Source organism: Pelophylax lessonae, assembly GCF_965119305.1.
Source record: "Pelophylax lessonae genome assembly, chromosome: 9".
NCBI classification, from domain to species: domain Eukaryota; kingdom Metazoa; phylum Chordata; class Amphibia; order Anura; family Ranidae; genus Pelophylax; species Pelophylax lessonae.
Window position 1 is genome coordinate 176,237,868 of NC_138776.1, and position 72,089 is coordinate 176,309,956.

Sequence of the window (72,089 nt, forward strand, 5' to 3'; positions counted from 1 at the left end):
ACCACTTTGCAACCTTCTGGGTTATATTATTATTTGACCTTCACCTGAATTATCCTGCTGGTCAAAAGTGATACTGCAGTCAATCCATGCCAATAAAATGGATCTCTGATAAGTACTATTAAATTAGCATGGACAGACTGAATGTTGAACAAACCTGTTCCCCTGAGATAAGATTGGCATCTGGGGTTTCTGCTGTGTACAAAGATGTGCACTCAAATGTAAGTATGTTTTTATACACATCAAAAATATCTGCGCTACAACCAACCCTCAAGCTGCTAGCACAAAAAAGTGTATATAATGAGATTAAAGCCCCGTACACACGAGAAGAAATTCGGCCGGGAAATTTCGCCCGACGAGCGATCTGCCGATTTTCGGCTTGTTAGTATGGTGCTTCCGACAACCGACTTCGACTTTTCGGCCGAAAAAATCCTGGTGTGCAGACTATAAAATTTTTGTCGACCATCAAAACGTCAGATTTTCGTCTCATTAGTACAGATTTCGATGGGGAAAAAATCTTATGAGCAAGACTAGGCATGCTCAGAGATGAAAGAACACATAGAAAGCAATCCAACACATATCACTTCTGAAGTAGAATTCTGTCATGCGGGAAAATTCGTGTGCAGTCTAGAGCACATTCCAACCAACAGACACCACTCTGGACAAAAGACGGACGACCGGTCGGCGGAAATTCATTGTGTGTGTACGAGGCTTAGGGCCGGGTTCACACATGCGAATTTCCCCGCATCAAATTCGCTTGACAGGAATGTGAGACCGGATGTCATTGGAGCCAGTTTACACAGCTCTGAGGCGGCTGCAGTCCGCATTTAAGAAAGGTCCTGTGCATCTTTGGCTTCAATTCAGGTGCGAATTCAGGACAAAATTCAGACCCGATTCAACCTGAATCGGAGAACAGGGATGCAACGGACCCCCTGCTATGAGCCGCTGGCCGCAGCATATGTGAACAGAGCCTTAAAGATAAGATAGAGTGCTGTTTTAATATTTATGTCAATCAATTTAAAAAAGATCAGAGTTATGTGCAAAATGCAATAAACTTGTGTGCAAAATTTAGTGAACCACAAAGTCCCATATAATCAGGTCTGTGTCAAAAAGAGATAAGTTCAAACTATCTTTGAACGCGCAATAGTGATGTGACCTCCACCGTACCCCAGGGAGATGTTCTCTCACCTTTTAGTTTGACCCCCACTACAAAGGTCAAACAAGTATGAAGAGAACAACCAGGGCAATGATGGTCAAAGTTTTGTGTTCTCATAGTCATAGGCAAAATGGACAGATTGAATGGATCATCACCGGGAACAGTGATCTCAACCAGCTATAACCATAATCTCGAATCACTCAGCTTTCTTAGCTGTATACAGCTAGTCACTGTCTTTTCTGGCTGAATATTATTTCATTCAGCTGTTAGATTAGGGATTTATAACATTAAAAGGCTTTAATGTGTTAATGGTTTTACGTTTCATACATCCCTAAGTTCTGAGAAGTGTTTGGTTTTTAGTGGTCCTTTTAACACTTTTGCTTGTTCCTAACTGTACATTTATGCAGTGTGTATTATTTGTTCGAAAGCATTACATACACGCATTTTTATATACATATCGCAGTCACAGTGACTAGCTGTATACAGCTAAAGAAGCTGAGCCATTTTAGGTAATAGTTGTAGCTGGCTGGATTCACTATTTCTGCGGATGACCCATTGTAGCTGTGTCCATTTTCCCTATGAGAACATCCATCTGAGACCATCAATCCACTTTGGTTGTTATCCACATACTTACTTGACCTTTAAAGTGGGGGTCAAACTAAAAGGTGAGAGTAAATCTTGTGGGGTATGGTGGAGGTCACGCCACTATTGCGTGTTCACAGATCAAGTTTGGACTTATCACTTTGATACAAATTTGAGATTTTGTTCACAAAATTTTGCACACAAGTGTGTTATTGTACTTCATTTTTAAATGGCGTTTGATCATTTTTTAGATTGACATATACATTAGCGCAGATCTAGGTCTTTTCATTAGAATATATTTATATACCAGCCATATAAAAAAAAAAAAAAAAAGACAGCTCAGTCTGCAGTGTTATACCATCCTATAGATTTGTATATCATCGAACACTGGTGGGTCAGGTTAAAATAAACCTGTACTAAGTAAAAATGGAAGGTGGCCATTGTCAACCTCCTCTTAAAAATGGTAGCCACCTGGCTGCTTCTGGCCTTAACACTTTGAGACACTGACAAGGAACAAGTATGCAGAAGTAAAAAAAACTCTTGCGCTTCATACCGATTCTGTCTCAATAACTCAATAGGTTAGAAGATAACGGATCAGCATGAGAGCCAAGGAATTAGCATTTCCAGGTGCAGACGTCTTTCACTTTTCTCTCCATGAGTTACTGGATGAATAAGGATATTTAAGGAAGGTAACACTTATGTTGTGTTATCTTCCAGTCAGCAATGAAACTGTTACCATTCCAAAAAAAATTATACAAAAAGATAAAGTAGTTAATAAAAAATATTCAGTAGCTTTAGCATTTCCTTCCACCTGCTAAGCAATCTCAGGCATATCAGTTATAATAATCTCTATTAAACAATATATATATAGACATTGATAAGTTTTCCTCCCTAAATTATACATTTTTTTTTGATAGCAGTCTAATTCAATTCTTCAAATAATGAGCAATAGCGGATATCGGTGAAACCTTTAATGTCTATTTTTGTTCAGATCTTGTACACAAGCACCGATGTGCTTCACAACATTCCAAGAATTCCTTAGAACCAGAGACTGTAAAAACTGTATAAACACCAACAAAAATAGATGTTAAATAAAATGTCTGTCCTGCATCAACACTGAGTGCTCTCAGTACTAGTGCATAGCAGTCCTTAAAGTGACTCTGTTGCTGATTTGAAAAAGAAAAAAGCCCACTTTGCAAAAGGCTATTTATACTTACCTGTCCACCCACAAGTTCTTGAACTCTTCGCCATCTTTTTTTTAGCAAAACCGGCCGCAGACTTTCAGCATTTGCCACACATTTCTAGGTGTGCTGGATGCCTGTGGTTCCATCCGACAGTTACTACTACTACTGTGACTGGAGGGTAGAACCAAAGCACTTCCAGGTTTTTCAGATGCTAAAGATTCTGACAGTGGGTTTGTTTGGCAAGAATGTAAAGATATGATGAACAGGCAGTGGAACAGGTAAATTGTTTTCTTTTGCAGGGTGTACCATTTTTAATATCCCTACAGAGTCATTGTAAAAAGGAATTTAAACACACACAAACTTTTAAACCAATCTTCATATTTTAACATGGGACTAGATTTAGTATTGTTGGAAATGAGCACCAAAAAAAGATTTCTGAAAACTCAGAGCAGCTCACAGCCTGGATATGCTTTCTATTTCTGGTAAGACAACAAGAAATAAAAAATAGGATGTTCATGACAGTCCTAAATACCTGTCAAAGCAAGGAATACCGATAAGAACCTGTTCCAAAAAAGCTTGTACAAAAGTGGTTAAAGGACAGCTTTCTGCAACAATCCACTCAATGATAGAAGGCCAGCTTTATCGTATTCTTGCACGTTAGCTCATGGGATCTTTCAGAGAGGAATCGTTGATGTAAGTCAACAGTTAAGACTTGGGTTTGCATCTCCTGGATTTCTCAAGGAATCAACAGGTCACTATAGTGCAATGAAGAAAGTACAGATAGCGCAGTTGTTTAAGCCATCATTAACAGACCATAAGATCCTTTTTCCAACTGAACTCTGCCTTACTTTAATATTTAATTATAGGCACTGTATACAGAAGAACACTTTTCTGCTTCTGCCAACAGTAATCACAGCCTTTCAAAGTTAACCTCTAAGGGTTTGAGAGGCACATTTTAGAAGATGTAGTGTGTAAAAGGGACAACAGCCCATGACTGCTTAAAACGCAGCTGTATGCGAAGCTCAGTATGAGCAACGGATATCATTCTTATACAGCTTGATGTTCAACTGGAAGATTAAAGAAAAGATGGAGAAAGGCGAACTATTATAAGAAAGGAATTCAAAGGGAGGAGAAATCAGGAGCAGATGAAGTGGCAGTTGACGTTTTATGATCAGTCTTTCGAAAGCTGTTGTGCTTGATCGGGTTCCATCCTTATAGCTTCTTCATATCCAAGAGGCTGCAAAGAGTCTTCCCTCACCAGATCATTTTCAAGATTTTCCAGCCTTTTTCTGAGACTTGCCCTCTCTGTCTGACAAACCTCCACCATATTGCTGCATTACTGGTGGTTTCAGAGAAGTGGAATCCAGAAACATGCTGGGGATGTCACTTCCAAAATAGATCTTATTGTTTGCAGCAATGGCTTGATACTTTATAAGTTCCAGATACTGGGGTGTCAGTTTGACCTGAAAAGGAGAATGTGAAAAATGTAGATACACATACTAAGTTAATGCACATAGAGAAATAAAGATTTAGCAAATCTATTTCTCTGCTATTATCTTTAAGGTAAACCTGTCACAAACCTGGGCATTTTAAACGGAGGTGAAAACATTTCTTAAAGCTTGCTTAAACTATAGCATCTTCCAGGTAATTGTGCTCTTACCTTGTTAGACTCTGCAAACTTTTCCGCAGTGTAATATTCAGCATCTGCTCTGGCTCTTTCCCTGGCGAGGTAAGCTGAATCTGAGGTGAGAACACAAATGACAAGTGTTAAATCAGAAAGCTGAATCTAGTATGAACTTCAGCCTCATCTTTCATCTTGCACAGCCGTACATCCTCCTCTCAAATACCACCACAAGAAAGCTCTATTTGTGTGAAAAAAAAATTATATAAAACTTTCATTTGTGGTCATGAAGGGGGTAAAATCTTCCAGAGGGCAAGTGGTTATACTTGAATTACTTACTTTGATTTCACTAAACACTGTGAGCTTATTACAATTTGCTTTAGAAGCTGCAGCAAGTCAGACACCTAGTCTTTTCCTCCCCAGACTTACTGTAACTGGCAACTGGCTTACCCCTTTCATTCTTTGGATTTCAGTCCCTTCAATCTTACAGGCTCAGCATCACATGTGGCAGTCTGCATCCAAATGCATTCTGCCTAGAAATACCCATTCCTTCAGACATACATCCACCCATCAAGGCATTTCAACCTAAATGCCTCCAAAACCCAGCTGACTGCTTGCATCAGGGCTGATGGCTCTTGAGATGAGTACTGAGGTGCTGGGATGTTTTGAGTAAACTATGTACAACTCCCACCAGCCACAATTAGCAAGGAATTGCACTGTAAGGCACAGAGACTCAGTCAGTGGATCTAAAATAAGGTATTTACCAAAATCAAAGATTTAAAAATGTCAATTTGATAAAAGGAAAAAGGGGTAAATTGGGTCAATCATAGCCAGTGAGGAGGGAGCGGGGCCAAGGCACGCACTGTGCGTCTTATAGACACATAGGAGCGGGGCACAGGAGCAAGCATGTACGAGTGTCCCCATAGCAAGCAGCTTGCTATGGAAGCACGGTGGGGTGGAGGCTGACGGGAGACCTGAGAAAAGGAGGATCTGGGCTGCTCAGAGAAGGCAAGTATAACATGCTTGTTTATTTATAAAGAAAAAAAAATTTAGCCTGTAGTAGCACTTTAAAAGATGGCAGTAACGCCTCCTTAACACCTGCCAGACGCTTCTATACTGCACTCTGAAAAGCGATCCAGCTTTCCAGGAGGCAGTAAGCACTACCAGTATAAAAAAGCATCATTATTGCTGCCTATATACCATGGGGCCCTGGGGAGGGCTCCCACCTCATTTCTTGTTTTGTCTGACACACATCAAGGGGAAGGTTTTTCTGTCAATTCTTGTTCTGTCGGACACCTGTTAAATAAACAGGAAAAACAGGAAAATAGGAGGAATCTGCCAAAACAAGGACACAGAAAGCAATAAAAAAAATAAAAAAAATTAATTAAAGCAGAACTAAACCCAACGATTTAAATGTCTTCCTCAACCAAACTATCAAGCCATCAAATGGCTGGTGTCATATCTGATCACATATGCAGTACCATGGGAGCTGCAGATCCAACAGAGGCTCAGGTGGCAGCTTCCTTAGTTGTAAAGGATAGCAAGGTTTAGTACCACTTTAAAAAGAGGAAGTAAAGTCTTGGAAAAAAAAAAATGGATTTTGGCTTACTGTAAAATCCTTTTCTCTTAAGTTCATTGACGGACGTAGCTCCATATTCTTCTTAACCATTGGGTTATGCTGCCCCCTACAGGAGTAGGACACTAGGCAGGAAAATACCACACCTTTGGGGCAGTCCCTGAGGATATACACCCACTCACTCTGCTATAGGCATTCAGTTTTGTTGCAAGCAGTGTCAGAAGAAAATAACCCCAATCTAACTCGTATATAAAAGGGGCGGGTGCTGCGTCTGTCAAGGAACTTCAGAGAAAAGGATTTTACAGTTAGTCAAAAATCCAGTTTTCTCTATCGTTCATTGACATGCAGCTCCAGCAGTATTAACATGAGGGGTGGGAAAACAATGCAGAAAAGAACATAATTCCCAAAGGCAAAACTTAGCCAACCAGGAAACATGGAGCTCAACCAGGAACAACTGGAGCTCACCTAGAAACAGACACCCTCAAAGAGAATACATTTTATTTTAAACAGCAGCCTGCAAAATCTTGCGGCCAAAAGAAGCGTCCGAAGATGCCAACACATCTACATTGTAGAATTTTGTGAATGTGTGCACTGACAAACAAGTTGCTGCCTTGCAAACTTGAATCACTGACGCCTGATGGCAAAAAGCCCAAGAGGCATTCAGCTCCCTAGTAGAATGTGCCTTCACAGGGAAAGGTGGGATCTGACCCTTAATTTTATAAGCCTGTACCACCGTCTGCCTGATCCATCTGGATATGGTGGCAGCAGACACAGCCAATCCTTTCAGAGATCCGTCTGCGAGGACAAAAGCGAGTCTGATTTTCCAAAGGACTCAGTAGCCGCCAGGTAAACCCTGATTACCCTAACCACATCCAAGGAATGCAAGGAAAATTCTTTAGAATGGTTGGGCTTAGGACATAATGAAGGCAGCACGTCTTCATTTAAATGGAAATCTGAGACCACCTTAGGAAGAAACGACTGATTAGGTCGAAGTACCACCTTGTCTCTGTGGACCACCAGATAAAAGGGAGCAGCAGGATAGCGCCGCCAAGTCCGACACTCTGTGCACAAAGGTAACAGCCACTAAAAAGGCTACCTTCTGTGACAGTGTAAGCAGAAGAATCTCCCTAATGTTTTCAAAAGGTTTCTGAAGAACTGACAGTACCAGGTTAAGATCCCACGGAGGTAACGGGGACCGTATCGGGGGAGCCATGTGGCGAACACCCTGAATAAAAGTGCGAATCAAAGAATACGTGGCTAAAGAGCGTTGAAAAAACACCGCTAGAGCCAACACCTGGCCTTTGATAGTACCCAAGGCCAACCGCTCAATCCCTCTTTGGAGAAAAGTCAATATCCGAGCCACTGAAAATAGACGCGGATGCACCTTAATGGATTCACACCATGCAATGTACAAAATTCCATGTATGATGATACATTTTTCCGAGAGGTCGATTTTTTGGCCTTCAACAGTGTGGGAATCACAGAGTCAGAAAGACCCCAAACCTTCAATAACTGGCTTTCAACAGCCACACCGTTAAGGCCAATGACTGTTAAGCAGGATGGAAGATTGGCCCTCGAGATGGCAGATCTTCCCTGAGAGGAAGTCTCCAAGGAGCATCAGTGACCAATCTTACCAGATCGGTGTACCAAGACCAGCTAGGCCAGTCTGTAGCCACCAGAATTACTGGAGTCCCTTCCACCTCTATTCTGTGCAGAAGCCTCGGCAGCAGTTTTATTGGGGGAAATGCATAGATCAGCTGATACTGTCCCCAAGGAGCCACTAGTGCGTTTGTGGCATCGGCCAGAGGATCCCAAGAATGGGCTACAAACCCCTGTACCTTCCTGTTGAGCCGGGGGGCCCACATCAGGAGTCCCCCATCGGACACACAGCAGGTGAAACACCTCTGGGTGAAGGAACCATTCTTCCTGATCCAACACCGGATGACTCAGGTAATCCACCTGCCAATTCCCCATTCTGGGGATATGCACAGCAGATAAGGCTGGAACAAAGTTTTCTGCCCGTATAAGGATCTCGGCCACCTCTAGAGCCGCCAGGACACTCTTGGTGCCCCCTTGATGATGGACGTAAGTTGATTCAATCTGAACCAGACACCCTCGAAGGTGATTTGTCCAGTGAATTAAGCAAAGCTTTATTGCTCTAAGCTCCATAATATTGATCGGTAGTCAAGTCCCCTGGACATAAATCTTTCCAAGTACTCTTCCACTGGAATCACAGTGGATTTGTTCAGTCTGGAGCCAGGGTGGTCCACCTTTGGTGGAACGGTCCATCTTTTGATCACAGCGTCCACAAAGGGAAAGTCTCCTGAAACGCTTCGGCACCACTAACGTGTTTTTAAGGCACCCCCACTGTTCAGTGACAATTTTATTAAAAAGTTTCGGACAGGGGAAAACCCTGACCGACTTGGGGTTTTGCGGGTGCCAAAAGACACCTGCATCCCCGACGCTGTAGAATCTTTGCCATCCAAATCAGAGTGCGAGGACGCAGACCCCTCAGGGTAACTCGGGTCCGTGGCGGCCATTTCAACCTCAAAATCTGAGCATACAGATGAGGCAAGTGAGGGCAGTGGGCGCTATTTACTAGTCCTCTTTTTAGGACCATAACTTCTGACACCAGGGTTTCAAAAACCGCCATTAAGGCAGACATGAGTTGCGACCCAGAGGTCCCCGCAACACTAAAGAGGGGACAAGTAGGTGATACTTGCTCCTAGAACTCCATGTTAACCCGGGGACAGCGCAGTGTCACTTTAAGAATACCGCAAAAAAAAATTCCCCACACCGCTGCACCAGCGGTACTACAAGTCCCGACACACTAAAGCCTCGTACACACGCAACGATTGTTGGCCGACCGATCGGCCGTCTTTTGTCCAGTGTTGTTGTGTTGGTTGAAATGTGTTCTAGACTGCACACGAATTTTCTCGGCCAACAAAAACCAACTTCAGAAGTGATGTCATGTTCTGCTTTACTTTTCGTGTGTTTTTTCTTCTCTGAGCATGCCCAGTCTTGCTCATCTGAATTTTGTCTGCCGAAATCTGTACTGACTGAAGAACAATCGGCCGTTCTGTTGACAGCCAACAAAAATTTTATAGCATGCACACCAGATTTTGTTCGGCCAAAAAGTCGCAGTCGGTTGTCGGAAGCATCATACTAACAAGCCGACAATCGGCCGATCGGACGTTGGCCGAAAATTCACGGCCAACAATCGTTGCGTGTGTACGAGGCATAAGCTGCAATATAGTAGAGTGAGAGAGCGACCTACAGGGACCCCAATAGACTCACCAACGCCTGATATTAGGGAGAGCAGAGCTGGTCTTAAGTGTTCAGAAAAACGATCCTCACAGGAAGAGTACCTGGGTAAGCACCAGAGGGAAAGCCTTGCCACTCACTGCTGTACAGCGTTCTACGGCTCCGAGAAAATTGCCGCCCAATGCATTTAAATGGGGAGACCACAACAAAATGGAAACTACTAAAAAAATGTCTGCCGAGCCTTGTACAGCTGATCTACAAGAAAATGGCGGCGTCCTTAGCACAGTATTAACCCCTCCCCCAGCGAATCGAGCGATCAGCGGCATTGGCGCACCCCCCCCCCCCCCCCCCTCTGAGGGTTCCCATCGCCTACTACAGTCCCTGCACCGTATCCAACTAAGGTAGGAACCCCCAATGAAATAGTGGGGAGAATGGCTTGCGGGGGAAGCCTTGGATGGTCAACATACAAGGGGGGGATGGGGGGTAGCCCGAGGGTCTGACCGTTCCAGGGAGGGGGCCCACGTCCACCCCGAGACCGCAAGAGATATGGGGGACACTACTCACCATACCAATGATATTCGGGTGGGCCTGGGATGGGGGTGCTGATGGCCAAAGGATACGCTGCGACTCAAGCCAAACCAGGTCGTGTGCGTCCTAGCGAGGTGTTCCACTCGTGGGCCCGCCCCCCCGTCCAGTGGGGCTATGTCGTGGCAAGGCCTAGCGCGGAGCTGCGACCTGCACATGCTCACTAGTCAGACTGGGAGACCATAAGGATCTAGAATATCTAGTCAGACACCCAGTCCAGCTGTTGATTGTAGTTCGGTTAGGAATATAACTAGCTAAAAAAAATTTTGACAAAAGTTTCCCTTTTTACATAAAAAAACATGCTAACCGAAATCCCAGAAGGAAACAAGGTCCTTACTCCTGACTAGGCAGAAAAAAACTGAATGCCTATAGCAGAGTGAGTGGGTGTATACCCCCAGGGACTGCCCTATAGGCGTGGTAAAGATTTTTCCTGCCTAGTGTCCTACTCCTGTAGGGGGCAGCATATCCCAATGGCTAAGAAGAATATGGAGCTGCGCCTGTCAATGAACGATAGATAAATGGAATGTTTGACTTACCGTGAAATCCATTTCTCTGATTTTCATTGACGGACACAGCTCCTGTCGTTCTTGACCATTGGGTTATGCTGCCCCTACAGGAGTAGGACACTAGGCAGAAAAAAAGTTCTGGCTACACCCTTGGTCAGTCCCAGGGGGTATACTCCCTCTTCCTGCTATAGTCACTCAGTTTTTCGTCTGTGCACACTTTCACAAAGTTTTATAAAGTGAATGTTTTGGCAACTGCAGATGCTGCTCTCGGCCACAAGGTTTTGCAGGCTGCTGTTTAGAGGACCTGGTCCTCTTTGAGGGTGTATTGTTTTTTCAGGTGAGCTCCAGTTGTTTATAGTGGAGCTCCATGATACCTGGTTAACTATGGTTAGCCTTGGGAATTTTTTTCTGCTGTTTTCCCACCCCTCATGTTTAACATTGCTTTGGGATGTCCCACTAGAAGAATCAGGAGCGGTGTCTCAATGAACGAAAGAGAAAATGGGATTTTTGACTTACAGTAAAATCCATTTCTCTGATGTTCATTGACAGACACAGCACCCACCCCTCTGTGGAGTTGGCTTTCTTCTGACACTGCTTGTAACAAAACTGAGTGCCTATAGCTGAGAGTGGGTGTATACCCCCTGGGATTGCCCATAGGAGTTGCCAGACTTTTTTTCTGCCTAGCGTCGTACTCCTGTAGGGGGCATTATAACCCAATGGTTAAGAAGATCAGGATCTGTGTCCATCAATGAACAAAAGAGAAAATTATTTTTGTTTACCTGCAAAGTAAATGCATAATGTGCTAGTATGCAACACATACTAGCATATTATGTGACACTTACCTGCAAACGAAGCACACATCGTCGCCGCTGGAGGCCACATCCATCTTTGCCCGTCTCCCTTCCGGGTCTGCATACTCTGGCTGTGCTACTGGCCAGAGCAGCGGGAGCCACTGGTCATGGCAAAGGGCTCTGAAGAAACGGCATGGGCGGCCGTTTCTTCAGAGATGAGGTCATCGGCTGCATGAAATGTAAATATCTCCTAAACGGAGATAGGAGTTTAGGAGATATTTACAGTACCCATTAGGTAAGCCTTATCATAGGCTTACCCAGGGCTCAAAATTTCAAGTCCTGAGCTACTCGCCAGGCCGTAAGAGTTACTCGCCACTACTTGCCCCACCCCAACCCCTACCCTGCCCCACCCCTAAACACACCCTCATAAAATTATCTCATGAAATTACACTCTTAAATGTTTTATGCAGAATTAAGTTACAAAACTAAATATTAACAAAAACTTTATCATTGCCCATCAGGGCAGCATCTCAGTGCAGCTTATCAGTGCCCACCAATGCAGCCTCACCAGTGCCCACCAATGCAGCCTCACCAGTGCCCACCAATGCAGCCTCACCAGTGCCCACCAATGCAGCCTCACCAGTGCCCACCAATGCAGCTTCCCCAGTGCCCACCAATGCAGCTTCCCCAGTGCCCATCAATGCAGCTTCCCCAGTGCCCATCAATGCAGCTTCCCCAGTGCCCATCAATGCAGCTTCCCCAGTGCCCATCAATGCAGCTTCCCCAGTGCCCATCAATGCAGCTTCCCCATTGCCCATCAATGCAGCTTTCCCAGTGCCCATCAATGCAGCTTTCCCAGTGCCCATCAATGCAGCTTCCCCAGTGCCCATCAATGCAGCTTCCCCAGTGCCCATCAATGCAGCTTCCCCAGTGCCCATCAATGCAGCTTCCCTAGTGCCCATCAATGCAGCTTCCCTAGTGCCCATCAATGCAGCTTCCCTAGTGCCCATCAATGCAGCTTCCCCAGTGCCCATCAATGCAGCTTCCCCAGTGCCCATCAATGCAGCTTCCCCAGTGCCCATCAATGCAGCTTCCCCAGTGCCCATCAATGCAGCTTCCCCAGTTCCCATCAATGCAGCTTCCCTAGTGCCCATCGATGCAGCTTCCCTAGTGCCCATCGATGCAGCTTCCCTAGTGCCCATCGATGCAGCTTCCCTAGTGCCCATCGATGCAGCTTCCCCAGTGCCCATCGATGCAGCTTCCCCAGTGCCCATCGATGCAGCTTCCCCAGTGCCCATCGATGCAGCTTCCCCAGTGCCCATCGATGCAGCTTCCCCAGTGCCCATCAATGCAGCCCCAATGCAATGTAGTGGAATTGGAGGCATAGGTATAATAGATGGGGGGTGGTTGGAATGAGAATGTTTCAGACCTATACTTCCAATTCTACCCCCCCCCTAACCCCAATCCTTTATTTTTTTTTAATCCTTATACCTATTCCTCAAAATAACAGGGAGGTGGAGAAGAGCGTTCCCAAGGCGACTGTACAGTTCTCATTGAAATGCCTGTGCACGGCTGGATATACGTCCCGGGACAGCGCAGCCCTGTCCATACTCGCAGTCCTCATATTTACACTAGCCAAATGCGAGCAGGCGAGTGTAAATTTTGAGGGCTGGGCTTACCTATAGGTACAAACAGTACCCAGGGATTTACAACCACTTTAACAGAGTTTCTAGCCCTTCTCCGCACACTAGCCAAAATCTTCAAACAGAACCCCAAGCATTTATTTCCCATCAGCCAGTATTTTTAAACCCTACATATACCTATTTTCTTAAAGTCTTCTGGCTGGTCTGGTGACCAGGTTTTTCTTTTTTCCAGTGGCAGCAGGGGGGCAGGAATTCTTCTAGAACTGAGCAGCGCTTACACTATTGATGTAGAGTATTGCAGGTCCAGCCTGCATGATGACACCCACCCTAGAGCTGGAGGTGCCTATTCTACCAACAAGAAACTAACTGGGTTAGCAGAACCCACACATTTTACAGTGATATGAAATAGCACAACTGACCTTCAATCTCAGAAATGCGTTTCTCAGTTTCCTTCTCCATTACTTTTTGTTGATCATGAATTTTTGCCACTTGTGCAACTTTTTCTGCCTCTGTCAATGAAACACAGCAAAGTGCATGGTTAATGACTGAAAGAAGAGCGGTTATGATTGTATTTTATAAAAAACAGTCAGATACACAAATCCCACCACAAAATATAGCTTTTTTTTTTTTTTTTCACCAAACTTCCTTTTTAAGTTAAAGAATGTTATATATAAAATGGTAAAAAGGTGTCATAAATATTTGCAAAAAACTATTCAGGTATGAGTTTTTAGCACATTTCTGTGCTATCTGGAAAAAGAATATAAAACATTTTGTAAATAGAATTGAAAACAAAGGCATGTTAAAGCATCGAACTCTACACTGTGGATAGCAGGAGAGAAAAATCACATGCGCTGCTTTTTCTCAGGGCCCCAGGAAAAGAATGGGGCAGGGCAAGAGCGCCTGGAAGGTGGGTAAAAGCTCCTTGTCATTGCTTGCCATTTAGCAAACTGTTGTTGTTGCTATGCCTAAATTGGCTTCACTAAAAGGAAATCTGTTGAGAGAATTCTTTCAAGAATATTTTTAACAATTTTGATGCTTATATAGCTTTTTTGGAGAATAGTCATTTGTTAAACGCACTTCCATATATTTATGATTAGGTTAAGGAGCTTGGGGGATTGTGCTGTTTGCAGGGAGCCTCAGTGTTTCTGCATATATAAAAATGTTCTCAGTTTCTAGGATTTACCCCATTTTTCATTTCTGCAGTTTGTGTGACTCAGAACAGGTATGACGTTCAGGAGTTCACATTTTGTGCGAATGGGTAGAAGGGCTTGTCAAGGCAGACTGTTCACTAAATCAGAAGAGGCAATTGCATCACAAATATTAAAGCTGAATTGAAGTAGCCCACTAAACTATGTGAATAAAGTGCAGTTGCAGCATTACACCATTTTAAAAGTTTTACTTTTGTTTTTAATTGAGCCTCCATTTTTAGACCACCGCTAGAAGTGTACTCTCTCTAGACAAGACCCATACAACTTTTCTATCAACTCACATGACAAAAGCACAAGAGTTGTTACTGTCTGAAGTTCACTACAGTTGTCACACAAAATACATGGTAGAAATCACTTGTAAAATTAAACTACCATAATTGCACATGGTAAATTTTGAAAGTTTGGTTCATGCCTAAAGTTTTTCATTTTATTTAATATTGTTATAAATGTACAGGCAGTACCCGAGTTACAAACGACTCATACCTATTAACAGAGGGAGACAGGAAGTGATAGGAAATCTACCTCTAGGAAGGGAAATTTATTCCAGTAAGAGTTCTCATGGGAAAAAGGTGTCTCCACTAAAGCTTTATCACCAATCCTTGTTTTCAACACAACCCCAAATTTTTAAAATCCAATTGTCACAGGGACAGAAAGTGAGGTGAAATCTTCTGACCAGGGGCACAGGCAGGAAAACAAAACAATCGATACAGGGATATTAATTAACCCTTCCGTATGCTTCCCAAAAAATGTTTACAATTATTTTTTTTGCTGGAGTTATACTTAAAAAAAAAAAAAAAAAATACCTTTTGCAACTTGAATACATATTCAACTTAAGAACAAACCTACAGAACCTATCTTGTTTGTTAACACAGGGACTGCCTGTATACTGTATATAATTTAATATTGCTATATATGTATACTGTATATAGTTATTAGATACATTGAAGTATGTTTTTTTTGCTTATATTTAGTCATGCTTACATTAAAGTATAACTAAAGGAAAACGTATTTATTTTTTTAGTTTTGGATAGAGTAGAGATAGATTAGAACACTCGTCAATTTCTATTGCTCATTGTTCCCCCATTAACCTCCCTGGCGGTCTGATTATGTCAGGGTTTCTGTGCTGAAAGCGGTACATTGTTTTGCATGGAAATCTGTTTTATATTTTAAAACTCACCTTCCCCTGCGATCTCCCGCCGCCGTCCTCCCGCTGTGTGCTCGGCAAATGCCAGCGCCTGTCTTTTTTATTATTATACAGGATTTATATAGCGCCAACAGTTTGCGCAGCGCTTTTCCGGTTCCCTTCCCTGCGATCGTTGCGACGCAGGGGGGTGGAACCGGCAGCAATTTAAAAAATGTAAATACACTAAATGACATGATACAAAGTTGTGATCCTAACGGATTACACTGTATCATGCCATTTCACCACAAGATTGCACCTGTGGTTAAATGGCATGGTACAGTGTAATCCGTTAGAACAACAACTTAGTGCCCCGCATGCGCTTTTCCAGTTCTTTGTGCCTGGAAAATAGAGAAAGACCATGGCGTCCAAAAAGCACTTTTTGCGCAAAAGCGCTTTTAGACGAACTGACAAACAGCGACAGCGAAACTGAGTTGCTTGAAGAACTGAGCGATAGCGATTCGTGGGAAAATTCGTCATAAGGTACGGAAAGTGAAGACCGCGACGATTCGGATGTCTCTTTCTGGCACATCGCTCGGTTGGAAATTCTGAAGAATCATTTGATATACTTCCCAAATTCCACAAGCTATTTGCCAGAAAGGGATATCAGAATCCTCGCTGTCGTCACTTTCTGTACTTGATGACGAATTTTCCCACGAATCGCTATCGCAGTTCTTCAAGTAACTCAGTTTCGCTGTCGCAGTTTTCCAGTGCGTCTATAAGCGCTTTTGCACAAAAAGACCATGGCGTCCAAAAAGTTCTCTATTTTCCAAGCACAAAGCACAGGTAGGGCACTGGAAAAGTCACCAGGTGAAATTCTGTGGTGAAATGGCATGATACAGTGTAATCCGTTAGGATCACAGCTTTGTATCATGTCATTTGGTGTATTTATATTTTCGAATTTGCCGCCGGTTCAACCCCCCCCTGCGTCGCAACGCTTGCAGGGAAGGGAACCGGAAGGCAAGTGCCGGCATCAGATGTGCACAGAGCGGGGAGAGAGTGTGAGGATGCCGGGGAGGATGCCGGGCATCGCAGGGAAGGTGAGTAACATTCTGGGGTAATCCCAAGTGTGGCTTGGGGTTACCGCTTTTGGTACTGAAATTTAACCCCGAGCCACACTCGGGAATATCGCCAGGGAGGTTAAGGAGATTCAACCCAATTGTCCTGTTTACAATTATTGAAAGCGAAAGAAAAAGAAAAATCACAAAATTTTGAGTTGTCTCCAGAAAAGTAATAGAGGTGTAATGTTTCAATGGGGAAACTAATTCCGGTGACCTGGGAGTCCCCAAGGAATTCCCTTCGTTTGCAGGGATTTCCTCTCACTTCCAGTTTGGCTATGGGATGGGAGGTGATAGGAAATCTCCACAATGGGACAGATAGCAAAAAAAAAAAAAAAAAAAATCTGACAGGGATTACAACCCAACATAAATCTATCCAAAATGAAAAAAAATGTTGCCTATAGTTCTGCTTTAAACATAATCACGGGGAGAATCTTCAATCAGGAAAAGCTCCTAATACTTTGGATATCTACTTGAGATATTCGACACTTTAAAAAGTAGCATCAAATTTAAACTAGATTCTGCCTTCATGATAAATAGCAACTACTTTAATTCAATTTCTAACGTACTCAATGCAGTATCCTACTTGTAAAGGTGCAAACTTACCTATCACAGCTTTTTTCCTTTCCGTCTCCGCTTCCTTTTCTACCACCTTCTGCCTCTGTGCAGCAATCAATAGTTTGGTCTTCTCACCTTCCCTGAGAAAAAAGGTAAGCACAGGTCAGGTAAATACACAAGTCAGGTTTTATTTTTTTTGCAAATTTAATTTTTATTAGAAGGAAAAAGAATGGGTTTACATTTCACAAAATATCAGTCAAAAAAAAAAAAAAAAACTATTATACCAACAAGTCAGGTTTTACATGCTACACATTTTGATAAATGATAGCTACCATTAACCTTTAAGCATTTTGGATGAGTCTGGTATGTCCAAAGTCTTAAGATAAAGTCACAGGCGTCCTTCACACGGCCATTTAGCCACTTACAGATTCAGCTGCATCCCAGCACGGACATCCGTAGCTAACCACAGGTAACCCAGTGGTGTGCGGCTACATGTTAACAGCAAAAACTGCTATCAGCCTCTCATTAGTTTACACGGGCAGAACGGCCCGCTATTCACATTCCTCTGTAATTCCAGTGGCAAGAATCTGAGTGAAGGAGGCCTTAAACAGCTCTTACAGAAACAAATGCCCTCAGCTGAAGATTCTCCCTCTATTCCTGTTGTGGAGACTATTTAAAATCTTCCCTCGCATTCAGTCCCAGTTACAATGGTCACCAGGACAAATAGAGTCTTAATCTCCCTAGCAGGGACACAGATGGCAATTAAAAACTAACACCCCTCACACCTCTATTCAAAATGTTTGACATTAGATACAGTAACACTTCGCTGCCACCAACCTGCTTTCCCCCTCCTCAAGCTCTTCATGAGCTACGATTCAGTTAACCCCCCCCCCCAGTGCAGCTCTGCAAACACTCACCCATCACTTTCCTTCCCAGTCCCTACCTTTATTTGATTCCTGTCCGTGTCCTCTGTGTGCCCACATCTCCCCCCCCCCCCCCCACCTTAGGCTACGTTCACATCTTGGCTTTGCTATTTACAGGCATTTTTAGGCGTTTCTTCAGGCATTTTACAGGCGTTTTTGTGCAGGTGTTTTAAGGTTGACAAGTGACCAATGGAAAAAAATAAAAACGCCTGTAATCTGCCCAAAAAGAAGCCCATGTACTTTTTTGAGCGTTGGGTGTTTTGCTTAAAACATCAAAACGTTCAGATGTGAACAGGGGCCATTAAAATTAATAGGATTTTTCTTGTTGGGCGTTTTTTGAGCTGATCCTAGAGCAGAAAAATGCCCCAAAAAAACAAAACAAAACGCCTTCATGTGAACTTAACTTAGCCTTAATGTACCTCAAGATACTCCTGAGCTCTCTATGCGCTCCGATGTGGCCGCCACTAACCAGCTACTGCATCCACCTGTCATTCACTTTCCTCCCCAGTCTGTCTCATCTCTCTGTCCTCTGTGTGTCTGTTGCTGCTTTCTTACCATTGAGTTGGAGTTATTCTTTAAATCTTGGTGCGCATTATCTAATTATTTTTTCCAGATCTGTGTAGTAGTCCAGCATAAAAAGGTTTTTGTGCCCAAAGTTCAGCTTTAATACTTAGGGCTTGCACTATTTTGTTTTGGGGATTAAACCCCATCCATATGCCACCCCCTCATCCAAAGAGAGCATATTAGAGATCAAATAGGATATTCTCACTGGACAAAGGGTAGCAAGTAGATTGGGTTTTTTCCTGAACTCAGGAAAGTCAAGCATTTAACTGCTTAGTGAGTTTCCTGGTTCAGAGGGGTACACAGACTGGTTTTCTGATGAATAAAAGCTGTATTTTACTAAAACTATTTTTAGTATTTACATTTTAGTCTTGTCTTTTAGATTTCACTCTAGTCTTCACGTTGTATACATACAGTACATTACTCTTTTCTCAGTCACTTAAGCATTATAATCAAAAGTTACTCGCTATGACTAGCACCCTGTTGCAATATATTAGGCATATAATACACCTGTCATCCTTGCACTATATTTGTTCGCTGAAGAATTTAAATGTAACAGCTGTAAAACAACATGGAATGCAAATTACTGTAGTCATGAAGAAAAAAAAAAAAAAAGAAAAAAAATCTAATCTAGAGAAAAGCACAACAGTAAAAAAAAGGTTTCTATGAAGGATGGCTGACATCTACGTTACACTCTGTAGGTCAGCCAAATGACTTACATTAGTTCAAAGTTTCTGCGGATAGCTTCTGGAATCTTTGGCTTAGTTACACGTACCGCCTAAATAGCAAAATTTACAGACAATACCACAGATTAGCTTGTACAATCATCAGAATGACAATAATTCAATAAGTTTTACTGTATTTGGTAGCTGTTTAATACCTGTATTGTGAGTCCAGGGGCCATGGAATTAAGTTCCTTCTGTAGTGACAGTTTAAGGTTCTCATCAATCTGATCTAAAAAGACACACGTTGAAAATTGTTAAGTGACCTTCCTAAATAAAACATGTTCAACGGTTTACAAGAATAAAACTCTGCGTATTTGTGACTAGCTACAATAGAAAGCAATCTGCTGTGAAACATTTTGATGAATAGCGTACTACCTCTATTGTTTGTACTTGGCTCTCTCCACTATATTTTGTTTAGCCTCTCAACAGAGGAATGGGATTTTAGACATAGTGGGTGACACTAGGCAGACTTGAAACAGAGAGGCCTCATACATAAGGGGGAGGCATATAGTGTATGAATTAACAGCTAATCTCAGCTTCTGAACTTCATAAAATACCATCAAGATTATAATATAAGGCAGAAACATTTGCCAACTACAATAGACCTTGAGAGGTTAGCTGCTTTTAGCAAGATTGGTTTACACCCATTCACACTAAATGCGGCTTTGAAATCACGCTACTTCAGCAAGATGGCAAAGCTGCTGGTCAGTGCGATTTCATGTACAGCTTGCCGACATGTGTGCAACTTCATGCACAGATGAATATACACGTTGCACATGAAATCGCAAAATAAAGCGTAGGAACCTTTTTCAAATCAGTTGGAGTCACAGTGATTCGAATGGTTCCATAGGCACAAATAGGGAGTGACTTGTCATTTGATTTTTATCAAATCACATGACAAGTCACACTGGTGTGAACGGGGGATTAATATCCATTTCTGTAAAGGATTATGGCATATAAGATTTGAGGTGGGGGTTGTGGTTGTTTTTAACAGTTATAATGCTACAAAAGACAAAAAAAAAAAAAGCATTTTATTCCCATATGTTGGATTAGGATAGGCATAATGCCTGCACAGATCTAGTATCCTGAAGGAACAGATCAAGAACCAAAAAAATATGGGATCTCTATTAGGGCTCATTCACACCAGATGCTGGTTTTTAATAAAACTTTTTTAGGAGGTCACACAGAATCTCTTCGTTCAATAGCGGGCCACAGGGAAGGAGGCATTGGATTTGCCTCGCACTGCGCTGAATTAAAAAAGTACTGCATACAGTAAATTTTTTCAGCACACCGTGCCCGCAACACAGTGGAGACAGGGCATTTTGCCTTGACCTTGAGGTGGGACTGAGCAGGAATAGCCACCCAATGCAGTCCCTTCACATGTAGTGCGAGCACACCCTTAGTTAGTCAGTGAATTCCACTTTTTTGGCATTATAGCCCATGGTTTTTGGGGGCTCAGAGAGAAATGCAGTTTTTTCAGCTACCTCCAGGTACCTGCTAGCCCACCTAAAATTTTTTTAAAAAGAATACTTTACCATACCTTAACCCTAACAGCCCCCGTTGCTCTTCCCATGCTATGTACAACCCCTTTACAGAGCTCAGAGCATCTTGGCAGCATGTACTGCTATAGCTTATTTATCAAGCCAACAAGGACAAAAGGTAAAATGCATGGTTTGCTTCTCTCCAAAGATTCGAATAGAGAAGCAATCTCCATGCATGCTTGCAAGTAGAGGTCATCTTCATCACAGCCTAAGCAGAGTAAACACAATTGTGCAGTATTGGGCAGTCCAGCCAATTCAGAAGAGAACCGCCAGGCATAGGCAGCAGTTTCTAATTCAGATTCCCATTCGATTTAAATTTTTGTAGGGAGAGTATACAAATCACAAGAAAGGCGAGATTGGTCCTGACAGGGTTGAGATATGTCAGAGAATTGTTATCCTTTAAAAGGTCTACAGGTTTACCCTACACCATGATGTTGGACATATGCTGATAGTTTTTTCCAAAAAGAAAAACAAAATGATTCCTCCATCCATGCTATACGGTGTAGATGGTCAAATCGCTTGCTGTGGTTACTGTATTTTGACAGCTGCCCCTGCCAAACAGCGATTGCATCGGAATGCATGCAGCTGCTGTTCGGTTAATAATTTTTCACATGGCTGAAATTCGAACACTGTATTGCCATCTTAAGTCAAGGAAAAATTACAAAAACGAAAAAAAAAAAGAGCAAACATATGCATGACAAGCCTTGAGGGACATGCATATTTCACATTTTCCCCAAGCTTTATCCCTTTAAGGACCCTGTATGTACAGAAAAATGAAGTCCCAAGAAAAAGAGGGCTAAACAGACTGTGTGCAGAGGACACAGAACATCTTTGGATACTGGACAGGATTAATAGGGATTTTCTTTTTTTACACTTGTAAAATAAAAGAAAACGCTTTCAAAAATAATATCCCAAAAACGTACCTGAGCCCGATGCAGCACTGTGTCCAAGAACAGCGCCACTGCACTTTCCCCCTCCTCACTGGCCATCGACTACTGCTGCTGTCAATCAAATCCAGTGATGAGGGAAGGGGTGTGGGTATCAGGGCCGAGCAGCACTGTTTGTGTCAATAGACAGAGCATGGCTCAGGATTGAGCCAGCACATGTGCCACTATAGGAAAGCTTCCTATGGTAGCACACACAGAATGGGAGGAGCTCAGGGAGCAGGCAGGGACCTCAGAAGGAGGATCAGGGGCTGTTCTGTGCAAAACTAGAGCAGATAAATATGACATTATTTAAAAAAAAAACTTTACAAATACTTTAAAAGAATTATAATACAAACATAAGGGTGATCTTCCACAAATTTTTAAGTTATTCTAAGAAGTACACTTACAAATTGTGTTAAAGCTGAACTCTGGGTTTTGTGTATTTTTTCAGATCTGTGCAGTAAACCCATCTAAACGCTGCCTCTGTGCAGGAGCTTCCTGTAATACAGATAAGTCACTGCAACCTTGTGAAGAGCGACTGGTCTTGTATCCATACCTTCTTCTAGTATTTTGAAGTTATCCTGCAGTGGATGGGTCTGCTGAGTCCCTCCCACAGCTCTGATATCTGCACAGCACAGTCATATTACTGCTACCTTTATATGGTTATATTTGGGTTTGCAAAGGTGTTTGGTGCACACAAAGTGGATTTGAAATACTTTGGGGCCATTGAGAAAAATAACTGAAGATTTTGGGCGCAAAGTTCAGTTTTACATTTACTATTTTGAAAAGGTAAAGAAAGAACAATATTGTGCATTTTTAGTATAAGCAGTAAAATAGATTTTTAAAATGCCATCTTATGTATTTATAATTCAGAAATAAGTTCTCCCCGCTGATTACTTCTATGCTTTTCACTCACCAAACAGCTCTATATATACTTCTTGCAGTGTGTGGACACTGCAAAACTGATTCAGCTCATGGTGGATTTTGTTAAAAATTAATGTCTTGTCATAATCCGCTGTGTAGTTTCGCACAACATCATACACTATAAAAAAAAAAAAAGAAAGAGAAAACATATTTCAAAGTACATCAACATGGCGCTTTGCAGTAAGCAGATGCTTCAAGGTTCATTTCTGATTTTCATACCCAGAAATTAGGACTATAAAGCAGCTGATGTTTGCATAATAAATAGGAACCCACACACACATATTTCCATAGGCAATGATTTAGAAGTGCCTAAGCCTAAGAAATCTGAGCAGGAAGTAGAGAGGGAACATTAAATATAGGTATGTAGGGATCTTAAAAAAATGTGTATTTTGCCTTCCAGTAGTGATATAGCAGGGAGAACGGATACCAATCACAGCAACTTTACAAATGGGCTGAAGTTCTACTTTAAGAAAGGCAGCATCAAATTTAAAAACTCCTGAGCAAACAGGCTAGATGCTTGTAAGTAATACAATTTTCACATTTCCGAGTCTGATCAGGGTGTACCTTTTTAATACTGTAATATGTTTTATTTAATCTTTCAAATGACGACATTTAAAAATTCATTCCTGCATGCTAAGAAAAGGGGCAACAAGGCCCGGAAGAATTCAAACTTGGCTTAGGCAAGATAGAAGAATTACCATATCAACAATCTTTAGTCATAAGTTAGTTATTGCACATTATCTCACTTGCACACAGAATAAAACACAAACATTTACAGACACCACAATACTGACCTGCTGAAGGAGTCAACATATTTACAACCTCTATCTGGTCAAAGTAAATCATAACACCCCCACTAAAATGAAGAAAGAACAAAATTTACAGGAGTTCAGAAACATGTCCCATTGACATTTATTACATATATAAAAGATACTTGTCAGGCACAGGTTAGACATTAATGGCCGGTTCACACTAGATTCACAGTGAATTCGCTGCAAGTTCGCACCGAATAAAAATCGAAACCTGTTCATGCAAGCTGATTGCGGAGTATATGTTAACGACACACTGCAATCAGTTTGCAAAATGCAGCGCAATTTGTAGAATCGGATTGCATGGGTGTGAACACTCATGAGATCCGATTCCAATGTGAACAAAAAAAAAGGTCCTGCACGAGTTTGGTCTGAATGCAATGCAAATTCAGCCAGTTTGTATGGCTGAATTTGCATCGCACAGACATTGCATGAGATCTGCACAGCAATGTGGTGCAAATAACATGCGATGTCTGGCATCATACTAGTGTGAACTGGCCCTAAAGTCCAATTAAAGAGGAAGTAATGCGCTTTTATATTTTTTTTCTTTCGTGGCCTGCAAAAGTAAAGGCATAATGTTCTAGTATGCATCGCATTCTAGCACGTTATGTGAAACTTACCTGCAAACAAAGCCCTCGTTGTCACCGCTGGGGCTGCATCCATCTTTACCCATATTTCTGCCGGGTCTGTGAACTCCGGCTGTGTGACTGTGCTTCTGAGGGGGAGCGGTCGGTCACGGCACAGGACTCTGAAGAAACGGCACGGGTGACATCCTCGTCTGCATATACAGTAAATATCTCCTAGACGGTGCACGTTCAGGAGATATTTACAGTACCTATAGGTAAGCCTTATTATAGTTGCTAAGGCAATAGGAGGCTTTTTTCTGTTTTCTAGAGCCCATGCATCACTCTTGAGAGAAGGCTCACATTGAGCACATATGACAGACGTGAAAGGGTCTGAAGAAGCTGTGGAAAATGTTATGCTGCCTGTGACATCGTTCAGCATGACCAGTTTGGTGGTGGGTCAGTAATGGTCTGGGGAGGCATATCCATGGAGGGACACACAGACCTCTACAGGCTAGACAATGGCACCCTGACTGCCGTTCGGTATCGGGATGAAATAGTGGGACCTATTGTTAGACCTTACATTAGAGCAGTGGGTCCTGGGTTACTCCTGGTGCAAAACAGTGCCCGGGATCATGTGGTGACAGTATGCAGCCAGTTTCTGGAGGATGAAGGAATTTAAACCAGTCCTCCAGAAGCCTCCTTTTGAGAATCTTCAGGAGATTACCCTGCTTATGCTGTCCCAGACTTCTTGGTGGCTATCACCTCTGCAGGTAGGGTGTCGGAATTGGCCGAGTTATCCTGTCGTTCACCTTACTTGGTTCACAGAGTTAAGGTGGTTCTTCATCCCTGCCCGTCGTTCCTTCAAAAGGCTGTGTCTGAATTAAATTTGAATGAAGATATTGTATTGCCTTCCGTGTCCCAAGCCTAAACATCCTAAGGAAATTGCCTTGCATTTCCTGGATGTGGTCTAGGCGATTAGGGTGTACCTGGCAGCTCTTTTAGGAAATCACTCAATAATTGGGTTTATGGATGGGCATCGGAAAGGGGTTGTCTTCTGCGACCATTTGCAGATGAATCAGACAGATGGTTATCCAGGCCTATTCCACCAGAGGTCAGGTTCCTCCTTTCCCTGTCAAGACGCACTCTACTTGGGCACTCAGTACCTCCTGGGCCTTCCGTCATCAGGCGTCAGTGATGCAGGTTTGTAAGACTAGTAATCTACTCCTGTAGGGGGCAGTATAACCCAATGGCTAAGAAACTCAGGAGCTGTGTCCGTCAATGATCATCAGAGAAATGGATTTTATGGTAAGTCCAAAATCCCATTATTTTCCCCATTGAGATCTGATGCGTTTTCAAAGTGTTCCTTTATTTTTTTTTGAGCAGTGTACAAAGTACTGACTCGGGGGCTCAATACAAATACACGCCACACTTTTCAGATATTTGTAAACATTTTTGAAAACCATTTATGATTTTTCTTCCACTTCACAATTATGTCCCACTTTGTGTTGGGCTATCACATAAAATCCCAATAAAATAAATGTTTTTGGTTGTAACATGACAAAAAGTGGAACATTCAAGGGGTATGAATACTTTTTTCAAGGCACTGTAAAAGGGCTCCTGTGATTATGTTTTCCCCACTTGGAAATGTGTCTTTGTGCTTTCCAGTGTATCCTAATAATTTATGCATCACAAGGTGTAGGCATTGCACATCACCAGTGTACACTCCTCCAAACACCAGCCAAACAACATGATTACGATATGGTCAATAGTCCTCTGCCATATGGTACATAAACATACCTGGTACCACAGGGTACATTTTTCACCTCATCAGTTTGCAATGTTGTCTGGAAAACAAACAATGGAATTGATTATTGGGTAAACTAGAAAAAAAAAAAAAACAAATGAATAAAACATCAATAATTCTAGAATCAGACAGAAAGTACATAGGAAAGGCATGCATCTATAAATAAAAAAAAGGAGTGGTGCCAAGCATGAAATCACCATCTTCTTTAAAAGAGAAGTATGGTTTTAGTTTTTTTTTTGAGAATTACACTTACCTAGGTGGACGCAGCATTGCTCCGTTGCTGTATTTGTCCCCCGGCACTTCTACACTGAAAACCGAGCAATTGAACACCGCCGATCACTTGGTTCTGACAGCTCCCCGAGCAGAGAGCTGCTGACTGTCATTCAGCAGCTCTCTGCTCCCTCCTCGCTCATAGGAGCGCTGAGCTGTGGAGGGGCGGGAAGTGGCCGGCTCAGGCTCTCAGCAGCTTGCTGAGAGGCATAGCTGGATGTCAGTCCAGGCACCTAGCGGATCCAGACTCTGTGGTCATGGGGACGCGGTGCCTGGACCGACATCTGTGATGTCAGCAGAGAGCAGACTTCAGTCCCCTCTCTGCTGAAAACTGGTCACAGGAGTGCAGAACGATCTGCACTCCTGTGATCCAAAGGAGATGTACAGCCAATTGAGATTTGGCTGTACATTTCCTTTAACCAATATTTACCCATTCCACAGCTTCTCGACTCATTGTATAAAGAGAGGCTAACACAAAAGGAAGAGTACATTTTATTTCCTTATTTACCAACAAAGGGTTACAATCACCTTACCAGTATTGAACAGAATAAAGGTTAGATGTGGAATCTAAGTAAACATCAATCATTAGCCAGCACTGTGTTGTGAATCTGGACTGTTACACAATCTACATATTTTTGGAAGTGCTCTTTATAGGTGTGGGGTTTTATGTATGTGCTTAAGTTTCCTTTGACAAATCTACATATAACAAATTCTGGTAAAGACTTTAGATTGAGTTTTTTTGGGAGGACAGGATTAATGTAAACTGTTACATGTACACTGTGAATCAGGCAAGGGGCACGCAAAAATTAAATCAACCACTATGCTGTACTCCATTTTAATAAATGGTAATCTTATGCAGGCAAAATTATTACGGAGAAAAACTAATGTTTAGACAACTAACTGCCTTTTGTCTGTGCAAGTTGGCTGGATGGTGAATGCAACCAATGTGTGGATACCATAACTGTTCACAGGTTATACAGATATATATATATATATATATATCGCAGCCCACAGCTTTACTTTTTCACAAAAAAGGGGAATGGGAGGTACCTGCTTCTAAAGAGGTCTTCCATCAAGTTAAAAAGTCTAAGAGCAATACAAGATTCTGATGGTTTCTTACTGTTCTCCTTCTTGATACTACTAGGCCTCAGTACAAGTTCTTGAACCTATCACAGCCCTTGCAAAAGTCTGGCTGTAAAAAGCCACCCTAAACGACCTGGTGAAAACATATATATATATACACATATATATATATACACATACATATATATATATATATATATATATATATATATATATATATATTTTTTTTTTTTTATTTACACTCACATAGTGCCGGTTCACACTCTTGCGGCTGCGGCGATCGCATTTAATATCGGAGCGCACTGCTCCTTCATTACATGCGATCGGCTGTGCGGTGCGAATTCAGCCATACACTTTGTATGGCTGAAATTCGCACTGCACCCGCAGCAAAGACGCACAGGACCCTTTTTTTCAGCCGCATCAGGATCGGATCGCACAGTGGTTCACACTTGTGCGATCCGATCCTGTGCGAACTGTAAAGATCGCACTGCGATATGCGATCAAACTGGGGGTGTCGTTAACATTTCATTGACACCCCCAGCGTATCGCATATGGCAGTGTGAACTGCCAGGGGTGCGTTTGCGATGCGGGAACAGGCTGCGAATTTGCAGCCTTCCCGCATCGCATAAGTGTGACCCGGACCATACAGTCCTATTTTAATTTACACAAAAACATACACATGAAAAGTTTGCACTACAAGAATGACATACAATTTATACTAGGATTTACCTGAACTGAACGAAAACTTGTGATGAAAGGGAACATTATATGGAATCCTGGTCCACTAGGAGTACTTAATAAAGCGCCCCCTCTGGCAAAAAAAAATATGTAAAGTACATTTCTGTAATAAAGAGATAACACAGCCAAAACAAATCAGTAGTAGCAAACGTTAAATTGTAACTCCATTTTTGAGGAGAAGAAAAAAACCTCTGGGAGATCAATGTAGATTACAGGGATGTTAACAATGCTTGTTGAAGATTCCTACCGGTTTCTGCTCTGAAGCAATATCTCTTTAAGTTGTCTGAATGAATCTCAGTGGGGGTGACTTTTTCATTATTAATCAGCTGATGCGCTTGCAGCGTTCTAAGTAAGTTGCAGTATCAGCATTATTTTAGAGGCGATTAACCCTCAGATTATTTCACCAAAAATGAAACTTTCGTTTCAGAAGATGCCTAAGATTGTATGTAAAAATGACTTGTATCTTAGCGCAAACTTCTAGTAAAATCAGTGAGCCAATCACACAAATAGGAAGTGACATTTCTGGGGAAGTTCACCAACTGTGTATAGAGCGTCTCCAAGTTGCTATATTGCACTGAATTTTACAGAAAATTTCAGTGCTGCAGATTAAAAAGGAAATTTTAATAACATTAAGTTATAAGCTGTTTTATGTAGCAATTGTAGGTGCCATTTTTTTTTTTGCTATATTTTTTTCTTACAAAGGTAGAGTTACCCTTTAAGATTATACAATGTATACATGAAGTGGAATCTCTAATATCTTATGAAAAATTACTGTAGGACAGTAACAGTAATTCTCCTTCAACACAGTAGAAATATAGAAATATGTATGGCGTGTGCAAATATACACATACCCCCAGAATACAATGGATGAATGAAACATTCTAGAGCAGCCTCTCAACCTTTTTACTATGGGGACATACTTGAAATAGTTTAATTTTAAGCAATTTATTGGAGGTCAGAGTGAGGCAAGAGCCACCATTTGGGGGGTCAGAGGGAGGAAAGGGGCCGCCATTTGGTGGTCAGTGGGAAGAATGCAATTTTTATGGCGGTGATCAGAATGCCACCCTTACAGCTTGCTAAAAATATCATTGGTGTCATGCTGCTGGCTTCAGTAAGAGGTGATGGCCATGGAACTATGCAGAAACCATCAAACAGGCGGTCAATTGCCTACAGCTCAAGGAGCCCCTAGCAATCCCTGGATGAACCCTAGTTGAGAATGGACGTGCAACAGTATACTTTGCATTTTCCAACAAATTCCCACTGTTGCCATTAAAAGTTGACACAGAAATGACAGCCTAGGCCCTCATTACAGTATGCACAGGATGGTTGTTGTGCTGGGAGAAAAGAAAATACCCCCCAACAAGGCTATTTTCTGTGATACAGCACTGCGTTACTTTAACTGAAAATCGTGTACCTAAATAATTGAGGTCCTTTTTTCCCCCACAAATAGAGCTTTCTTTTGGTGGTATTTGATTACCTCTGCGGTTTTTATTTTTTGCACTATATACAAAGACTGACAGTTTTGAAAAAAAAAAATTAAAAAAATAAATTTCTTCCATCAATTTAGGCCAATATGTAATCTGCTACATATTTTTGGTAAGAAAAATCATAATAAGCGTATATTGATTGGTTTGCACAAAAATTATCGCATCTACAAACTATGGGATATTTTTATGGCATTTTCTTTTTTTTTTTTTTATACTAAATGGCAGCGATCAGCGATCTTTAGCAGAACTGCGTAATTGTGGCAGAAAAATCAGACACCTGACACTTTTTTGGGGACTAATGACAATAATACAGTGATCAGTGCTAAAAAATATGCACTGTTACTGTACTGACACTGGCAGGGAAGGGGTTATCAGGGGCAATCAAAGGGTTAACTGTGTCCCTAGGGGGTGCTTGCTAACTGTGTGAAGATGGATCAGTGTTCCTGCTTAGCAGGAACACAAGATCTCTAGCTTCTCGCCTGTCAGAACGGCAAAATGCCTTGTTTACATAGGCAGAACAGCGATCTGCCTCTCACGGGAACAATCGCGGGCGGGTGGCCAGTGGTCTGCCAGACCTGCTGATTGGCTCCCCTTCTCTCCAATCAGTGCACAATCGCGCCACCTAGTGGCTATTGCACAAAATGACGAACAGGTACGCAATTTCGCGCAATAGAGCCGACCTGCTGCAGTAAATGTACGTTGGGCAGCCGGTAAGTGGTCAATGGAACCATTTTCTACTATTTATATACAAGATATCTGGTCTGCAAAATGCACTTTTGTAATTACCTGTAATAAACAGCCAGATGACCTTCTTCCACCTTATGAATAGATGAATGTAAAATCAAGGCAATGAGGACAGTCACCACTCCTACTACCGCTCCCAGCTGTGCCATGGTCATTCTGATAAAGAAAGAAATATTTTGTATCAGAGTATTATACATTTATATTTTCTTGTCCAATATTCATGATGAGAAAGTAAAACATGATGCAACTCCCCCTCCAAAACCCACCGATCACACCAGAGAAAGTTGTGCAGTTACAGCCGTAAAAGCCGATCATACACGGATCAAAATGTGCTCAATGGGTGGCCCTGCATTGTTCAAGAAAAGTCGAATGAGTCTACTGGAAATTTTTCGGCCAAATAGCAGCTGCTGTCTAGGTGTTCTCTGAGCGGTTTAGCATTGATGGAGGAATCTAAGATTTCTTTAGCTGAGCCCACAAACTGAAGAAATCTGTCAGCTCAGTAAGGGTCAGCTTAAGAGTCGGTTCACACATATGAGATAATAGACATTGCATGTGATTCGTAGCGCACTGCTCTGCAAATCACATGCAATTTCTGTGTGATCCCAATTCAGCCATACAGTTTGTATGGCTGAATTGGGATCACATTCAGACCAAACTCACACAGGACCCTTTTTTGGGTCGATACCAGAAACAGATCGCATGTGTGAACCGGGACTGCTAGTGGAGCGTCCCAGTCTAGAACAGCAGGCATAATGCAGGGGTTTGCCACATAAAAGCCTTTACATTTGGTCTATAAAATAGGGAAATACAGACTTTTGTCTTTTGCAATGAACTAGCAAGAAAGCACAAGGCATGTGTCTTATGAATAACGTTCAGGCCAGTTCCAGAAAAACTGCCAAGTATAGATGTTTATCACAGGTCTCATGCACAGGATGATGAAACTCTAACTGCAGGAAACAAACAACTCGGGGCATTTCTAGTAAGCAAGACCAATAAAATCCTATTCTCTATCGCAGCAAGTTAACAATTTTGCTGAATAAATCTCTTAAATTAAACAGACGTGGCTTTTAACGCATAAGGAGTTAAGCATAACAGTATATCTACTGGAAATGCTTTAAAATATTACCTCCTGTTCTGTGCAAATCAAACTGACTTAGTTTATTTTACCAGAACATAGTTTTATAACCAGATTCGCACAGGAAATAAAATTCACATAGAAGCTTCATCAGCCTAAATTACTAGAAAAAAAAAAGAACTGAAATAGCAAAATTTTTTAGGTTTCAAACTACCTTCATTAAAGAAATAGTTGGTAAGTAGGTCAATCAACCAAACAAAATGTAAACTAAAATGGGTTACATAACAGTTATTGGTAGTTGGCAAACCTTTTGCTTAAGGGCCCTTCACTTGAAAGTCGCACGATTGTTAGCTGCTGGACCTTAAGCAATGCCTGTGTAATCTTGAGGTTACCTCAAGTCGCATCAAAGTCGGGCAAAAGTAGTGCAGGGACTACTTTGAAGTCGCACAGATATGAACAGTACTAATTACAAGTCGCAGAAGTGTGAAAGGGCCTGAAGCAGAAAAATGGGAAAAATGCTAAATACATAAAACCTGGGTATATAAAAAGAAATTATTTTTTTTTTTAAATTTAAATCTGATTATTATTTTTTTTTTTTTTTAAATCAAATTTATTTTGATTCAATTATTTATTTTAAGAGGAGCCGCAGCGGGATTGAGATGACAGTTGCAAAATCGAGTTGATTTCAAGCTTTTTTTTTACTAGTGGATAGAGCCATGGCGGGCAAGTGATTCCATCCTCCTATCCGTAGGATCCCTAAACACTGGAGAATCTTCGGTGGGTACCAGAGTGGCCTTGTTCAATTTGGCCACAGTGTGATCCACCTGAGGGGCCACACACCAGCACGAATCCGTAGGAGACGCAAAGGGATAAAGGAGTTGAAACTTTTTTGGCACCACAAAGGTGCGTTTTAAATGACACCACTGATCATTCACAGTAGCGTGAAACTCAGCGGGGCAAGGGAACACCTGCGCCGCCTTGTGGGTCCTGTGTGTACCAAAAGAGGACACAATTCCCGGAGGATTGGGCTCATCCTCTAAATGTAGTGTTTCCTTAATGGCAAGAATTAGCGCATCCATAGCTGCACGGTCTTCAGCCGTCCCAGGGGGGGGGGGGATCATCCACCCCTGCAACCTCCGCCTCCCCCTCAGACTGAGAAGAGCAAGACCCTGCAAGGGGCACGCTACCTACGGCAACCATGTCAGATTCAGAATCAGAAGAAAAATAAACCTTAGGCCTTTTTCTATTAGCTCGTTCAGTCATCAGAATATCCACTTTGGACACCAAAGTTGCCACTGCAGCAGACAAAGTAGTCAGAGCAGAAGATTCAGAAGAACCTGAATCCCCCACTAAGGCTGGGGGAAATTTGCTGTCCTGAGATTCCATAGTAAAAAAGTTTATTTTTTTTTTTTTGTGGTGCTGGCCCTTTAAGCGCGCCGCGGACCCCCGCAGCACACCGCTACAAGACTGTGACAAACAGACCCCCTAAGCAGGAATTAACTGATAGCCAGAAGTATTTGCACAAAAAAAGGACAGCAGACAGACCCCCACAAAGTGTTACCACCACAGCCGATCTCTCCAGAACAGAAGGAGGAAGTGATGTCACCGCAAGAGACTGAACAGAGACTTCAGGCCAAGGAAAAATGGTTGCCCATAGAAAGTAATAGGAGGCTTCGGGAAAATGGCCGCCGACGTGCTCGGAACGAGCGGTTTACCACACACAAGATGGCGTCAAAACACACCACATACAATGCTGTATAAGCACCCACAGTGAAGCCAGACATGCTGCCCACACCTAAAATGGCGGACCGGCGGTGTTTAACCCCGCAGCGGTCGCCACACGTGTCTGTACCTCCCAAAGCGACACAGGAGAGGGACCCCCACAAACCCACACAGCGCACAGGCTGTGAGAAAAAAAAACCCCGCAGGGACTGGGATCAGGGAGCCCAAAAAAAAGCACAGCCATGAGGGGATAACACAGACACACAGGACTGCCAGCCCCAGACAGAGGTCCCACACAGAATTTACTTATCTGTACCCGATGGCGTGGGGTGCCTCTCATCGACAGGAAACCGCCCACCCTCAGATCGCGGGGGTGCCATCAGCCAAAACGCAGGACGCTAACAGTGCACAGAGAACCGTGGGGAGACGTCAAGGCGAGGTAGCCACATCGCAGGCTGCATCCCCGAGGACAGGGATGGGTTGTTTGCGAGGCCAGGGCAAACACATAGCCTGCTAAATGCTCGATGGCAGCCTGGGATTCCATAAGGCCCTCTGTCCTGGAGAACCAGGACGACCAGTCCGACTCCCAGCTCTGCTACGCCCTCATCATCTTGAAGAAGTGACTAACTAAAAGCTGAGAAATAAACAGCTAGTAATGTGAAGAAAAAAAACACATTCCCTGAAATAAAATCATAAAGAAAAAAGAAGAAGGCTGAGACTGTAGCCCCAGCACAGGGAGAGCCTATCTCACTCCTAACTAGACAAACTGAGTTGGGATGGCTGATAGCAGGGGGGTATTGGATCAGTGGGACAGCCCCCATAGGTGTGTCTATGTAAATGCTTTGTTTTTAACAAGTCTTATGCCTAGCTTACTCCTATGGATAAGAGGTCAATACCCATTGGTGAAGACTGTATGAGTGGGCGGCGACTGTCGGAGCACGTAAGAGAAATATTATTTCACTTGTGTGACTCCATGCATTGTGGAACGCAACCAAAATCACATCAGTGTGAACCAGGGCTAAAAACGGAAAGTAAAACAGAGCAGAAACTGCAAAGCATTCATGGAATCCAGGAAGCCGTTGAAAGATGCCAGCAATCACCAAATGAAATGAGATTTTTATGGATTGTCTTTAACAATTGTCTAATTGCTCGTACAATGCTGATGTTATAAAATGGAAGTGTATGCTGTGACCACAGAACTCTAATACCAGGACAAATTCTGATATTAATGCTGCTTGCTTTTAAAAACATACATTCAATAATGATATACACTGCTAAAAAAAATTTAAAGGAACACTTCGAAAACACACCAGATCTTAGTGCCGGTTCACGCATGCAGTTTTGGAACCCTGCAAATCCACCGAGGGTTGCCGCATCACACTCGACTCGTAGACAGTTCACACTGCCATATGTGAATCGCTGGGGGTGTCAACTACACCCCGAGATCAGTTTGCATATCGCAGTGCGAACTGTCAGTTTGGACATAAATCGGATCGCATAGGTGTATGGCTGAATTCACAACGCACAGAGACCGCATGTGATTTGCAAAGCAGTGCGCTGCGAATCACATGCGATGTCTGACATTGCATATGTGTGAACCGGGACTAAATAGGGAAAAAAAATATAATGCTGGATATCCATACGGATATGGACTGGGTAATGTGTTAGGAACGAAAGGATGCCACATTGTTTGATGGAAAATTATCAACCTACAGAGGCTGAATTCAAAGACATCCCGAAAATCAAAGTGAAAAAATGATGCAGCGGGCTAGTCCATTTTGCTGAAATTTCATTGCAGCACTTAAAAATGGTACTTTGTAGTTTGTATGGCCCCCATGTGCTTGTATGCATGCCTGACGTCAGGTCATGCTCCTAATGAGACAGACTGTGTCCTGGGGTATTTTCTCCCAGATCTGGACCAGGGCATCACTGAGCTCCTGAACAGACTGAGGTGCACCCCGACGGTGTCAGATGGACCGAAAAACAATGTCCCAGAGGTATTCTATTGGTATTAAGTCAGACGAGCATGGGGGCCATTCAGTGGTATCAATTCGTTTATCCTCCAGAAACTGGCTGCATACTCTCGCCACATAAGGCCGGGCATTGTAATGCACCAGGAGGAACCCAGGACCCACCACACCAGTGTAGGGTCCAAGGATTTCATCCCAATAACTAACAGCAGTCAGGGTGCCATTGTCTAGTCTGTAGAGGTCTGTGCAGCCCTCCATGGATATTCCTCCCCAGACCATCACTGACCACCACCAAACCGGTCATGCTGAACGATGTTACAGGCAGCATAAAATTCTTCATAGCTTCTCCAGACCCTTTTATGTCTATCACATGAGCTCTCATCTGAAAAGCACAGGGCGCCAGTGGCAGACCTGCCAATTCTGGTGTTCAATGGCAAATGCCAATCGAGCTCCACGGTGCCGGGCAGTGAGCACAGGGCCCACTAGGGGACATTGCGCTCTCAGGCCACCCTCATGAAGTCTGTTTCTGATTGTGTGGTCAGAGACAGTCACACCAGTGGCCTGCTGGAGGTCAATTTGTAGGGCTCTGGCAGTGCTCAGCCTGTTCCTCCTTGCAAAAAGAGCAGATACCGGTCCTGCTGATGGGTTAAGGACCTTCTATGGCCCTGTCCGGCTTTCCTAGAGTAACTGCCTGTCTCCTGGAATCTCCTCCATGCTCTTGACTGTGCTGGGAGACACTGCAAATCTTCTGGCAATGGCATCTATTGATGTGCTATCCTGGAGGAGTTGGGCTGCCTGTGCAACCTCTATAGGGTCCAGGTATCGCCTCATGCTACCAGTGGAGACACAGACCCTAGCCAAATGCAAACTAGTGAAAAACAGTCTGTACAACTGTATTAAAACTGAACATCAAGAAATTTCAAATCTCCTGACAGTTGGGCTCCCTACACACTGCAAGGGTTAAATGCCATGGGTACCATTAAAAAGGTAGCTGGTGCTCTGCCGCGACCCCCCCCCCTCCCCCCCAATTGCTGAACTGTGGAGTGTTCGGCAGAGTCTGGCCCAGGCTTTCACCGGCACAGTGAGAGTCTGAGCCAGCTGCCGGTCAGGCATATGGGTGGATCCCGACATTATTGTAAGGATCCCTGCAGAACCTGGGCTGCCTCTGTGATGTCCGCTTTAGCCCACTGTCAACTGAATCTGGGTCTTAAAAGTGCAGAACAAAGTGTACTCGTGACCCACATATGGTCAAAGGAGATTTTCCCATACTTTTCCTTTCATTTGGGTGTCTTATATCTGCCTGGAATTCAGCTTTAAATACCAAACCAAAAACTGAAAACATTTACTTTTGTTTACATTTCTAAAAACATTTCTGTGCTTACAGGTGAGAAAATAGCCACTAGCGATAAGATCACTAGTGTGACACGAGCCTTACCCATTACCTTCCTAAATTTCTTACGGACTCTAGCGATCATATCTATCCAATCAGAGCTCTTGACTCATTTCCACGTTTTCAATCCTAGGAGTCTCATTCCTTCTGATGCTGCTTTTGCCATTTAATAAAAATATTAATATCAGCCAGGGAGAGCAAGGCCCCTTATTACATTTATGTATGCAGATGTGCAAACTTCATGTAAATATATATCCTTTCCTGAGGTTCCGAAGATACACAAGAAAAAGTACAGAAACTATATCTCAGGCTCTGCTGAAAACTGCTGAGTTTGGACGGAGCCTTTTATTTTAGGGCACGGAATACAGTTGGCAAGTCTAACACTGTTCTAAAAAGAGAAGTGCGATTCACAATGCGAAGGGCTCTTTGCCTGCACAGGTGTTCTGTACATCCCAGTACATGCAGTCCTATTCATGTCTACTGGGTTCCAGCAGCTCCAGACACAGTCACTGGTCCCAATCTGACATCTGTGTGAGCGCATGTCCCCAAACGCACACTGCCTGGGTTCAGGGACGCAAACTTGCATGTCTGTCAAAGTGGGACCAGTAGCTGTGTCCGTGCAGACGTTGTGTCCCATGGTTAAAAAATAAAATAAGACCGCAGAGTTTAACCTTAGCAAGTGTTTTAGCTACAGATTTTTAAAAGTAAATTGCATAAGCAACACCTTAGTGCTAGTGAAAATATAGTCTCTGTTCCACATTTAGACCCCGTTCACACTGGGGCGACCTGTCAGACGACCTGGTCGCCTGACAAGTCGCCGTAGGTCGCTCTCCATAGAGAAGCTGCGGACCCGTTCTAATAGGAGCGACACAAGTCGCTCCGACTTAGAAAAAGGGTCCGGAGCTTCTTTGGGGCGACCCGGAGCGACCTGCATAGACTTCAATGTTATGAAGTCCGTGCCCGCCGCTCTGAGGTCGCGGTGCAAGCAGCGCGCCGCAACCTATGAGGTCGCCCCGGCAAGTCGGATCGCCCCAGTGTGAACGGGGCCTTACAGAAATGGAATGTTTATTTTTCAAAAATATTTACTATTTTCTTTTCCAAAAATATAAAATTTAGACCCCGTTCAGACTGCGGCGACACGACTTGCTGGGGCGACCTGTGAAGTATAATTGAAGTCAATGCAAGTCGCCTCCAGGTCGCCCCAAAGTAGTACAGGACCCTTTTTCTAAGTCGGAGCGACTTGTGTCGCTCCTATTAGGACGGGTCCTGTACTACTCAATGGCGGGCGATTGACCGCGACTTGTCGTCAGGCGACCAAGTCGCCTGACAAGTCGTGCTAGTGTGAATGGAGTCTTTAATCATGTCAAATTTTTCAGCACATTTCACAGGCATAATAGATTGGCTTTAATAAACGTTAGCTTCCAGTCTTTCATCAAGCATAACCTAGCAGAAAGCCATGGAGCTATATAAAGGAACTGTGCTACATGATGAGTTTCTCAGCTGTGCTAGCGACAGCTGGATGAGGAAGCCCAGCCTCTTCTATGCAAAGTTTATTCCCAAGTAAACAACTACTAAGAAAAGCTGCCAAAAACCCTGGCTAAGTACACACAACTAGAGCCGATAGAAAACACTCTCCATAGATATAGAACTATGGGACATCAAACTCACAACAAAAACAAACACAGCAGTACATTTCTATATACATTTTAAACATATACTGTACATGTTGTAAAATCATTACTTTACACTCTATAAAATAGAAAATGCAGTAAAAAACTAAAAAAAAAAAAAAAAATAGCAAACTACTCTTCTTTGTAGATGTAAAGTAAAAAAAAAAAAAAAAGTTGATAGCCCTTTCCCAATTCCCAAGACCATAATAGTAGGGAAAGCCACAGAATGTGTATACCCTGTACAACTACCTCTGCAGCTGAGAGGGGGGGGGGGTGGTTAAAAACATGGCTCAACCACTTATTTTTACTCTCCCCTCAGCCTGCTTCCTCCACATCCTATCAGAATAGTGCAGTTTTCCCCTGCTGTTTATCCTTTCACCACCACCACCTTCCATCCTTTACCTGGTCCTTTTAAAGAAAATGCAGCTTTCAGTTGTTGCCCCAGCAATATTTTCTGTGGCTACCCAGTTTGCGTCATTATCCTAATGATTGCTGTTTACCAATTACTAACCTGAATCCTGGTTATCAGTGTCTGCAGCCAGCCCTGACCTTTGGACTATTTCCTGATGACCTTTTCCCCTGTTAGCTGCACTTCACTCATCTGCTCAAGCACCTACTTCTTGGCTTATGTGATCGATCCGTGATCTATGGTCCTTAGAGAAGGGTGAACCCAGAGGTTTCAACCTGGGGTCAGTGGGAGGAGTTCCCTTGTAAATACTGGCTTCAATATGGATTCCATGCCTTGGGGGGTATTCCCTCCACTGCTCCCATATAGGACCACCTTTGTATACTGGCAATCCAGATCCGACTCCCATGGCTCAGCCATTCCAGTGTGATCCTGATCCAGATCCCGACTCCCATGGCTCAGCCATTCCAGTGTGATCCTGACCCAGATCCGACTCCGTTGGCTCAGCCATTCCAGTGTGATCCTGATCCAGATCCGACTCCCATGGCTCAGCCATTCCAATGCGATCCTGATCCAGATCCGACTCCCATGGCTCAGCCATTCCAGTGCGATCCTGATCCAGATCCGACTCCCATGGCTCAGCCATTCCAGTGCGATCCTGATCCAGATCCGACTCCCATGGCTCAGCCATTCCAGTGCGATCCTGATCCGACTCCCATGGCTCAGCCATTCCAGTGCGATCTGATCCAGATCCGACTCCCATGGCTCAGCCATTCCAGTGCGATCCTGATCCAGATCCGACTCCCATGGCTCAGCCATTCCAGTGCGATCCTGATCCAGATCCGACTCCCATGGCTCAGCCATTCCAGTGCGATCCTGATCCAGATCCGACTCCCATGGCTCAGCCATTCCAGTGCGATCCAGATCCAGATCCGACTCCCATGGCTCAGCCATTCCAGTGCGATCCAGATCCGACTCCCATGGCTCAGCCATTCCAGTGCGATCCTGATCAAGATCCGACTCCCATGGCTCAGCCATTCCAGTGCGATCCTGATCAAGATCCGACTCCCATGGCTCAGCCATTCCAGTGCAATCCTGATCCAGATCCGACTCCCATGGCTCAGCCATTCCAGTGCGATCCTGATCCAGATCCGACTCCCATGGCTCAGCCATTCCAGTGCGATCCAGATCCAGATCCGACTCCCATGGCTCAGCCATTCCAGTGCGATCCAGATCCAGATCCGACTCCCATGGCTCAGCCATTCCAGTGCGATCCTGATCAAGATCCGACTCCCATGGCTCAGCCATTCCAGTGCGATCCTGATCCAGATCCGACTCCCATGGCTCAGCCATTCCAGTGCGATCCTGATCCAGATCCGACTCCCATGGCTCAGCCATTCCAGTGCGATCCTGATCCAGATCCGACTCCCATGGCTCAGCCATTCCAGTGCGATCCTGATCCAGCTCACCAGACTTTTCCCTTCCAATACACAGCATTTCAGGTTATCAGGTCTAACCTGTTCTGTGTTACTTTGCTCTACAATAAACCAGCTTTCGGCCCACACTTCTCAGGTAAACCACCCACTGGCTATCCTACACAGTGTAGCTGGAGGGTCCACACTGGCACAGTTGCCACCTTCACAGTAATCTGTTTTCTGGTTTTGTAAACTCAAGTAAAAAAACTAGTTAAACAGCAAAAATAAAGACAAGATCTGGTATGCCTGTTTAACATCTCTGCGAGTTCTCAAAGTTTAACCCCCTTGAAGACTAAGCCTTTTTTCTGACATTTGTTGCTTAAAGTTAAAAATCTGTATTCTTTGCTAGAAAATGACTTTGCCCCCAAACATATATATTTAGCAGAGACCCTAGAGAATAAAATGGTGGTCCTTGAAAGATTTTATATCACACTGTAGTTGCACAGCGGTCTTTCAAATGCAATTTTTTGGAAAAAATACACTTTCCTAAATTAAAAAAAACAAAACAGTAAAGTTAGCCCAAAAAAAGGCGTGACCTGTGTATGCGTTCGCTTCAGCGAGCACGGAGGGTTGGGGCGCTTTAACTTTATTTTTACACTGTCCCAATAATTTTTATCACTTTTCTTGCTGTCATAAGGAATGTACACATCCCCTGTGACAGCAACAGTCATGTGTCAGGTATTTTTTTGGGAGGGATCCGGGGTCTATAGGACCTCATTTGCACTTAAAAGCATTCAAAACGCCAAGTTTGCCTGTTTTGAATACGGATTTTTTTTTCTTAATCTGGCGCTGTTAAGGCTTCAGTAATCCAGGAGTGATGTCATGACCCCTGGTCCTAGCAAGTCATGTACAACTATGAACAGAATATGTAATCATGGACATTTAGAAGAGAAACTGAGTACCATAAAAACAAATTAAAAGCTTTACACAGCACTAAAAATGACTCTCCACATAGGGGTTCACAACATGCAAAGATTCTGATTACAGTTCACATGTGGACTCAACGCATTTCAAGAAACATGTGACCGAATCAGTAGACTGGAACCCACTCCTATAATCTTTAATAGAGAATATCACCCATTAGGACAGACTGGAATTCATAGTATGTGTATATCACCCATAGAGGTAGAAATGAGTACGCCAAGGTGAAGCCACTGCCTCTCAGGTGGGAAATTCAGGTACAATCAGTAAACTGCCAATGGTCTTGTACTCATATTCTTAATATACTACAGTACTCTATAAACAATATAAGCAGGCTCCAGTGTACTGATTCCGTCACATGTGCTCCTTTAGGATTCCTCAAACTCATTGAGTTCACACGTGAACTAATCGGAATCTTTGCATGTTGTGAACCCCTATGTGCAGAGTCATTTTTAATGTGGTGTAACAGATTTTTGATGGAACGTGATAAAGTTACTTTTATAGTACTGTGATTATTATTAAGGATTTCTATAGCGCAAGCAATTTACGCAGCGCTTAACAATAGAGGGAGACAGTACATATACAATAAAATACAAGAGGGCCCTGCTCAGAAGAGCTTACAATCTAATGGTTTCTCTTCTATATGTCCACACAAAGTCCATGACCACATATTCTGTTCATAGTTGTACATCGTTTTTAGGATATTGTTTCATGATCTGTGTAACTGAAGGATAAGTACCAGGAGTGTGTCCATCGATGTACACTTTTTGCTAAAAAAATAAAATTAAAAAAGCTATATATAGATGGCCAGAAACAAAATAGGAATAAAATACAGTGACTACACGTCTAAGGTTTTTTTTTTTTTAGCCAATAACTATTTCATGCTTATGTAGGCAAAAAAAAGAAGATCCAGGAGTATATATAAATAGCAAACAAGAAGTGATTAGGGTACCCTGAGCAGTGTGCACAGGCCAGTATGTAGCTGTCATAGCATTTCCATATGAAGAGGGTGTATATTATGTACAGAGGGGGGGGGGGTCACAAAGCTAAGCACTCCAATGGAACATATGTAGGATGTATTCAGGATCCTCATACCTGGACACTCACAGCACACAATAGAGGGCCCCAAAAAAAAAAAAAAAAAAAAAAAAAAAAAGCAGGTTAGTATGTGGATGTATTGTCCTATAAAGAGTGCGTATATTGTGTACATGAGACTGATAGCTCTGCACTCCTAAAGCACACAAGACAGAGGACAGTTCAGATAAATGTAGGCTTGTATGTGGCTGCATTGCTGCATATGGACAGATGTACAATATGTGCAGGGCCCTCACAGCACACAGATGAGAGTTCAGAAAATGGCAGAACAGTATTTGGGTGTAAAGCCCTATAAGGGAGCCTCTCTCAACATTTTCAACACAGAGGAACCCTGGAAATAATTTTCAGGTCTCAGGGAACCACTACTAAAAATGACGTTATTTACAACTCATGATACATTAGAGTGATAGTCAGTGGGATCTTCTTACACTTGTGGTCATTGGGAAGAATTATCTTCTTCCAGATACTGTAGCTAAAAAGATGAATGGTGTCAGGGGGGACGGAGAGGCAGAAATTGCCCATTGCGCAAGGAACCCCTGGCAACCTCTGGAAGAACACTAGGGTTCCACAGAACCCTGTTTGAGAAACCCTGGTATAAGATGTACAGGGCTCTCACTTTTCTGCACTCCTACCATACAGAGAATAGATGAAGGCTGTGTACAGGATTCTCATAGCCAAACACTCCAAAGGTACACAGGATAAATGAAGGATGCATAACACAGGGCTGTCATAGCTGAACATTCCTATAGTACACAGAAGAGAGGAGAGCTCTGATAAAGGCAGGCTGGTCTGTAGCTGTATTGCCCTAAAATGAGAGTGTATGATCTGCACAGGACTCTGATAGCTCTGCACTACTTTAGTACACGGGACATATGAGAGTTTAGATAAAGCCAGGCAGGTGTGCAGCTGTATTGCTCTATAAGGATAGTGTATGATGTGTACAAGGCTGAAAGGTCAGCACTCTTACAGTACAAAGAACAGAGAAGAGCTCGGATAAAGTCAGTTCACTGCGTGTCTGTTTTGTATCATTTCCCTACAAGGACAGATGCAGGATGTATACAGGACTGTCAAAGCTGAGCACTCCTATAATACACAGGACAGATGAGGGCACAGATAAACGCAGGCGGCTATGTGGCTGTACTGAAGCACGACCCATAAGGAGAGCGTATGATGTGATCAGAGCTGTCACAGATGTGGGAGGTATACAGGGAAGATATGGGCTCAGATACAGGCAGGCTGTTATAAAGTATGAGGACAGATGTAGGGTGTATAGGAAACTAACTCAGCGCTTGTATAGAAAACAGATAGGTGGTCAGACACAGGCAGGATATTATGGAGTTGCAATGTGTATAAAGAGAATACAGGGAGCAGTGCAAACCACAGTGAAGTACTTCTACAGCACAGAGTAGATTTAGGAAGGGTACAGGCCTGTCATAACTCTGCAACCCTACAGTGCACAGAATAGGTCAGGTACAGGCAGGCTGGTATGTGGCTACATTTTACTATAAAGAAGAGAAGATGTTGTGTACAGGCCTGTCATAGCTCCGCATTCCTACAGTGTACAGAATAGGTCAGGTACAGGCAGGCCGGTATGTGGCTGTATTGTACTACAAGAAGAGAAGATGCTGTGTACAGAGCTCCCATAGCACAGCACTCCTACAGTATATAGACAGGCTACCATGTGGCTGTATTGCAGCATTGCCTATAAAGAGAGTATACAATGCGATCAGGGCTGTCACAGAAGACATGTGGGGTGTGTACTGGGCTCTCATAGCTCAGCACTCACATAGTATACAGGAAAGATATGGACTCGGATACAGTCAGCCCACTATGTGGTTGCATTGTAGTAATGCCTAGTATGAGTGTGTATACCGTGTACTGGGCTCTCATAGCTCAGCACTCACATAGTATACAGGAAAGATATGGACTCGGATACAGTCAGGCCACTATGTGGCTGCATTGTAGTAATGCCTAGTATGAGTGTGTATACCGTGTACTGGGCTCTCATAGCTCAGCACTCACATAGTATACAGGAAAGATATGGACTCGGATACAGTCAGGCCACTATGTGGTTGCATTGTAGTAATGCCTAGTATGAGTGTATGCCGTGTACAGGGCTCTCATAGCTCAGCACTCACATAGTATACAGGAAAGATATGGACTCGGATACAGTCAGGCCACTATGTGGCTGCATTGTAGTAATGCCTAGTATGAGTGTGTATACCGTGTACAGGGCTCTCATAGCTCAGCACTCCTATAGTATACAGAACAGATGAGAGTTGGATACATACAGGCAGTTATTGCAGTCATACCTAGAAAGGGAGTGTATGTTGTGTACAGGACTCTGCTTTTTGGGCACTCCTATAGAACACTGGGCAGGTATAGGCAGGCCGGTATATATGGAGGGTGTATGCTGTGTACAGGGCTCTCATACCTGGGAGAACTCCTATAGTACATGTGTGCTCAAACAGCCACAGGCCAGTATATATCCATAATGGAGCATGCGGGGGGGGGGGGGGGGGGGGGAATATAATGGCGCATGCGGGGGGGGGAATATAATGGCGCATGCGGGGGGGGGGGAATATAATGGCGCATGCGGGGGGGGGGGGAATATAATGGCGCATGCGGAAGGGGGGAATATAATGGCGCATGCGGGGGGGGGGGAATATAATGGCGCATGCGGGGGGGGGGGAATATAATGGCGCATGCGGGGGGGGGAATATAATGGCGCATGCGGGGGGGGGAATATAATGGCGCATGCGGGGGGGGAATATAATGGCGCATGCGGGGGGGGGGAATATAATGGCGCATGCGGGGGGGGGAATATAATGGCGCATGCGGGGGGGGGAATATAATGGCGCATGCGGGGGGGGGGAATATAATGGCGCATGCGGGGGGGGGAATATAATGGCGCATGCGGGGGGGGGAATATAATGGCGCATGCGGGGGGGGGGAATATAATGGCGCATGCGGGGGGGGAATATAATGACACATGTGGGGGGGGGTATATAATGACACATGTGGGGGGGGTATATAATGACACATGCGGGGGGGTATATAATGACACATGCGGGGGGGGTATATAATGACACATGCGGGGGGGGGGGGGGTATATAATGACACGGGGGGGGGTATATAATGACACATGCGGGGGGGTATATAATAACATGTGGGGGGGTATATAATGACACATGTGGGGGGGTATATAATGATACATGTGGGGGGGGGTATATAATGATACATGTGGGGGGGTATATAATGATACATGTGGGGGGGGGTATATAATGATACATGTGGGGGGGTATATAATAACATGTGGGGGGGTATATAATAACATGTGGGGGGGTATATAATAACATGTGGGGGGGGGTATATAATGACACATGTGGGAGGGGGGGTATATAATGACACATGCGCAGTATACAGACGGCTGTCATAGCCGAGTAGACAGGACCGAGGATCCCCGGGTAATGTGAGGCGTCTGTAGGGCCCTATGAGGAGAGTGTAGGCCGTGTACGGAGCACTCCCTCCCTCCCTCAGTACACAGGGCACATATGGGTTGGGATAGAGAGAGAAGTGACGTCCGGCGCTCCTCTCACACACCCAGCATACAGCTCGGGGCTCTGATATACACAGCCGTCCGCTCTCCATGTACTCCATGTCCTGACCTCCGCTCACCACACTCCGCACTTCTCACCTCACAAACTCGCCGTCCCTCACTCTCTCATATTCCGCGTTCCGGCGCACCTCCAACTACGGAAACCCGAGAGGACCTTAGACGGCTCCATAGCAACGACTTCCGGTTGCACAATGGAATGGAAGGCAACTTCCGCCCAAACTTCCGAGTTGCCATCTTACTACACCAGCATACTGACTGCACAGCGCCTTCCTCAATCCTTCCGTAGGACAACATACACTACACAGCGCCCCCTCCTTCCTACCCTTGTACTACATCACGCACTGCGCAGCGCCTTCTCCTTCCTTCCATGGTAATACACCACACACTGCACAGCGCCCTCACCTTTCTTCCCTGGTACTACACCACCCACTGCACAGCGCCCTCTCCTTCCTTTCCTGGTACCACAACACACACTGCACAGCGCCCTCTCCTTCCTTCCCTGGTACTACACCCACTGCATAGCGCCCTCTCCTTCCTTTCTTTCCTGGTACTACAGCACACACTGCACAGCGCCCTCTCCTTCCTTCCCTGGTACTACACCACACACTGCACAGCGCCCTCTCCTTCCTTCCCTGGTACTACACCACCCACTTGCACAGCACTCTCTCCTTCCTTCCCTGGTACTACACCTCACACTGCACAGCGCCCTCTCCTTCCTTCCCTGGTACTACACCACACACTGCACAGCGCCCTCTCCTTCCTTTCCTGGTACCACAACACACACTGCACAGCGCCCTCTCCTTCCTTTCCTGGTACTACACCACCCATTGCACAGCGCCCTCTCCTTCCTTCCCTGGTACTACACCACACACTGCACAGCGCCCTCTCCTTCCTTCCCTGGTACTACACCACCCACTTACACAGCACTCTCTCCTTCCTTCCCTGGTACTACACCTCACACTGCACAGCGCCCTCTCCTTCCTTCCCTGGTACTACACCACCCACTGCACAGCGCCCTCTCCTTCCTTCCCTGGTACTACACCACACACTGCACAGCGCCCTCTCCTTCCTTTCCTGGTACTACACCACACACTGCACAGCGCCCTCTCCTTCCTTCCCTGGTACTACACCACACACTGCACAGCGCCCTCTCCTTCCTTCCCTGGTACTACACCACCCACTGCACAGCGCCCTCTCCTTCCTTCCCTGGTACTACACCCACTGCACAGCGCCCTCTCCTTCCTTCCCTGGTACTACACCCACTGCACAGCGCACCCTCTCCTTCCTTCCCTGGTACTACACCCACTGCACAGCGCACCCTCTCCTTCCTTCCCTGGTACCACAACACACACTGCACAGCGCCCTCTCCTTCCTTTCCTGGTACTACACCACCCACTGCACAGCGCCCTCTCCTTCCTTCCCTGGTACTACACCCACTGCACAGCGCACCCTCTCCTTCCTTCCCTGGTACCACAACACACACTGCACAGCGCCCTCTCCTTCCTTTCCTGGTACTACACCACCCACTGCACAGCGCCCTCTCCTTCCTTCCCTGGTACTACACCACACACTGCACAGCGCCCTCTCCTTCCTTTCCTGGTACCACAACACACACTGCACAGCGCCCTCTCCTTCCTTTCCTGGTACTACACCACCCACTGCACAGCGCCCTCTCCTTCCTTCCCTGGTACTACACCACACACTGCACAGCGCCCTCTCCTTCCTTCCCTGGTACTACACCTCACACTGCACAGCGCCCTCTCCTTCCTTCCCTGGTACTACACCACCCACTGCACAGCGCCCTCTCCTTCCTTCCCTGGTACTACACCACACACTGCACAGCGCCCTCTCCTTCCTTTCCTGGTACTACACCACCCACTGCACAGCGCCCTCTCCTTCCTTCCCTGGTACTACACCACACACTGCACAGCGCCCTCTCCTTCCTTCCCTGGTACTACACCACCCACTGCACAGCGCCCTCTCCTTCCTTCCCTGGTACTACACCACCCACTGCACAGCACCCTCTCCTTCCTTCCCTGGTACTACACCACCCACTGCACAGCACCCTCTCCTTCCTTTCCTGGTACTACACCACACACTGCACAGCGCCCTCTCCTTCCTTCCCTGGTACTACACCACACACTGCACAGCGCCCTCTCCTTCCTTCCCTGGTACTACACCACACACTGCACAGCGCCCTCTCCTTCCTTCCCTGGTACTACACCACCCACTGCACAGCGCCCTCTCCTTCCTTCCCTGGTACTACACCACCCACTGCACAGCGCACCCTCTCCTTCCTTCCCTGGTACTACACCACCCACTGCATAGCACCCTCTCCTTCCTTCCCTGGTACCACAACACACACTGCACAGCGCCCTCTCCTTCCTTTCCTGGTACTACACCACCCACTGCACAGCGCCCTCTCCTTCCTTCCCTGGTACTACACCACACACTGCACAGCGCCCTCTCCTTCCTTTCCTGGTACCACAACACACACTGCACAGCGCCCTCTCCTTCCTTTCCTGGTACTACACCACCCACTGCACAGCGCCCTCTCCTTCCTTCCCTGGTACTACACCACACACTGCACAGCGCCCTCTCCTTCCTTTCCTGGTACTACACCACCCACTGCACAGCGCCCTCTCCTTCCTTCCCTGGTACTACAACACACACTGCACAGCGCCCTCTCCTTCCTTCCCTGGTACTACACCACACACTGCACAGCGCCCTCTCCTTCCTTTCCTGGTACCACAACACACACTGCACAGCGCACTCTCCTTCCTTTCCTGGTACTACACCACCCACTGCACAGCGCCCTCTCCTTCCTTCCCTGGTACTACACCACACACTGCACAGCGCCCTCTCCTTCCTTCCCTGGTACTACACCACCCACTGCACAGCGCCCTCTCCTTCCTTCCCTGGTACTACACCACCCACTGCACAGCACCCTCTCCTTCCTTCCCTGGTACTACACCCACTGCACAGCGCACCCTCTCCTTTCTTCCCTGGTACTACACCACCCACTGCATAGCGTCCTCCCCTTCCTTACTTTCCTGGTACTACACCCACTGCACAGCACCCTCTCCTTCCTTCCCTGGTACCACAACACACACTGCACAGCGCCCTCTCCTTCCTTTCCTGGTACTACACCACTCACTGCACAGCGCCCTCTCCTTCCTTCCCTGGTACTACACCACACACTGCACAGCGCCCTCTCCTTCCTTTCCTGGTACTACACCACCCACTGCACAGCGCCCTCTCCTTCCTTCCCTGGTACTACAACACACACTGCACAGCGCCCTCTCCTTCCTTCCCTGGTACTACACCACACACTGCACAGCGCCCTCTCCTTTCTTTCCTGGTACTACACCACCCACTGCACAGCGCCCTCTCCTTCCTTCCCTGGTACTACACCCACTGCACAGCACCCTCTCCTTCCTTCCCTGGTACTACACCACCCACTGCACAGCGCCCTCTTCTTCCTTTCCTGGTACCACAACACACACTGCACAGCGCCCTCTCCTTCATTCCCTGGTACTACACCCACTGCATAGCACCCTCTCCTTCCTTCCCTGGTACTACACCACCCACTGCACAGCGCCCTCTCCTTCCTTCCCTGGTACTACACCACCCACTGCACAGCGCCCTCTCCTTCCTTCCCTGGTACTACACCACCCACTGCACAGCGCCCTCTCCTTCCTTCCCTGGTACTGCACCACCCACTGCACAGCGCCCTCTTCTTCCTTTCCTGGTACCACAACACACACTGCACAGCGCCCTCTCCTTCATTCCCTGGTACTACACCCACTGCATAGCACCCTCTCCTTCCTTCCCTGGTACTACACCACCCACTGCACAGCGCCCTCTCCTTCCTTCCCTGGTACTACACCACCCACTGCACAGCGCCCTCTCCTTCCTTCCCTGGTACTACACCACCCACTGCACAGTGCCCTCTCCTTCCTTCCCTGGTACTACACCACCCACTGCACAGCGCCCTCTCCTTCCTTCCCTGGTACTGCACCACCCACTGCACAGCGCCCTCTCCTTCCTTCCCTGGTACTACACCACCCATTGCACAGCGCCCTCTCCTTCTTTCCCTGGTACTACACCACACACTGCACAGCGCCCTCTCCTTTCTTCCCTGGTACTACAACCACTGCACAGCGCCCTCTCCTTCCTTCCCTGGTACTACACCACACACTGCACAGCGCCCTCTCCTTCCTTCCCTGGTACTACACCACACACTGCACAGCGCCCTCTCCTTCCTTTCCTGGTACTACACCACCCACTGCACAGCGCCCTCTCCTTCCTTCCCTGGTACTACAACACACACTGCACAGCGCCCTCTCCTTCCTTCCCTGGTACTACACCACACACTGCACAGCGCCCTCTCCTTTCTTTCCTGGTACTACACCACCCACTGCACAGCGCCCTCTCCTTCCTTCCCTGGTACTACACCACCCACTGCACAGCGCCCTCTTCTTCCTTTCCTGGTACCACAACACACACACTGCACAGCGCCCTCTCCTTCCTTCCCTGGTACTACACCCACTGCATAGCACCCTCTCCTTCCTTCCCTGGTACTACACCACCCACTGCACAGCGCCCTCTCCTTCCTTCCCTGGTACTACACCACCCACTGCACAGCGCCCTCTCCTTCCTTCCCTGGTACTACACCACCCACTGCACAGCACCCTCTCCTTCCTTCCCTGGTACTACACCCACTGCACAGCGCACCCTCTCCTTCCTTCCCTGGTACTACACCACCCACTGCATAGCGCCCTCCCCTTCCTTTCTTTCCTGGTACTACACCCACTGCACAGCACCCTCTCCTTCCTTCCCTGGTACCACAACACACACTGCACAGCGCCCTCTCCTTCCTTTCCTGGTACTACACCACCCGCTGCACAGCGCCCTCTCCTTCCTTCCCTGGTACTACACCACACACTGCACAGCGCCCTCTCCTTCCTTTCCTGGTACTACACCACCCACTGCACAGCGCCCTCTCCTTCCTTCCCTGGTACTACAACACACACTGCACAGCGCCCTCTCCTTCCTTCCCTGGTACTACACCACACACTGCACAGCGCCCTCTCCTTTCTTTCCTGGTACTACACCACCCACTGCACAGCGCCCTCTCCTTCCTTCCCTGGTACTACACCCACTGCACAGCACCCTCTCCTTCCTTCCCTGGTACTACACCACCCACTGCACAGCGCCCTCTTCTTCCTTTCCTGGTACCACAACACACACTGCACAGCGCCCTCTCCTTCCTTCCCTGGTACTACACCCACTGCATAGCACCCTCTCCTTCCTTCCCTGGTACTACACCACCCACTGCACAGCGCCCTCTCCTTCCTTCCCTGGTACTACACCACCCACTGCACAGCGCCCTCTCCTTCCTTCCCTGGTACTACACCACCCACTGCACAGCGCCCTCTCCTTCCTTCCCTGGTACTGCACCACCCACTGCACAGCGCCCTCTTCTTCCTTTCCTGGTACCACAACACACACTGCACAGCGCCCTCTCCTTCCTTCCCTGGTACTACACCCACTGCATAGCACCCTCTCCTTCCTTCCCTGGTACTACACCACCCACTGCACAGCGCCCTCTCCTTCCTTCCCTGGTACTACACCACCCACTGCATAGCGCCCTCTCCTTCCTTCCCTGGTACTACACCACCCACTGCACAGCGCCCTCTCCTTCCTTCCCTGGTACTGCACCACCCACTGCACAGCGCCCTCTCCTTCCTTCCCTGGTACTACACCACCCATTGCACAGCGCCCTCTCCTTCCTTCCCTGGTACTACACCACACACTGCACAGCGCCCTCTCCTTTCTTCCCTGGTACTACAACCACTGCACAGTGCCCTCTCCTTCCTTCCCTGGTACTACACCACCCACTGCACAGTGCCCTCTTTTTTCTTCCCTGGGACTACACCACCCACTGCACAACGCCCTCTACTTCCTTCCCTGGTACTACCCCACCCACTGCACAGTGCCCTCTTTTTCCTTCCCTGGGACTACACCACCCACTGCACAGCGCCCTCTCCTTCCTTACATGGTTCTACACCACATACTGCTCAGCGCCCTCTCCTTTCTTCCCTGGTACTACAACCAGTGCACAGCGCCCTCTCCTTCCTTCCCTGGTACTACACCCACTGCACAACGCCCTCTCCTTCCTTCCCTGGTACTACACCACCCACAGCACAGCGCCCTCTCCTTCCTTCCCTGGGACTACACCACCCACTGCATAGCACCCTCTCCTTCCTTACATGGTTCTACACCACACACTGCACAGCGCCCTCTCCTTTCTTCCCTGGTACTACACCCACTGCACAGCGCCCTCTCCTTCCTTCCCTGGTACTACACCCACTGCACAGCGCCCTCTCCTTCCTTCCCTGGTACTACACCCCATGCACAGCGCCCTCTCCTTCCTTCGCTGGTACTACACCCACTGCACAGCGCCCTCTCCTTCCTTCCCTGGTACTACACCCACTGCACAGCACCCTCTCCTTCCTTTCATGGTACCACACCACCCACTGCACAGCGCCCTCTCCTTCCTTCCCTGGTACTACACCCACTGCACAGCGCACCCTCTCCTTCCTTCTCTGGTACTATGCCCACTGCACAGCGCCCTCTCCTTCCTTCCCTGGTACTACACCCACTGCACAGCACCCTCTCCTTCCTTCCCTGGTACTACACCACCCACTCCACAGCGCCCTCTCCTTCCTTCCCTGGTACTACACCCACTGCACAGCGCCCTCTCCTTCCTTCCATGGTACCACAACACCCACTGCACAGCACCCTCTCCTTCCTTCCCTGGTACTACACCTACTGCACAGCATCCTTTCCTTCCTTCCCTGGTACTAAGCCACCTACTGCACAGCACCCCCTCCTTCCTTCCCTGGTATTACACCCACTACGCAGTGCCCTCTCCTTCCTTCCCTGGTACTACACCCACTGCACAGCGCCCTCTCCTTCCTTCTCTGGTACCACAATCACTGCACAGCCCCCTCTCCTTCCTTCTCTGGTACCACAATCACTGCACAGCCCCCTCTCCTTCCTTCTCTGGTACCACAATCACTGCACAGCGCCCTCTCCTTCCTTCTCTGGTACCACAATCACTGCACAGCCCCCTCTCCTTCTCTTCCAGGTAGATCTGATTGGAGAATGTAAAAAGTTGTCATAGAACTTTTGATTTATAGTCCAAATTCAAAATAGTCAGTGAGTAAGAAACAAAATTATAAAAGAAATGGTCATAATTATTTTTTCAAACAGAACTAAATCTGCCAGAACATAAGGAGACCAAATCTTCTGTAAATAAAAGAATACTGGAAGTGGAATTGATGGGCCCAGATTAAAAAACACTACAACCTATATCTCAGAAAACTACACATACATTGTACATTTTTCATAGTTCACAATGTTACATTATATGCTCAACATACCTATTGATCTGATCATTCAATTAATCAATCATTTCCTTTTTCCGGTCATGTATACCCAGTGAAAAGGTGCTGGAAATCCCCCCTTCTGAGTTTTTTATGTCTTTGCTCCCTTCCCACCTCCGAGCACCATCCCTTGTTTCCACCCCCCACCCACCTCCAAGCACCACCTCATGTAGGGAATACAGAACCAAGTATCATTTTGTTGTGCTAAGTAATTTGTGTGGAATTTGTTAATGATAACAAGAAAAGCTGTAAAGTAGACCCCCCCCCCTTCAGCCAGCAGCAATATAACACCCCCCCCCCCAGCAACAATAGATCCCCCCAGCAACTGTGTCGACCCCCTGCAACTAAATATCACCCAAGTAACAATAGACCCCAGGCAGCAAAAACAGATCTTCCAAAAGCCAACATCAATAGACTCTCCAGCAGTTAGGTACAATAGATCCCTCCCACAATAGTAGATCCCTTCCAGCAACAATAGACCGCCTCAAAAAATAGATCCACTACAGCAACAATAGATCCCCCAGCATCCAGCATCAGTAGACCCTACAGCACACCCCTTGCCGTTAAATACATTCAGTGCTGGAGGTGCCAGAACTGCGTCCCCCCCATGTTCCTGCTGAAAAAAAGCCCTGCGTATACCAATTTTTGATTGTTCACCACCATTTCCACACAGCTTTTGGCAGCTTTTGCAGAATCGGGTTAAAGAAAAAAGAGTGGGTTGGAAAACTCCAATAATTTCACAGCTGGCCTTTCAATTTTTATGCATGTTTCCCAATAAATGTTTAACTTATTAAGTTAGGCAGATGTATCAGTTGCAAGGATTGATTGTTTCAGACATTTGATCAATGAAAATATCACATTTAATGATCAGTTGCACTAAATATTAAAATAGAACTAAAGATATTTTCATTTTGCCACATGTGCCCCACTCCCTTTATTTCCTGTCCCATAGCTAATACCGGAAGTGAGAAGAAATCCCTCTAAGGAGAGGGAATCCATGATTGTCACCAGGGTCACCATAACTGTTGTTCTTATTGGAAGATTTCCTATCTATTACTGTTCTAGTGATAACTCTTAAAGCAGAGTTCCGGCCTCAAATACCTTTTTTAACTAAAAATACCCCTATAATACTAATCCATCGCCCTTTACAGAACCGCTATTCTCATACTTACAAGGTGTACAGTATTGGATTTTAGTCAAAATCTTACTTTTAAATATGCTGTCTGGGCGCGGCCATCTTGGATGTGGGCATCTGAAGCCGCATTGTAATCTGCTGTGTCCTTCTTCCTGATTCCAGGGAGTGTTCTGGGAGTTCTTCCTGATTCCAGCCTCCTGAGAGTGATGACAAACAGCTCCCAGGATGCAATGCAAAGGCGGAAGTGATGTCAGTGGCCGCGGCCACAGAGAGGGGAGAAGGAGGAAGTACAATTAAAAATGCCCTGAAAATAAGGTAAGGGACCCCTGAAAAAAAAATGAAAATGCCCAATTCTTAATCAGCATAGCGAACGCTCCAGGAATCACTAAAGTTGCAAAATAGGCCGGAACTCCACTTTAATTTGGGATTTTTTTTTACTATAACTTTCAATATTAATGGCAAACTGGACAAATTGAGAGGATGAATCTCCCTAAACTGGGAGCACAGACAGTAATAAAAAAACTGACAGGGGTTCTAATTAGTGATCGACCAATATCGTTTTTTTAATGCCGATACTGATACCGATATTTTGGTCATCGGATTTTGGTATCAGCCGATATTTTCGGACATGTAAAAATGTATATATATTTTTTTTCCAAAGATACTCCTTGTGGAGGGATCTGGGGTTCTAAAAGACCCCAAACCCCTCCTCGGCACTGAAAAGCATTCAAAACGCTAAGTTTGGCTGTTTTGAATGCTGTCAGTTTTTTAATTCAGCGCCAAGTACCCGGAAGTGATGTAATGAAATCACTTCCGTTTTTTTTACATGGAGACCCGATCAGAGCCGAATGCCGCTTTGATCGGGTCTTCTCTTCTGCGGCGGTGGAGGTAGGATGCCTGGGTCTCCCAGTGGGATGGGAGACCCGGCCGAGCCGCGGAAGGCGGCGGGAGGGGGGGGGAGACGTCCCCTCCCGCTCCTTGTAATTACAGCCGAGCGACTTCTCAGCCACATCGGTTGTCATTTCAAGTCAGCGACCGTCGGCTATGGACACTGGTACTGGGATGCCTCTAGCTGCAGGCATCACTCTGGTACAGCACTTTCCTGAAATATCGGCAATATCGGTAACCTCCGGGGCCGATTACGATATATCGGGGAAAATGCATATCAGCCCCCGATATATCGGTGTTGCCGATAATCAGTCGATCCCTAGTTCTAATCCCTTTCCACTCTATCCAAAACCAAAAAATAAAGTTTTACCTTTAGATATACTTTAAAGTGGAGTTCCACCCTAATTTAATACTTACCTCCATCTTCTCGCTCCGGGTCACCTGAAAAAGAAATGGATAATCGCATTTTCTTTTTTTTTTACTTACCTCGTAGCGAAGAAAAAATACTTACCTTACTTCCTTCTTCCTCCTTCCTCGGCCGCGGCCCGTCGTCACTTCCTGGCTCTGCAATGATTCCTGGGAGCTGAACGTCATAGCTCCCAGGAATCATTGCGCCTGCACCGGCCCCGACGTCAGTTCCGGGTCGCGCGCGTCATCCCCTTCTAAACAGCTTCTGGGCATGCCCAGAAGCTGTAGAGGGATGACGCGCGCGACCCGGAAGTGACGTCGGGGCCGGCGCAGAGCATCGTGGGACCAAAGAAGGCGGAAGAAGACGCCGAAGGGGATCTCGCTGGCTTCAAGCTGCCCACATCTGAGATGGCAGCGCTGGACAAGACGTTTTCAAGGTAAGTATTTGTCCTAACAGGTAAGTGCAACCCGGGACAGATCAGAGGCTAGCCATTGTGGAATGTACTAGCCCTGACTGTCCCGGGGGTATTAAAAAAAAAAAAAAAATCCAGGGTGGAACTCCGCTTTAATAAGTGTATGGTCAGCTTTACAAATCACGTTATTAAAGCAGTATTAAACCCAGAACCAAAATGTAATATATTGCAGCTAACCAATCATTAGATGTTGTGGCTGTGTTAGTTTTCTTCTTTTAAGAATTTTTACCCTCTGTTTTTACTTGGTGTTCTGGCCAGTAACACACCTCCCGCATTAGAGTGCCCCAACTCTGGATGAAGGAGCACAGAGGCACAGCAGACAGCAGCATTGTTAATCATATAATACTCATATATGAAGCAAAAACACATAGACAAAATCCAAAATGTGACATTTGTAAACTTAAATGTCCAAAAAAAAGGTGAAAAGAAATGACTACATCCATTATTGTGAGAAACTAGGAATTAAGGTATCCTGAAGAAATCTGAAAAAAGCCTCCACCAGATAACATCATGCAGGCTTACCAGATAGCCACGACCTTCTTACTAAAGAAAGGTCAAAATTCTCTTCAATTCGATAATGCCATAGGAGTCTCCTCTTGTGAAGTCGTCTATAGAATAGATCAGCCATTCTCAACCTTTTCAACACAGAGGAACTCTTGTAATAACTTTCCAATCTCAGGGAACCCTTGCTAAAATTTACTATATCTACAACTCATGATCAGTGGGAAGAATGTTCCTTACACTTGTGGTCAGTGGGAAGAATTACCCCTTTACAGATAGCTAAAAAGATCAATGGTGTCAGTGGGAACATATCGGAGAGGCAGATATTTCCCATTGCTCAAGGAACCCCTAGCAACCTCTGGAGGAACCCCAGGGTTCCACGGAACCCTGGTTGAGAAAGCCTGGATTAGGCGTACTCCAATCGTCACCAACAACCCATTACAGGAATCTCCTCAATTGCCCTCCATTCATATAACTCATACCAGAAATAAAAGCATAACACTCCACACAATGCAAATTAGTTAAAACGATCCTTTATTTAATACAGTATAACACTCATTTAAAGAGGTTGTAAACCCATAGAAACTTTTTTTTTTCCGACCTGAAAGAGAAACACATAATGAGCTAGTATGCATCGCATACTAGCTCATTATGAAATACTTACCTTAGAACGAGCCCCCGCCGTGCCGTCCGCTTACCTGTATGATGGGCGACATGTCCAGTAGCCCGTCTTCCAGGATCGCGGCATCCGGCCATCTGATTGGCCGTAGCCGCGGTGACGTCACTCCCGCGCACACGCGCGGGAGCCGATGGTCACGGCACGGGACTCTGAAGGAACGGCACATAGGCTTACCTATAGGTAAAAGTTGCAGAGGAGGGTTTACTTCCTCTTTAAAATGTCATAATTGCACTTGTAATCACATTCTCTGGCAGGTAAAAATATCTTCCAGCAAACTTCCTGTTGCGCAGTGACGTCACAGCAGGCTCTGTCCACGAACGTAATAATGCCTTACTTATGCAGGGATAGCCACCAAAACAGAGAGAAGGTAGGAAAGGGATTTTGCATTGAGCCCTTGACTCTAGAGGAGCCGGGGAGAAAATCTAAAATGAGAGGAGTGGAGGAGAATAAAAGGTCCGCATAATTCATTGTGACTTTGAGCAACACACACCATCTGCATAGGAAGTTTTTTTTTGGTAAAGATAACTAACCCTTTGAATGTTTATTGCAGATTTATACTATAGGGTCTGAAACTGAATATCAGGAACAAGGAAACCCCTGAGGATTTAGGAAAGCACACACAAAGCACTCAATAAATACAAGGAGCAGGTTTTAGGACAGCCTGAGGCTTAACAATATAGGAGATTGCAGATCTAGCACAAGCAAACAGCATATGAATATCAAGAGAGTTGGCAGTTTTAACCGTGCCCAAGCACGGTTCACCCCCTTGGTCTAATTCATTTGTGTAGCATGAGTGCTCTGAATCGTGCCTGGGATCAGTTAAGGGTACCATGCCAGGAACCACTTGGAAGAAGTGGTCCCAGGTGTGGTTCACTTGTGATCTGGAACAGTTTTCTTCAGTGTGAGTGCAAACCCTGCCTGAGCACAGATCTCTCCCTTGATTATTGAACACAAAAGCAGAGATCACTGTGGTCTGGTTGGCAGAGGCGAGGATGTAAGTGTACCCCAGAGCAATTGCTTATAGCCCAGTGTGTGTGGACCAGTGAAGGAGTGGGGAAAACCAAACTCAGGCATTGTTTATTTTCACCAATCTAGGCCAGGACTTTTCAACCGGGGTGCCGCGGCACCCTGGGGTACTGCAAAGAGTCCCCAAGGGTGCTGCGGCAAAATGGTACAAAGCCCTGTACAGTCCGATCATGAAAGGGTTACTGTGCTAAGTTCTCTGTACAGAGAGGAGGGAGAACACATCATGTTCAAATTGCAGATAACAGCATAGAGTGGGAGAAAGCCTTCTTTATGTGCATAGTAAGACAAAGAGCAGAGCGGACACATCTTCCACCAGCTGTAATATTTCTTACTTGGTCAATCCTAGGTCAACATTGAGCAGCATAAAGGCAAATAGGGTAAGATTAGTCTTACACTGCATCCCTTGAACCACTCCTGGTCTTTAGGGGATGCCCTGAGTAGGCCCTAGTTAACCTACACTACTGTGCTTTTGAAAGTGCTGAGCTGCTTTCATCAAAAACTTTCCCCAATGAGGCGTGTGTGGCGGCAGCCAGGGGAGGAGACAAGTGTGTCTTGCCTACAGTCAGGCATGGTGGTGGGAGTGTCATGGTCTGGGGCTGCATGAGTGCTGCCGGCACTGGGGAGCTACAGTTCATTGAGGGAACCATGAATGCCAGCATGTACTGTGACATACTGAAGCAGAGCATGGTCCCCTCCCTTTGGAGACTGGGCCGCAGGGCTGTATTCCAACATGATAACGACCCCAAACACACCTCCAAGATGACCACTGCCTTGCTAAAGAAGTTGAGGGTAAAGGTGTTGGACTGGCCAAGCATGTCTCCAAACCTAAACCCTATTGAGCTTCTGTGAGGCATCCTCAAATGGAAGGTGGAGGAGCGCAAGGTCTCTAACATCCACCAGCTCCGTGATGTCGCCTAGGCTATAAGAAGATTGCCAAGCTCCTGAAACTGAGCTGCAGCACAGTGGCCAAGACCATACAGCGGTTTAACAGGAAAAGGTTCTGCTCAGAACAGGCCTCGCCATGGTCGACTAAAGAAGTTGAGTGCACGTGCTTAGCGTCATTTCCAGAGGTTGCCTTTGGCAAATAGGCATATGAGTGCTGCCAGCATTGCTGCAGAGGTTGCAGGGGTGGGAGGTCAGCCTGTCAGTGCTCAGACCATACGCCGCACACTGCATCAAATTGTCTGCATGGCTGTCGTCCCAGAAGGAAGCCTCTTCTAAAGATGATGCAGAAGACAGCCTGCAAACAGTTTGCTGAAGACAAGCAGACTAAAGACATGGATTACTGGAACCATGTCCTGTGGTCTGATGAGACCAAGTTAAACTTATTTGGTTCAGCCAGATGGTGTCAAGTATGTGTGGCGGCAACCAGGTGAGGAGTACAAAGACAAGTGTGTCTTGCCTATAGTCAAGAATGGTGGTGGGAGTGTCGTGGTCTGGGGCTGCATGAGTGCTACCAGCACTGATGAGCTACAGTTCATTGAGGGAACTATGAATGCCAACATGTACTGTGACATACTGAAGCAGAGCATGATCCCCTCCCTTCGTAGACTGAGCAGCAGGGCAGTATTCCAATAGGATAATGACCCCAAACACACCTCCAAGACGACCACTGCCTTGCTAAAGAAGCTGAGGGTAAAGGTGATGGACTGACCAAGCATGTCTCCAGACCTAAACCCCTATTGAGCATCTGTGGGGCATCCTCAAACGGCAGGTGGAGGAGCGCAAGGTCTCTAACATCCACCAGATCAGTCGTCATGGAGGAGTGGAAGAGGATTCCAGTGGCAATCTGTGAAGCTCTGGTAAACTCCATGCCCAAGAGGAATACGGCAGTGCTGGAAAATAATGGTGGCCACACAAAATATTGGCACTTTGGGCACAATTTGTATATTTTCATTTAGGGGTGTACTCACTTTTGTTGCCAGCGATTTAGACATTAATGGCTGTGTGTTGAGGTATTTTGAGTGGACAGAAAATTTACACTGTTATACAAGCTGTATACTCACTACTTTACATTGTAGCAAAGTGTAATTTCTTCAGTGTTGTCACATGAAAAGATATAATAAAATATTTACAAAAATGTGAGGGGTGTACTCACTTTTGTGGGATACTATATATTCATATTCTTTCCCAGCCTGCGTCAGTGGCCAGAAAAACTCCTGCTGATTGGTTGAGAGAAGTTTGCACATTGATAAATTTTCTGGCACTTGCTTTACTGCAGCTCATCATACTAATGCCAAGGGTAACAGTGCCACCTACTGACATAAGAGAGGAACTATAGCTAGACCAGGCTTGGGAGAAAACCTAAAAGATCACAAAGACTACAAATAAGCCAAGATAACTACAACCCAGCACAGCTACATTTACTGGCAGTCCATGTATAAGACAAGGGGGCTACATACTCAATCAGGTAGGCCCTTTCAATACATGTTTCTGGCAAATATAAAGAAGCTTGCATTTTATATTGTGTGTGGCAAACAGTGAGCACCTAGAACCATTACCGGGATAGGATAAATGGCTTATGGAAGAGAGTAGGCAGAGACAATGTGGGGAGGTGAGAGAGCCATAGTTACACAGTGATCTTTAAATTTGAGGAATGGTGTTCCAAACGGTGACTTCATATACAAATAAATAACAACAAAGTAATGGAAAAGGAGAAAAAAGGCACAACACAGATGAGAAGCAGAACACAGCAGTGTATACTAAGTAGCTTGAAGTTCCAAAATGCTCAACATGTATATTCCCATGATTTTCAGTTGTGCCTGATCACACCTGAGCGTAGTGTCTCTTGAAGCATGGAGCCCAAAAAAGTACTTTAGCTTCTTTTGAGCTACAAGCCTTCTTGGCCTGCATAATCTTCAATGGGAATGCCTGAAAAACATACAAACACACATAAAACAATTGAGAAAATCACTCATATCTTGCTCTTCTTTCCTCTAGTAGTGACTAGCTTTCCAGAAAGCCTGAAAAACGACCAAAGATACTTGTTTGCAGGTGTATTTAGCTGGCTGGCCACTAGATGGCTCTGTTCCTATTATAGTCTGTGAAGAGAAAAGTTAATAGCAAGTGATAGCTTCCTCTTTAGCTAGAGCAGGGGTTCCCAAACTTGATCAATAAAAGGCCATTTTACTGTCTGACTAACTTTAGGGGGGGGGGGGCAGACTTTGCCCAGTGGGAAAGAAATTGTTCCCCCATCATTTGTATTATAGGTAATAATAGTGCTGCATCGTTGGTGTCAGTGGGAGCAGGGCTGATGCAAGGATTTTTGACACCCTAGGTGAAACCTCATTTTAAGAATGGAGTATGTATGGCAGCTGGTGCCCAAAATTTCTTGGGGGGGGGGGGGGGGGCGCAAACAGAAAAATGTAATAGGCATTGCTTTGCGGCAAAAAAACGCGGCAAAAAATTGCATGACTTTGAGGTCACAGAAGTGTGAAAGGGGCCTTCAGTAATCAAAGTATAGTGTGCCCCCTTCAATGCAGAGTGACCACAGCATGCGCCCTTTAATGCAGAGTGACCACAGCGTGCCCCCCTTCAATGCAGAGTGACCACAGCGTGCCCCCTTCAATGCAGAGTGACCACAACGTGCCCCCATCAATGCAGAGTGACCACAGCATGCCCCCATCAATGCAGAGGGACCACAGAGTGCCCCCATTAATGCAGAGTGACCAGTGTGCCCCCTTCAATGCAGAGTGACCAATGTGCCCCCATCAATGCAGTGACCACAGCGTGCCCCAATCAATGCGGAGTGACCAGCATGCCCCCTTTAATGCAGAGTGACCATAGCATGCCCCCATCAATGCAGAGTGACCACAGCATGCCCCCTTTAATGCAGAGTGACCACAGCGTGCCCTCATCAATGCAGAGTGACCACAGCGTGCCCCCTTCAATCCAGAGTGACCACAGCGTGCCCCCTTCAATGCACAGTTACCACAGCATGCCCCCATCAATGCAGTGTGACCGCAGCGTGCCCCCATCAATGCAGAGTGATCACAGTGTGCCCCCATCAATGCAGAGTGACCACAGCGTGCCCCCCATCAATGCAGAGTGACCACAGCGTGCCCCCATCAATGCAGAGTGACCACAACGTGCCCCCATCAATGCAGAGTGACCACAGCATGCCCCCATCAATGCAGAGTGACCAGTGTGCCCCCATCAATGCAGGGACCACAGCGTGCCCCCATCAATGCAGAGTGACCAGCGTGCCCCCTTCAATGCAGAGTGACCACAGCGTGCCCCCATCAATGCAGAGTGACCACAACGTGCCCCCATCAATGCAGAATGACCACAGCGTGTCCCCTTCAATGCAGAGTGACCACAGCGTGCCCCCATGGTACCTGCTCTAAGGATAAAATATTGCACAATATACTCATTTGTAAAGCTTTCTATGTGTGAAGATGAGCTGCTGCTGAGAAAAAAGGGGGTTCCTTTTTAGTAGCATATATATATGTGCTTTCACTTGTGATTACTGCGGACCGTGCACTATATGTGATTGACTGTGTATGTCAAGTGACCCTGGAATGTACCGTATGTCCTAGTGATGTAACTGTCTTGCCATTCCCTGAACAACACCAGTAAAGTTCAGTGAATCTTTTCTTGTTTGGAAAACTCTTCCTCTGGATATATATATATGAACAGAAATAATACAGTAGTTAGTATCCAGTCCACAGTATAATATTTTATATCCAGAGATGTGTACTTTCATAAATAACACTTACATTCTCTGTATTGGTAGTACGTTAAGGTTTGCGCATAGAAGATAAAAACACCTGTCTCCAATTGCACCGACCAAGGTTAGCTCATGTTTCAAAAATCCTGGTTATTAATGTTGCATTTTCCCTGAGGAAGATGACATAACCACACGCCAAGAGAAATGGCAACTGAAGCTAAATAGCAATGGTGTGCTGTTAGGATACAATAAAGAGATTGTTCCAGTAGTAGTGTCTTTTACTTTTTTCTATGTATAGGCAGCAAAGGTGTGTATATAACAAAATATCCATAAAGGATGGAGTATTAAAAAAAAAAAAAAATCCTTTATGGATATTTTGTTATATACAAACCTTTGCTGCCTTTTATCTTTGTACTTATAAAATGTTAAATTTTTTATGAAAAATTGCTTTGTATCCTCTACTGAGTGCCTTAAAAATCCCAAACCCACAGTTGAATCCATTTTCACTTCCTTCCTCTGGATATAAAGATCTATGGTTGGGGGATGTCGTGGGAAGCCTATGGCAAGAAGCAGGGCCCAAGATAACGGAGGGGTCAGCCTCAGCAGGTGGAATCATATTCTAGCAGGACAAGAGTGGGAGTGGGCGACAAAATCAGCCAATCATGAAGCCCTTCTTACATGCTCAGCTTAAGTCTGGGGACAGCCCTAAAATGCAAAACTATGAAGGTATCATATGGAAGCGCCCACAAACTGGCAAGTCAATGAGGTGATTGAAGAAAGAGACACAACAGTTAGATCTGTTATTAAGTCATGATTATAACAGGGTGAGAGGTAGTACTAGGTGTAGCACCACCCCCGCAGGAGCTGCTGATTAGATTATTGGGTCTACGTCCTGCCTAACAACCCACAGAATTGGCTCGAACCCTCCCTAGGCACAACTGACCCAGAATAGGACTGGAATACCAAATGGCTACACAGATTGGAATATAACACTTCAATAAATAATAATGACCTGTTACCTCTCTCCAGCTGCAGTCCTTCTGGGTAATACAAGGTGACCACACACAAGCTTGCTTTTAAACAGGAAAGTTATTTACTGTAAATCAAATAAACAGTTTCGATACAGTAAAATATGACTTTGTAAAAGGATATACTAATTAATTAATCAAAGATAAGATAAATACTGTGATATCACTCCTCAAGGGCACATTAATTGTTTCAGGAAATGTCTCAGAGCCTATAGGACCACCATCTTAATCACTATTATACTTTTGGAGATAAGGCTCAGCATTCAGTTAGACACAGTATCAGAATGTCAGACCTATCTGAGTCCGCTGTTTCTTCTCTATATCTTCGCTAGCAACGTTGGTGCACTCGCAATTTGTAATCCACATTGAGGATGGGTGATCAATAGAGAGAATGGCAGCAAACAGTTAGTAATCACCGCGGGGTGTCTGTGCAGGATTGCCGGTAAAACTTCTGTGAGAGATGTACTGGGCCACCTGGTATATTGCCTTCTACTACTCTAAGGCTAATCCTGACTAAAGTTACTTCTTTGATAGGTGCCCTCTCACCAACAGGACTGTCTCCCAGGAAGCCTCCGCTGCTGTCTCAGTCTCCGGCCTCTGTCACCAGCCGCGCTAGGTATTTGGGGTGGATGAGTCTGGTCTCTGTAGAACATCGATGGGACCTCCAGGAGGGATCCTCTACTGGAGATGAAACACTGCAACTTAGTCACTTAAGGCCCAGGAGTTTCGGCCTAGCATACAGCATCAGCCCACAGCACTGGCATCCTGCTTGTCTCACTGTGTCTTTCCCAAGAGAGTGAGCCTGGCTCCTCCCTTCCTTTATAAAGCTTCCCCCAGAAGGCTGTGCGGTGCAGCAGTGCACCCTGGTACTCTCAAAGCACTATGGGCGATGAAGACTGCTCAACTTCCTGAAAGGAAAATAACATCAAAAGAAATTCCATAGCCGCTGCAATGTGTCCTTTTGGCCACTAGATGGAGCCGAGTTCCTCTCAAATGTCAAGCAGCAGTCTTTTAGAACTTGTATTATGGAAGACCCCGCTACACACTCCCCCCACTTGAGAAACTTTGGTCCCCAAAGAGGACAACAGCATGTACTCCAGTGCATATGTTGGCAGTACACAAAAAAAAAACATTAACATATGCATAACAGGGAATCATCTTCCTTTTCATAAGCAGAGTTCAAACTTAACAACTGCATATTACAACACAGGTTCGACATAGGAACCTCCCACCAATTGTCGGGGGAGGGAAGGTAATTCTGTTCACAGACCCCTGACACTTGAGTGGCTTGTACAGATGTGCCTGGGGGTGAGCTAGGGTTGTCCTCCACCAAATCTGCGGTGGAAGAACTAGGCTGATCAAGAGTTCGTTTGGAAGTAAAGATAGCCTCTTCTGAGCATTCACCCAATTGGTCATAGGTCAGTCTTTTGGGTGGGTGAATGACTCTTCTTTCCCTCTGTTCTTTGGGATGCACGATCTCAGAGGTACTAGGACCAGCCACTTCTGGGGATTCTTCAATGTCCTCCTCCTCATGTTCCAACACACAGGAATCTGATGCTTCAAGAGCGGTCAGTTCTTCTTCAGAGGAAGGTGCAACCTCCTCCTCAGGATCTTCATCATCAACTACTTCTTCTGGAAGCATGTGGAAAGGTATGAATTCGGGGGCTTCCGCCCGAAGGGTTCCTCTGTCAGCCAATTCGGATGAAGACAGGGAGGCAGGTGTGGGTTCTGGTAACTGAGACGACCACATCCAGTCAGGTACCTCCTCTTCATCTTCCAGATCTTCAGATGGAGAATTTCCCTCCCTCACATCTGGGAGTGTCGACTGAGATCTGGTGACTGGTCTGGACAGGCGAGAGGTCGAAGGGGTCTCTGGCGAATCTACGACAGGAGGCATGCGAACTGCTTCAGAGAGAGGCAGTAAATGGTTCCTATGCCAAGTCTTCAATGGACCCACACTTCCTTCAGGCCGAATTTGATACACAGGGAGGTTTGGTAGTTGCTTGCAGATAACATAAGGTTGGGACTTCCAGCGGTCTGCCAACTTGTGTTTTCCCGGGACACCCAAGTTCCTCAACAATACCCTGTCCCCTGGTTGCAAGTCTTGGATCCGAACTTTTAAGTCGAAATTCCTTTTATTCCTCAGTCCACGTTGATCAGATGTGGCCTGAGCTTTATCATAGGCCGATTTCAGACTCTTCCGCAGTCGGTCCACATATCCCTTGTGCGATGCTGAAGAGGTGTGATCGGGCGAGATGCCAAAGGCCAAATCCACTGGCAATCGAGCCTCTCGTCCAAACATTAGACGATAAGGGGAATATCCAGTAGCATCACTGACAGTACTGTTGTAGGCATGCACAATGGCAGCTACATGTTTGCCCCAATGCTGTTTCTTCTCTGAGCTTAAAGTCCCCAACATGTCCAAAAGAGTCCTGTTAAATCGTTCCGGCTGGGCATCCCCTTGTGGATGGTAGGGAGTAGTTCTAGTCTTTTGGATGCCTAACAGATCTAACAGTCTCTTGATCAGTCTGCTTTCAAAGTCTCTTCCCTGATCTGAATGGAGGCGTTGTGGTAACCCATAGTGTACAAAGAACTTTTCTACAAGAACTTTGGCTACTGTAGAGGCTTTCTGATCCCTTGTTGGGAATGCGTATCTGGTAAAATGGTCTGTTACCACAAGGACATTCCCTTGGCCACTCAGATCAGGCTCTAGGCAAAGGAAATCAATGCACACCAGTTCCATGGGTCCCTGGCTTTGCAGATGGCCCATTGGGGCTGCTTGACGTGGCAGAGTCTTCCTTTGTATACATCGGACACAAGAATGACAGTATCCTTCAACTTCGGCCCTCATACAGGGCCAGTAGAACCTGTCTCTGACAAGCTGAAAAGTTCTTTCAGGTCCCAGATGGCCATGATTATCATGAAGAGCAGCCAGAACTCTCACCCTGTATTTAGCTGGTAAGAACAGTTGCCACTTCTCCTCCAGATCTTCAGATGGGCCTCTTCGGTAGGCCACCCCTTCTCGGATCTGTAACCGGGTCCACTCTCTATGCAACAGACGGGCCCCCTGAGGAGAGTCGGTGAGAAGCAACTCAGGGCGCTGGATCTCCAAGGCTTCCAAAAGAAGTTTTCCCAGAGGGTCTTCCAGCTGCTCCTTCCTCAAGTCCCTTTTGGACAGCCGGGGTAAATCTTCCCCTTCAACCTGGGTCACCCTGCAATAGTATTTGGGTACTCCGACAGCCGAAACCCCAATCTCTTCGGCTCTTGATCCTCCTCTGGATCGAAGTTCAGTTCCCTGATATAGGGCACGCACCCCTTCTGGAGCCAAATGGGTCCATTCTTCATCAGGTTCGTGTGGTGCATGCAACCTTCTGGATAGGGCATCTGCATCCCTGTTCCCGATTCCTGGCCGATACTTCAGGCTGAAGTTGAAGCTAGAGAGGGCAGCCAACCATCTGTGTCCTGTTGCATCCAGCTTAGCTGTAGTCAACAGATAGGTAAGGGGATTATTATCCGTCTTGACAATGAATTCAGCTCCGTACAGGTAATCTTTCAGTTTGTCGACCACTGCCCACTTTAAGGCCAGGAATTCAAGTTTGTGGGTAGGATAATTCCTTTCAGCAGGTAGTAGACTCCTGCTCACGTAGGCTACGGGTCGCAGGTGGCCCTCATGTTCCTGGTAGAGTACCCCACCCAGCCCATCTCGGCTGGCATCGACATGTAGTTCATATGGTTTCGTGGGGTCTGCGTAGGCCAACACAGGGGCAGTGGTTAGATTCTTTTTCAACTGAATGAAAGCCCCTTCACATTCTGGGGTCCACTGATCCTGGATGGACTCCTTGGCCTTCCGGGGTCCCATGGTGGACTTCATTGGCTTGACCAGTTCAGGAACGTCATCTTCTTCGTTCTTTAGTAACTCATTGAGGGGTCGGGCAATCTTGGCGAACCCCTCTACAAACCTCCTGTAATAGGAGCAAAAACCCAGGAATGACCGAAGTTCGGTCACATTTGTAGGTCTCGGCCAGGAGGCGACAGCATCCAGCTTGTCCGGGTCGGTGGCCACCCCTTCTTCAGACACGATGTGGCCCAGGTAATGGACCGAGGACTGATAGAATTGGCACTTCTCAGGAGAAAGTTTCAGGCCTTCTTCATGTAGCCTCTTCAGGACCTTTTCCAACCTCTCCTCGTGTTCTTCCAAAGTTCTGCCAAACACGATAACATCATCCAAGTATACCAGTACCTCTATCAAATTCATATCTCCAACGGTCCTTTCCATCAGCCTTTGGAAGGTAGCAGGGGCCCCTGACAATCCCTGAGGCATGCGATTGAACTCAAAGAACCCCACAGGGGTGATGAAGGCTGTCTTCTCCCGATCTTCAGGGTGCATGGGGATCTGATAATACCCACTCTTTAAGTCCATCACACTGAACCACTTCGCCCCTGACAGGCTCTGTAGGGCGTCTTCGATTCGAGGAGTGGTATACTGGTCTGGGATGGTTCTTCTGTTCAGGGTTCGGTAGTCGATACAAAGCCTCAGAGATCCGTTTTTCTTCCGGACTACCACTATCGGAGAAGCATATGGGCTCCTGGATTCTCGAATAACCCCAGTCTTCTTGAGTTCCGCCAGCTGCTGACGTAGATCTTCTAAGTCACCTAAGGGAACTCGCCGGACTCTTTCTCGGAAAGGTTTGTCCTCACTCAGGCGGATCTTATGAGTGGCACTCCTGGCGCATCCCACGTCGAACTCATCCCTAGAAAATATTCCTCGCCATCGAGCAAGTTGTGCCTTGGCCCTCTTCACCCATTCTGGTAGGAGGGCAGCGTTTCCAGAGCAGAGCTCTTCTATAACATCTTCACCCCTTCCCTCCTCTTTAAGATCAGATGGGACAACTGGGGTAGCCGGGTTAACTTGGCCCAACAGCACTCTGGCCGGTACCTTCACCGGTGTAGTAGAGGTGTTTCTGACACTCACTAAAACCCTTCCATGGTTTTTCTGTAACACCTTCAAAGGGATCACTTCAGGGATTACTTCTATCCCTCTCTCCTCTTCCTGTGGACCTGATTCAAAGATGATAAAAGGGCCCGGCTGTTTCCATGTGAGTTTAACGGAAGCTTTCAGACAAGCCACCTCTCCTGGCTGCAAGACCTTTTCCGTTCTGTCCAACTTCCAGAGTCTTCCAACTCCTTCTGCAGGAGTCTCTTGCTCCAATACTAATCGTTGATAGGCCTGCCGTAGCATGGGGTGAATCCTTGGCGCTGGAGCATCCTGTCCCTGGACCAGTTGTGTCAGGAGGCGCCTTACTAGGTCAGTGTTGGTCCCTACGATGAGCGAGCTTTTGTTGGCCCCTGGCGGACGAGGACAGACCACCGCTAGGGTGTCGAAGGTTTCAGCTTCACCAGCCACTGATGGATCAAAGGTCAACTTGATTGGCAGATACCCGTCATAGGGAAAACTTTGAGTCCCGATACCCCATATCTCCAGATCTTCCAACTTCTGCAGAGGTAGATGGGTAAGGTGTTTATCATAGAAGTCTCTATACAGAAGAGTCACTTGGGCCCCAGTGTCAAGGAGGGCTCTTGTGTAAATTCCTTCTACCTGGACAGAGACTACAGGGGAAGGCCCGACCAAGTTAGTTGGGAATTCTCTTGAAGTGGCCTTGTTGTCTGATTCAGTTCTCTGCACCCAGGCTCTTTTCTTTTTTTTTCTTCTGGACTTCAGTCCCCTCTGGGCCCGGTGTGCATTGATTTTCCTTCTCTCAGTAGCCTGGAGTATAGAACTAGGGGCGTTGTACCTGGATCTGACTCCCTGACTCAGATTCCCTGAATCATTGAGTCTCTTGGATTCCCTTGAAACTGGCGGGCACCCGGTCGACTCCTTCACGGGTGCCCTCTGAAGTTTTTCCGCTGGCTTGCGAGGTTCTGAGGCGACATTTCCTGGGCTGGGACATACTCCTCTAACATGTCCTACTCCCCCACAGTTGAAACAAGTTAGCGATCTCCTAGGTCTCGGTTCCGGGTCTACTCTAAGGTTAGAAGGTTTATCCGGCTTCTCTGACACGTTCCCATCAGGTAGAGTAGATGCCTGACTAGTCAGGATGGACACCATTTCTATCAACTGGGACACCTGGGTCTTTAGGAGTTCAACTTGCGAGTCACTTTCTTTTGCACTTATCACTCTGACACGAGCAGTTGAGTCAAACTGCCGACTCTTCCTTTTGTTGTCCAACATGACCTCTTCTTCTCTGACCATTCGGATCAGGTCAGGGTATTCCAGAATGCCACCATCTTGGCGAGTTCGCAACAGTATGGCAATGGGATCTAAGGGTTGAGCCCCTCTCAGCACCTGCCGTGCACGAGTCTCATCTACCTTCCGGGGGTCTATCCCTTTCTTTAACAAGATCTGGTGGATGATCTTATCTAGGCGTCTAATAAATTCGGACAACTTCTCTTCCTCTTCTTGGTAACAGTGGTCTAACTGGTAAAGAAGTTCAGCCACGTTCTCCGTCCGACCAAATACATCTTGTAGAATGTCTAGATAATCCTGTGCAGTACAGTTCTTTTTGCTTAGCTTGAGATTACGTACGGCCTCTAGTGCAGGTCCCTTTAAACTTTCTGTGATTCTCTGTTTCTTGTGCTGTTCTGGTACCTCCCACTCTTCCAAAGCCTGAGTGGCGGTATCTAACCACTCTTCAAACCCATCTTCTGTCGAAGGCACAGGCTGTTTCCCAGAGAATGTCCTGAGCTTCCTATATTCAGTCATCAGATAGTTTGGGGAGTCCTTACTACATTTTGCTACGATTTCCCCGAGAACAGCACACAGTTCTGAGCTAAAGGTAGACAAAGGTGGTGACTCTGGACTCCCTTCTTGGACACCTTTTTCTTTGCTGGATCCCCCAGGAGTGGTGGATGAGGGACCTTCAGTAAGTACTTCTGGATGTATTAAGAAAAGTTCTGTTTGGTCAGTAGTCTTTACACTGGTTCCCTTAAAGTAATCAGGGACCCCCTTCCTCCACTCACACAATGCATACGTGTGTGGAACGGTGGTGTCTGTCTTTATGTCAGTCACCCAGAATTTCCTGTCTGTGGACAGTGCCCTTAAAACTGGGAGGAGTTTTTCCTCAGTCCAGACCTCTCCCTTGATTTCAACCACCAGGCCATTTTCCACTACGACATTCTCTTCCCTGCACCACTCGGCTGCAGCGGTAGGATCCATTTCTGCGTTGAGGGGGATTCTGTGGCTGAGAGGGTTGTGTTGCAGGACTGTAGATAATCCCGGACGAGCCCCCACGTGTAGCACCACCCCCGCAGGAGCTGCTGATTAGATTATTGGGTCTACGTCCTGCCTAACAACCCACAGAATTGGCTCGAACCCTCCCTAGGCACAACTGACCCAGAATAGGACTGGAATACCAAATGGCTACACAGATTGGAATATAACACTTCAATAAATAATAATGACCTGTTACCTCTCTCCAGCTGCAGTCCTTCTGGGTAATACAAGGTGACCACACACAAGCTTGCTTTTAAACAGGAAAGTTATTTACTGTAAATCAAATAAACAGTTTCGATACAGTAAAATATGACTTTGTAAAAGGATATACTAATTAATTAATCAAAGATAAGATAAATACTGTGATATCACTCCTCAAGGGCACATTAATTGTTTCAGGAAATGTCTCAGAGCCTATAGGACCACCATCTTAATCACTATTATACTTTTGGAGATAAGGCTCAGCATTCAGTTAGACACAGTATCAGAATGTCAGACCTATCTGAGTCCGCTGTTTCTTCTCTATATCTTCGCTAGCAACGTTGGTGCACTCGCAATTTGTAATCCACATTGAGGATGGGTGATCAATAGAGAGAATGGCAGCAAACAGTTAGTAATCACCGCGGGGTGTCTGTGCAGGATTGCCGGTAAAACTTCTGTGAGAGATGTACTGGGCCACCTGGTATATTGCCTTCTACTACTCTAAGGCTAATCCTGACTAAAGTTACTTCTTTGATAGATAGAGTCAGTTTTTGGGCAGGTGCCCTCTCACCAACAGGACTGTCTCCCAGGAAGCCTCCGCTGCTGTCTCAGTCTCCGGCCTCTGTCACCAGCCGCGCTAGGTATTTGGGGTGGATGAGTCTGGTCTCTGTAGAACATCGATGGGACCTCCAGGAGGGATCCTCTACTGGAGATGAAACACTGCAACTTAGTCACTTAAGGCCCAGGAGTTTCGGCCTAGCATACAGCATCAGCCCACAGCACTGGCATCCTGCTTGTCTCACTGTGTCTTTCCCAAGAGAGTGAGCCTGGCTCCTCCCTTCCTTTATAAAGCTTCCCCCAGAAGGCTGTGCGGTGCAGCAGTGCACCCTGGTACTCTCAAAGCACTATGGGCGATGAAGACTGCTCAACTTCCTGAAAGGAAAATAACATCAAAAGAAATTCCATAGCCGCTGCAATGTGTCCTTTTGGCCACTAGATGGAGC

The 72,089-nt window shown here is 45.8% G+C and overlaps 1 protein-coding gene across 2 annotated transcripts; it reads right to left on the reverse strand.

The window, feature by feature from the left end:
- Positions 1-2,689: 2,689 nt before the first annotated feature.
- On the reverse strand, positions 2,690-45,580 carry ERLIN1 (ER lipid raft associated 1). 2 transcript variants are annotated; one of them, XM_082268085.1, is made up of 13 exons: positions 45,432-45,580; positions 39,761-39,911; positions 30,053-30,166; positions 27,771-27,852; positions 25,682-25,728; positions 23,304-23,365; positions 22,502-22,627; positions 19,274-19,347; positions 19,113-19,171; positions 16,958-17,049; positions 13,325-13,414; positions 4,580-4,659; positions 2,690-4,382 (listed from the first exon to the last, which is right to left on the reverse strand). In XM_082268085.1, the coding sequence occupies exons 3-13, from the start codon at positions 30,163-30,165 to the stop codon at positions 4,188-4,190; spliced, it is 1,020 nt and encodes a 339-aa protein (XP_082124211.1). In that variant the 5' UTR covers position 30,166; positions 39,761-39,911; positions 45,432-45,580; the 3' UTR covers positions 2,690-4,187. The 2 variants fall into 2 exon arrangements, with proteins under 2 accessions (XP_082124211.1, XP_082124210.1); XM_082268084.1 differs by lacking the exon at positions 39,761-39,911.
- Between the last annotated feature and the right edge of the window lie 26,509 nt (positions 45,581-72,089).

What these genes read in the sequence shown, in the direction of transcription:
- ERLIN1 (XM_082268084.1), bottom strand. Translation starts at nt 30,165, where the DNA reads ATGACCATGGCACAGCTGGGAGCGGTAGTAGGAGTGGTGACTGTCCTC. An exon ending in CAAGTTTTCGTTCAGTTCAG is followed by an intron (nt 25,729 to 27,770) that starts GTAAATCCTAGT and finishes TTTGTTTTCCAG; the next exon opens with ACAACATTGCAAACTGATGA. An exon ending in ACGCATTTCTGAGATTGAAG is followed by an intron (nt 4,660 to 13,324) that starts GTCAGTTGTGCT and finishes TTCTCACCTCAG; the next exon opens with ATTCAGCTTACCTCGCCAGG.